The 72,089-nt window shown below is 50.3% G+C and overlaps 1 protein-coding gene across 3 annotated transcripts; it reads left to right on the top strand.

The window, feature by feature from the left end:
* The first annotated feature begins 36,649 nt into the window (after positions 1-36,649).
* SLC29A1 (solute carrier family 29 member 1 (Augustine blood group)) lies at positions 36,650-60,957 on the top strand. 3 transcript variants are annotated; one of them, XM_040430835.1, is made up of 12 exons: positions 36,650-36,717; positions 49,773-49,816; positions 49,944-50,025; positions 52,115-52,350; positions 52,460-52,599; positions 52,667-52,801; positions 54,470-54,567; positions 56,911-57,057; positions 57,133-57,241; positions 57,364-57,449; positions 59,512-59,711; positions 60,314-60,957. In XM_040430835.1, the coding sequence occupies exons 2-12, from the start codon at positions 49,794-49,796 to the stop codon at positions 60,423-60,425; spliced, it is 1,368 nt and encodes a 455-aa protein (XP_040286769.1). In that variant the 5' UTR covers positions 36,650-36,717; positions 49,773-49,793; the 3' UTR covers positions 60,426-60,957. The 3 variants fall into 3 exon arrangements, with proteins under 3 accessions (XP_040286769.1, XP_040286771.1, XP_040286770.1); XM_040430837.1 differs by lacking the exon at positions 36,650-36,717 and adding an exon at positions 39,507-39,519 and having other exon boundaries at positions 60,314-60,555; XM_040430836.1 differs by lacking the exon at positions 36,650-36,717 and adding an exon at positions 46,991-47,083 and having other exon boundaries at positions 60,314-60,555.
* The last annotated feature ends 11,132 nt before the right edge of the window (positions 60,958-72,089 follow it).

The following is a 72,089-nucleotide window of genomic DNA, read 5'->3' as shown; positions in this document are numbered from 1 at the left end:
TTGACATCTTGACCTGGTTGAGCAGGTACGGGGACGTCCAGGGTCTTCCTAGCAAGAACCTGGATGAGTTTGGCATCTGGTCGGGTGCCTGGACGTTTCAGATTAAGTTGAAACATTCAGGGGGGTCGGTTTCCCACATACCATCATCTGCTTTCCTTGGTCGGGATAGGATCATGGTGTTCTACAGGGGGCAGCCTAAGCTGTGTTACAAGTGCGGCAGCCCTTCGCACTTCAGCGCCAGCTGCCAAGTGCAGAGGTGCGCGTTGTGCGGGGGTGAAGGCCATCTAGCTGCATCTTGTGGGCAGATTAGATGCAACCTGTGTGGTGAGCTAGGGCACCCGTTCAGTCGTTGCCCTCGCTCTGTCGCCAACGTGGCTCGTGCACGCGCGGAGGCGAGCCGGGAGGCCCCCACCGCCGAGGCGAGTGCTGGCGAAGGCGACAGGGCAGTGGGGTCAATGAAGAGAAAAGACGGCCCGTCCCAGCAGAGACGGAGGGAGAGGCGTCAAATGGAGAGGGGGCAGGTGGAACCCCGTCCTGGGGTGATGCCTGAGCCCTTCCAGGAGAATGCCTCTCCTAGAGCTGAGACCCTGGGGGATATCGAGGGGAATGAGGAACTCAGGAGACTAGACCGTTCCGAGGTGACTCTGTCCTCTTGCTACGAGAGTGCAACAGAGGGGAGTGAGACAGAGTCTAAAAGAATAAGAAGGAAACGTCTGACCAAAAAAAGATCTAGCCCGACTAGAGTGCCTGTGGAAGGCAAAGCCAGCTCCCCCCTGGACCTCTCTAATCCTGACTCTCTTCCCCTGGATCTTTCCAACCGGTACCTCACCTTGGATGAGATCTCCGCCTCCTCTTCTTCCGGGGAGGAGGTTCAAGGTGGGGGGCCGGAGGGGCAAGAGAAGGAGCCTCTGGAAGGGCCCGCGCCTCCCTCCGGTGAGGATGCAAGGTCCTCGGGAGGTGGGGCGGGTCCAGACAATGGGAATGGGAATGACAAGGGTGGTGCGAAGGGGGAGGCGGTGGTGACTAATGAGATGGACACCACTGTCTCTCTCAAAAGAGATCGTGCCACCTTAGGGGGTAGCCCCAAGAGGGGTAAGAAGAAGAACAAGAAGGGGAAGGGAAGGAAGAAGGCCGTCTAACTTAATCACTCTGTATGGCGGCACTCACTCCGTTGACGCTGGCGACCATTAATGTCGCCAGTATTAAATCGGATGCGGCTAGGTTTGCAGCCTTTGATTTTCTCAGCCGGGTTGAAGCTGACATTTTATTTTTGCAAGAGACCAGGCTGCCAGATTTGGCGGCTGTGTATAAAGCAAAAAAGGAGTGGAGGTGCGGTCCATCATATTGGTCTCTTGCGGCTGAGCCGTATAGCGGAGTGGCGGTTCTTTTTACCGCACCAGTAGAAAGCCGACGAGTGATTGAGTTAGAAATGGGGAGGTGTTTGATTTTAGATGTCCTCATGAAGGGTCAAGAGCTTCGCCTGATAAACATCTATGGTCCCCAAACCAGGTGGGATCGGAAGCGTCTCTTTATGGGGATCAAACCTTTCCTTTTTACGAGTCGGCAGGTGGTCTTTGGCGGGGACTTTAATACAGTCACAAGGTCCCAAGACCGGGGAGGCGCCAGAAACCGGCTGGCTTATGATAGTGTATCCCTGAATAGCATAGCTAGCGAGGCTCGCCTGGTGGATGTCCACATTAGGCACACCCCAGGCCACGGTGGTTTCACTTATTATAGAGGTAGTCAGATTAGGTCTAGAATAGACAGGTTTTATTTAAAGGAGGAGACTACCTTTTCACCTTTAGAGGTGGTAGAGGTGGAATTCTCCGATCACTGTATGATTATGTTCTCTTTGAATGTTGCAGAATCCCCCCAAATGGGAAGAGGCTATTGGAAGCTAAATTCGGCCCTCCTGGAGGAAGCAGAGGTGAGACAATCCTTTAAGGACTTCCTTCAGAGTCAGGTAGAGTTGCTGGATCTTTGTGACACTAAGTCTGAGTGGTGGGAGATATTCAAAGATCGGGTGGCAAAATTCTTCCGCCAGCTCTCGAGCCTCAGGTCCCTGGACAGGTACCGCTTGTATCAGGGTCTGAGGAGGAAACTCGAACAACTGGTCTCGACTGGAGGTAGCCGAGAGGATATCTCCAGGGTGAAATCTTTGCTTAAGAGGTACCAGTACGATAAGCACACGTCTTTGGTTTTTGAGAGGGATTTCGGGAAGTACCGCTCGCCCGACCCTTACAGAAACTGTAAGATGTCAGTGAAAAGTAAGTTGGTGACGGGACTGGTCGATGGTACGGGATCTCTGGATAGGTCCAGATCAGGGATCTTGGAAATCGTCAAGTCCTTCTACTCGTGCCTCTTGAGGAAGAAGGATCTGAATCGGGACAGGATTTCGGCTTTCCTGGCTGAAACCATCCCCGAGTCAAGAGTGGACCTCTCTCTTGGCGTTTTGATAGAAGAAATCAGAGAAGAGGAAGTCAGCCTGGCGATCGAAGGGCTTGCCCTAAAGAAGTCGCCAGGCCCGGATGGCTTAACATCCGAGTTTTATAAGACCTTTAAGGACTCTTTGGTTCCCCTCTTGACTAAGGTATTCAATGAGTGCCTTTCCTCGGGTGCTCTGCCGAAGTCAATGAGGAGGTCAGCTCTGATCCTTATATCAAAGGGTAAAGATCCGAGCCGTATTGAGAATTGGCGTCCCATAGCGCTTCTCAATACGGACAGAAAGATCCTGGCCAAGATACTGTTTAAACGGTTGGTGCAGTTTGCGCCCCGGCTCCTTTCGGAGACCCAACATTGCTCAGTTCCAGGCCGAAGCACGTTTAGTGCTGTGCTCGGTGTCCGAGAGGCAGTGGAGCAGAGTAGGGCGGGTAACTGGAAGGGGTACATGCTGGCTTTAGATCAGGCAAAGGCTTTTGATCGGGTTAACCACGAGTACCTCTGGGCAGTCCTTCTGAAATATGGCCTGCCGGGAGGATTTGTCGATTGGCTAAAGATCTTGTATGCAGGGGCAGAGAGTTTCCCGCTGGTGAACGGTTGGTCTGGCAGCCCTTTTGAGGTCGGGTCTGGAGTCCGCCAGGGTTGTCCATTGAGCCCGCTCTTATACGTGTTTGCGATTGATCCTTTTATTAGGAGGATTGATCGGGGACCGTTAGCGGGAGTCAGGATGAGTCTGGAGGAGCCAGAAGCCACTCTGAGGGTGGTGGCGTATGCCGATGACGTCACTGTTTTCGTGTCCTCGGGAGGGGAGGCAGAATACGTGATGTCGGAGGTAGAACGCTACTCGGAAGTCTCCGGGTCCATGATTAACCGGGATAAGTGTGAGAGTCTCTGGCTGGGAGGGGGTGATCCATCTTTCGGTCTCCCGGACACCCTCCCAGAGCCCCAGTCGTCAGCCAAAGTCCTAGGCGTTCAATTCGGCCATGGGGATTATCCCACCCAAAATTGGGACAGCAGGCTCACGATCGCCGCTCAGAAGGTTGACCAGTGGAAGGGTTGGTCTTTGACCCTCAGGGAAAGGGTGAACCTGATCAAGACTTACCTTCTCCCTTTGCTTATCTATTTGGCCAGTGTATGTGTCTTGCCAGAACCTCTCTGGACTCGGGTTTACAGTCTGTTCTTTCAACTGTTATGGGGGAATAGGCTGAACCTAGTCAAGAGAGAGGTGACATACCGTACGAGGAGATTAGGGGGGTTGGGTATGGTCAACCCAGTGGTGTTCCTTGTGAACACCTTTGTTAAGATCAACCTGGCAAACCTCTGGAAAGAGAGGGCTCCTCCGTGGGTAGTCTCTTGCAGGGGTTGGTTTCGGCCTTTCTTCCAGGAGTGGGAGACAGGAGGGCAAGTGAAGGATTTGCGTACACCTCACGGATATCTTCCGGCTTATGTCACCCCGATTCTGAAGGTAATCCGCCAGTGGGGTTTGGGAGTGAGGGAAATCAAGACCCAGTCAAGGAGATCCCTTGACGAGAGGGTCTTGTTGACCCGCTTCTGGAAGCCCCTGGCCCTTAAGGATTGCCCAAGCCGGGATCTAGACAAGGGGTTACAGTTGTTAAATTCGGCAAGGATCCCCTTGAAGTTTTGGGACTTGGCTTGGCGCTGCTTTCACGGGAAGCTGTATGTAAGGGACAACTTGAAGTACAGGAACTCTGATGAAAGGGGTTGTCCCCGGGAGGAGTGTGGCGACATACTGGAAAGTATGGAGCACTTCCTGCTTCAGTGTCCCTTTAATACAGAGGTATACAAACGGGTGGGTGCATCCATTGGCTGGCCTAGGCTAGCCAACCTCTCCTATGCGGAATGGGCTTATGGAGCATTCAAAGGTTTGGGAAGAAGGGACCCATGCACAGCTTTCATAGTTAGCATAGTGATCAGGTACTTCACATGGAACGCACGGTGTTTAGTTTCAACCCAGCAGAAAGTCCTCCCTGTGGAAGAGGTGTGTAGGAACATTCTAGGTGACCTGGCGAAGGTTCGCTCTCTTGAGTGCGAGAAGGTGGGTACGGATGGGGTCTCTTACCTCTGGAGAGGCTTCACCTTTGATGTGCCTTAGCCTCAGTAGCACTTTTCCTGGTGTTGGGCTGAGGCTTTCACATTAGGTTTTTGTTTTGTATTTAAGATGAGTTTTTGAAGAAAGGTTTGCAAATGACTGAACTTGGGCCTTCGGGTGGATTTTAATATTGGTTTGTATAGATTGATATGGTTGTTATAAGATGTATATATTGTATGATAGGGTAAGTGGGGTGTAGTTAGGTTGGGTGGGATGGGGTGGGGGGGTTCATATTTTTGTGTGGGGAGACCTGCATCCAGCCCTGGACTATGCGGACATAGGAGGACATGAGGCGAGGGGCTGGGTGTGGGTGGTGGTGGAAGGGCTGGCCTCATGGAGGGACAAGAGGCGGAGGTTGGCCCTGGGTGAACGTGATGGGATAGATAGATTGGTAGGGTTAGTATAGGTTTGTTTTCTCATATATGTGTGTAAAAAAAAAAAAAAAAAAAAAAAATTAATTAAAATTAAAAAAAAAAAAATAATAATAATAAAAAATAAAAATAAAAAAAAAATTATTAGAGTTATTTGATATTTCTGTTATGATTATTTTATGTTTATTATTTTTTATTGTAAGAAGTTGTAATTTAGTTTCTGTTCTGATTAATTTGTATAAATTTGTATATAGTCGGGGCTCAGCCGGATCGGATGTTTACGTTAGGCTAGGTTTCATTTTCTCCATTTTTTTTAGTAGGTATGAATGAGATAGTATGCATGTAGCTGGGCCAGTAGGGTAAGTGTATATACTTTATACCTTGTTTTGAAAATTTTATGGCAACGTTTTTGTATTTTTGTATAAAATTAAAAAAGAGTTCCTCAGTATCTGCTCTTATTCTGTATATATATACACTGCACAGTACCACTTCTCTTGTCCTGTATACTGGGTGTAATCCTCAGTATCTGCTCTTATTCTGTATATATATATACTGCACAGTACCACTTCTCCTGTCCTCTATACTGGGTGTAATCCTCAGTATCTGCTCTTATTCTGTATATATATATATATACTGCACAGTACCACTTCTCCTGTCCTGTATACTGGGTGTAATCCTCAGTATCTGCTCTTATTCTGTATATATATATACACTGCACAGTACCACTTCTCCTGTCCTGTATACCGGGTGTAATCCTCAGTATCTGCTCTTATTCTGTATGTATATATACTGCACAGTACCACTTCTCCTGTCCTGTATACTGGGTGTAATCCTCAGTATCTGCTCTTATTCTGTATATATATATACACTGCACAGTACCACTTCTCCTGTCCTGTATACCGGGTGTAATCCTCAGTATCTGCTCTTATTCTGTATATATATACACTGCACAGTACCACTTCTCCTGTCCTGTATGCTGGGTGTAATCCTCAGTATCTGCTCTTATCCTGTATATATACACTGCACAGTACCACTTCTCCTGTCCTGTATACTGGGTGTAATCCTCAGTATCTGCTCTTATTCTGTATGTATACTCTGCACAGTACCACTTCTCCTGTCCTGTATACTGGGTGTAATCCTCAGTATCTGCTCTTATTCTGTATGTATACACTGCACAGTACCACTTCTCCTGTCCTGTATACTGGGTGTAATCCTCAGTATCTGCTCTTATTCTGTGTATATATATATATATATATACACTGCACAGTACCACTTCTCCTGTCCTGTATACTGGGTGTAATCCTCAGTATCTGCTCTTATTCTGTATATATATACACTGCACAGTACCACTTCTCCTGTCCTGTATACTGGGTGTAATCCTCAGTATCTGCTCTTATTCTGTATATATATACACTGCACAGTACCACTTCTCCTGTCCTGTATACTGGGTGTAATCCTCAGTATCTGCTCTTATTCTGTATATATATATACTGCACAGTACCACTTCTCCTGTCCTGTATGCTGGGTGTAATCCTCAGTATCTGCTCTTATTCTGTATGTATATATACTGCACAGTACCACTTCTCCTGTCCTGTATACCGGGTGTAATCCTCAGTATCTGCTCTTATTCTGTATGTATACTCTGCACAGTACCACTTCTCCTGTCCTGTGTACTAGGTGTAATCCTCAGTATCTGCTCTTATTCTGTATATATATACACTGCACAGTACCACTTCTCCTGTCCTGTATACTGGGTGTAATCCTCAGTATCTGCTCTTATTCTGTATATATATATACTGCACAGTACCACTTCTCCTGTCCTGTATACTGGGTGTAATCCTCAGTATCTGCTCTTATTCTGTATGTATATATACTGCACAGTACCACTTCTCCTGTCCTGTATACCGGGTGTAATCCTCAGTATCTGCTCTTATTCTGTATATATACTGCACAGTACCACTTCTCCTGTCCTGTATACTGGGTGTAATCCTCTGTATCTGCTCTTATTCTGTATATATATATATACACACTGCACAGTACCACTTCTCCTGTCCTGTATACCGGGTGTAATCCTCAGTATCTGCTCTTATTCTGTATATATATATATATATATATATATATATACACACACACACTGCACAGTACTACTTCTCCTGTCCTGTATACTGGGTGTAATCCTCAGTATCTGCTCTTATTCTGTATATATATACACTGCACAGTACCACTTCTCCTGTCCTGTATACTGGGTGTAATCCTCAGTATCTGCTCTTATTCTGTATATATACACTGCACAGTACCACTTCTCCTGTCCTGTATACCGGGTGTAATCCTCAGTATCTGCTCTTATTCTGTATATATATACACTGCACAGTACCACTTCTCCTGTCCTGTATACCGGGTGTAATCCTCAGTATCTGCTCTTATTCTGTATATATATACACTGCACAGTACCACTTCTCCTGTCCTGTATACCGGGTGTAATCCTCAGTATCTGCTCTTATTCTGTATATATACTCTGCACAGTACCACTTCTCCTGTCCTGTACACTGTAGCGTTAACCCTTGGAGTAGTCAGAGTTCTTTCCGGTGTCCGCTCTCTTCTGCGCCCTCAGTGAGATCTCTTTGTTCAGGGAATTTGTCTGTGAGCTGCAGGGTTTTTGGTTGGGGTATTGAGGTGCACGGTACTTCCTGCCTCGTACTCTTCCTCATCTTCATAGACATCTCAGCCACTTCCTACTTCTCAGAAGGTTCAGGACTGTATGTTTTAAGTAGAGTTAAGGAAGGATTCTTCGCTGCGGGAGGTAAAGTCCCTAGAACAAAGAGCAGGATGCGGAGGCCGAAACCTGTTAGATGTGTCCGGACGGTGCGGGGACTCCCGGAGGAGTATGCTGCCAACGGAAGGCTCAAATAATAATCAAGTAACACTGTTACCCAGTATGGGAGAAGACATTTCTGTGCAGGCTACGCTCTCCTTATGCCCTTCCATCTATCCTGTCTCTCATAGCGTGTTGGCTACAGTCTCTTTACACCCTGCTATCTATCCTCTCCTCATACCATGGAGGCTATGTTCTTCTTACACCCTGCCATCTATCCTCTCTCATACTGTGCAGGCTACACCCTGCCGTCTATCCTCTCTCATACCGTGCAAGCTACGCTCTCCTTATGCCCCTCCATCTATCCTCTCTTACCGTGCAAGCTACGCTCTCCTTATGCCCTTCCATCTATCCTCTCTCCCATACTGTGCCGGCTATGCTCTCTTTACACCCTGCCATCTATCCTCTCTCATACCGTGCAAGCTATGTTCTCCTTATCCCTTGCCGTCTATCCTGTCTCATACCATGCAGGCTTCGCTCTCCTTACAGCCTGTCATTTATCCCCTCTCATAGCGTGCAGGCTACGCTCTCCTTACACCCTGCCATCTATTCTCTCTTATACCATGCAAGCTATGCTCTCCTTACACCCTGCTATCTATTCTCTCTCATACTGTGCCGGCTCTGCTTTCCTTATACTCTGCCATCTATCCGTTCTCATACGCTACAGGCTACGCTTTCCTTATGCCCTTCCATCTATCTTCTCTCATACCGTGTCGGCTACGCTCTCCTTATGCCCTACCGTCTATCCTCTCATGCCATGCAGGCTACGCTCTCCTTATACCCTGCTATCTATCCTCTTCTCATACTGTGGAGACTATGTTCTCCTTACACCCTGCCATCTAACCTCTCATACCATGCTGGCTACTCTCTCCTCATACCATATCATTTATCCTCTCTCATACCGCGCAGGCTACACTCTCTTTACACCCTGCTGTCTGTCCTCTCTCATACCGCGCAGGCTACACTCTCTTTACACCCTGCTGTCTGTCCTCTCTCATACCGCGCAGGCTACACTCTCTTTACACCCTGCTGTCTGTCCTCTCTCATACCGCGCAGGCTACACTCTCTTTACACCCTGCTGTCTGTCCTCTCTCATACCGCGCAGGCTACACTCTCTTTACACCCTGCTGTCTGTCCTCTCTCATACCGCGCAGGCTACACTCTCTTTACACCCTGCTGTCTGTCCTCTCTCATACCGCGCAGGCTACACTCTCTTTACACCCTGCTATCTGTCCTCTCTCATACCGCGCAGGCTACACTCTCTTTACACCCTGCTGTCTGTCCTCTCTCATACCGCGCAGGCTACACTCTCTTTACACCCTGCTGTCTGTCCTCTCTCATACCGCGCAGGCTACACTCTCTTTACACCCTGCTGTCTGTCCTCTCTCATACCGCGCAGGCTACACTCTCTTTACACCCTGCTGTCTGTCCTCTCTCATACCGCGCAGGCTACACTCTCTTTACACCCTGCTGTCTGTCCTCTCTCATACCGCGCAGGCTACACTCTCTTTACACCCTGCTGTCTGTCCTCTCTCATACAGTGCAGGCTACACTCTCTTTACACCCTGCTGTCTGTCCTCTCTCATACCGCGCAGGCTACACTCTCTTTACACCCTGCTGTCTGTCCTCTCTCATACAGTGCAGGCTAAAAATTCTGAAGTCAATTTGGAAATTAGATTGTTATCCCACTGGAGGCAGAGAACATATATGAATGGTTATCTCAGTATAGCGCTATATAAATAAAATAATAATGGCAATAACTCATCATACTGTGCCGGCTATCCTCTCCTTATACAGCATCAGTTATCCTCCTATTATGCCGGCTATCCTCTCCTCATACAGGGTCAGTTATCCTCCTATTATGCCGGCTATCCTCTCCTCATACAGCGTCCGTTATCCTCCTATTATGCCGGCTATCCTCTCCTCATACAGGGTCAGTTATCCTCCTATTATGCCGGCTATCCTCTCCTCATACATCGTCAGTTATCCTCCTATTATGCCGGTTATCCTCTCCTCATACAGCGTCAGCTATCCTCCTATTATGCCGGCTATCCTCTCCTCATACAGCGTCAGTTATCCTCCTATTATGCCGGCTATCCTCTCCTCATACATCGTCAGTTATCCTCCTATTATGCCGGCTATCCTCTCCTCATACAGCGTCCGTTATCCTCCTATTATGCCGGCTATCCTCTCCTCATACAGCGTCCGTTATCCTCCTATTATGCCGGCTATCCTCTCCTCATACAGGGTCAGTTATCCTCCTATTATGCCGGCTATCCTCTCCTCATACATCGTCAGTTATCCTCCTATTATGCCGGTTATCCTCTCCTCATACAGGGTCAGTTATCCTCCTATTATGCCGGCTATCCTCTCCTCATACAGCGTCCGTTATCCTCCTATTATGCCGGCTATCCTCTCCTCATACAGGGTCAGTTATCCTCCTATTATGCCGGCTATCCTCTCCTCATACATCGTCAGTTATCCTCCTATTATGCCGGTTATCCTCTCCTCATACAGCGTCAGTTATCCTCCTATTATGCCGGTTATCCTCTCCTCATACAGCGTCAGCTATCCTCCCTATTATGCCAGCTATCTTCTGCTCATACAGTGTCAGTTATCGTCCTATACCCCGCACAGACATCACCTATAGCTACATACATATACCCAGCATAGACGTCACCTATAGAGATATACCCCGAACAGTTATCACCTATAGATATATACCCAGCATCGACATCACCCATAGAGATATATGTATACCCAACATAGATGTCGCCTATAGATATATACATATACCCCGCATGGACGTCACCTATAGAGATATATGTATACCCGACATAGATGTCGCCTATAGATATATACATATACCCTGCATAGACGTCACCTATATAGATATATGTATACCCAACATAGATGTCACCTATAGATATATACATATACCCCGCATAGACGTCACCTATATAGATATATGTATACCCAGCATAGACGTGACCTATAGAGATTTACATACAGGAGTCTGCAAAACTTTAGGCACCCCTGGTCTAATTTCCTGTTACTGTGATAGTTTGATGGTCTCCACAAGGTATAAAGTTACAGGTGAAACACACTTTACTACATTTTAAGCAATATCAGTGGATTATTTTGGTTTTGTACAATTTTACGTTGAAAAAAGGAAAGGAGCGCCTTGCAAAAGTATGTGAACCCCAGGAGATGTGAGGACTCAGACAAAGTCTCAGACCTTAAATAGCCTGTTAGGGTTAAAGGGATTATCCAAGAGTATATAAAGCTCCCCCATACGCCGGCCCCTCACATTGAATATACTTACCGCGCGCCCGGCGCTGCTCCTGGTCCCCGCACCGCCGCTGCTGCTTCTTCCGGTGCACAGATGAAAACATCCGGTGTTGTGGGGAGCAGCCAATGGCAGACGGGGACAAGCCTCCCTAGCAACGTGGGTGACACCAGGAAGGCTTGTCCCATCCCCGCCTGCCATTGGCTGCACCCCCCCCCCCCCCGACACCGGATGTTTTCATCCGTACACTGGGAGAAGCTGCAGCAGCGGTGCGGTGACCAGGAGCGGCGCGGAGAGCCAGGTAAGTATATTTAATGTGAGGGGCCCGGCATATGGGGGAGATTTTTATACTCTTGGATAACCCCTTTAAGGTTTGTTCACACTCATCATTAGGAAAGGCCTAGTGAGGCAAATTTCACAGCTTTATAAATACCCAGAATCCTCTAACCTTGTCCCAAAAACCAGCAGCCATGGGTTCTTCTAAGCAGCTGTCTAACAGTCTGAAAGTGAAAATGGTTGAGGCCCACAAAGCAGGAGAAGATAGCAAAGCACCTTCAGGTTGCCATTTCCTTGGTTCAAAATGTAATTAAGAAATGGCAATTACCAGGAACAGTGTAGGTCAAGAGAAAATCTGGAAGACCAAGAAAAGTGTCAGAGACAGCTGCTCTGCTCATAGGATTGCTAGAAAGGCAAATCTGAACCTCTGCTTGACTGCAAAAGACCTTCAGGAAGATTTAGCAGACTCTGGAGTTCTGGTATATCATTCTACTGTTCAGAGATAGCTGCACAAATATGGCCTTCATGGAAGAGTCATCAGAAGAAAACCTATCCTGCGTCCTCACCACAAAATTCAGCAAAAGAAAATCTAAACAAGCCTGATACATTTGGGAAACATGTCCTGTGGACCGATCAGGGTATAATAGAACTCTTTGGCCACAATGAGAAAAGGTATGCTTGGAGAAAAAGGGGCCCAGAATTTCCTCTCCAACCATTAAGCATGGAAGGATCAATCATGCTTTGGGGTTGTGTTGCAGCCAAAAGAGCGGGGAACATTTCAAGGGTAGAGAGATGAATGGATTCAATGAAATTTCAGCAAATCTGGAAGCAAGCATAAACCAACTGTAAAAAAAGCTGAAGCTGGAAAGAGGATGGCTTCTACAAATGGATAATGACCCTTGTAACGGATCTCCTCGCACCCCGACTGGGTACCTCCGTTGATGGATGCTCCTAGTGCTTCCCGAGGGCTCCAAGCACTCCGCTCAACACTGTAACCACCACAGGAACCAGGAACACCTCCTTCAAGAGCTAGGTTTTTTAGCCAGGGGAGTATACAGCATATATAAATCCCCACACACATGAGACGAGGCTCTATGGTGAATGTAAAACAGGAACTCTTTAATGGGTTATTTTTCAGCCTTTTATGCAGGTCTCCTAGCAAGGGAAACTCCCCCTGGGGCCCTTGTAGAAGACTGTGACAGTTTATATTTTAGCCAATCACATGCATTTACAGTATTGAAACCTTCTCAGCAATTGTACACAAAAACCCCTTCCCTCTGTCTGTAACGCAATCAACAAAATACAATTACCAAAACACAATAGGCTCTGCCGGTGATACAATTACCAAACATAATGGGCTAACTTAATCACTCACAGGCAGAAAACACACAAAACACCTCAAAATCCCACATATCCCCATAATTTATACATCCATGGATAGCGCTGAAATGGGTGAACAACATATCCAAAAATCACCCAGATCTAAACAGGGGTTCCCGAATTCCATGGAAGTCACATTTGGCCGACCGCAAGCATGGCTTTCCTGCCCAAAACAGTTCCACAGTGTAACGTGGTACCGAAGGTGCACTCGCTCTCCCATCAGCCGCAGACCTGCTGCTTAGCTTCGGGAGCGAGGATCTGTGTTTGACCTTGTTCCCAGGGCAGCTTTGCTAGCTGGGAGGCTCCCTGCTCCTAGGTCTGCCTTGAGCGCGGAGCTGATCACTCGGTGCTCGACTGGTCGGTCTGTCGGTCATGTGACGCTGGCCACGTCACATGTACCTCACTCCCCACTATAAATACAGGCAGCCTGCTGGCCACAGGTTGCCTGTTAATTTAGTTTCCTGGCGTTTGTTGGATACCTGTGTACTTACCTGATCCTGTTCCCTGACGATCCTTTGCCTGCTCCTCCTGTACTGCGCATCCGTCCTGGTATTGTGACCTCGGCTTCCACCTGACTATTCTTTGTGGACTCCTTTGGTACTTCTCGACTCTCCTGGTATTTATGACCCCGGCTTCTCCTGACCATTCTTTGCTTATCCCTCTGTACTGCGTTGTCCTCTTGGTTTTGACCCGGTCCGTTCACTATCTTATTTGTCTTGTCTGTCCTTCCCACACGTATCCTAAGTTAGGGACTGCCGTCTAGTTGTCCCCTGTCATCAGGACTCGTGAGGCAAGTAGGCAGGGCCAGGGGTGAGGGTGGAGCGCAGTGGTCACTATCCTCCCCCCTGTGTGTGTGTGTGTGTACGTGACCGTTACACACAGATTTAAGCTGTGCGGCCGGTCTGTCTTCTCCTTCAAAATTAGTATATGGGCCATAATCCTGAGGCAAGAGGTTGGCAAACAGGCCCCTCCCAAACCCAGTGGCTAGGTTATTTTCGCCACAACCCTAAACACACATCAAAATCCACAATAGATGACCTCGAAAGGCACAAACTGGAGGTTTTGGTCCTCACAGTCCACTGATCTGCTGAAGGCTTTACCATGGCCCTCACAGTCCCAGGATCTGCTGAAGGTTCTACCATGGTCCTCACAGTCCACTGATCTGCTGAAGGTCTTAACATGGCCCTCACAGACCCCTGATCTGCTGAAGGTTTTACCATCGTCCTCACAGTACCCTGATCTGCTGAAGGTTTTACCATCGTCCTCACAGTACCCTGATCTGCTGAAGGTTTTACCATAGTCCTCACAGTCCCCTGATCTGCTGAAGGCTTTATCGTGGCCCTCACAGTCTGCTGATCTGCTGAAGGTTTTACCATGGCCCTCACAGTCCCCTGATCTGCTGAAGGTTTAACCATGGCCCTCACAGTCCCCTGATTGGCTGAAGGTATTACCATGGTCCTTACAGTCCCCTGATCTGAACATCATTAAAAATCTGTGGAGAGAACTCAAAAGAGCAGAGCATGGAAGACAGCCTAGGAATCCCACAGAACTGGAAGACGTCTGCAAGGAAGAATCCCTCAAACAAGAAGTGAAAGACTCTTGGCTGCTACAAAAAGTGTTTACAAGCTGCAATACTTGCCAAAGGGGGAGCAACTAGGTACTAACCATGCAGGGGGCCCAAAGTTTTGCATCAGACCCTTCTCCTTTTTTGTTATTTAGAACATGCAAAAGATTTTAAAAAAATTGTTTTTTCTTAAAATACAAAGGGAGTGTGTCATCTTTAACTTTATACCTTTTGGAGATTATTTCATCTTCAACCTGCTTAATTCTTCACAGTAACAGGCATTGTGACCAGGGGTGCCCAAACTTTTGAATGGCACTGTATACATCACCCATGCAGACATAAATATATCCAGTACATGTATATATCACCCACATAGATGTGCATAAAACAAAAATGTATTTACCTGAAATTTTAATTTCCTGTAGTCCTACAGCAGCACAGTCAGGAATGGGTTAAAGCCCCCTAGGTAAAACTAGACAGAGACAGGTTAATGAGCAGTAATGATCAATCAATTAACCAATCACCCTGGCCCCTATAACACTGAGCAGGAGGAAGGAACCGGTGGATTTTTCTAAAGCAATATTATACATTTATTAAAGGGGCGGGAGCTGTTCTGCCTACGGACTACACAAAACCCTTATTGGATCCTTGATGCCAAACAGGGCCTCAGATTTTCTGAAGGTATCTGACCTTTTTAGTATATATTAGGAAAGTCCTTCTGACATAAAGGCAGTGCCATTCCTCCCTCTCCTGACCTTATAGATCCTAGACCCCTGAGATAAGGTCCCTTGTATGTACGGATCCTGTAGATCACGCATACACCTTGTAGAGATAATGACAACCCTCAAGAAGATCTTGAAAACTATGAATCTGAGAGAAGAATCCTCTGATATTCAGTCATTGCACCTAGTGCTATAGACAACCATAAAGAGGTGAAGGCAATGAATGCTGGACTGAGATTCTTCAAGGCTCTGGAAGAACAACCTGACAAGATGGTGGACAGAAGCCTTGCTTTGTAACTGTGTCTTGATGGTGAATTGCCCCATGAGTGATATTTTTACACTACATTTTACAAAAATATTCTGAGTCTTCAGGCAGCTAGAATAGTGTTACCAACCTCAGTGAAGTGCTATGTATAACAGGTTGTCCTTGCAGCTTCAACACCATAAGATGTAACTTGTATGGATGAAGGAGAAGACGCCCCTTCTGGAAGAGAAGGTCCGAAGTGTCTGGCGACTCCAGTAACTTTCCTTTGAGAGTGAGCACAGAAACGGGAACCAGGCCAAGCGAGGCCATCATGGGAGAAAGCCCATGACCTCTGCTTGTGCTGCCACCCTGTGGTCATTCTGGTTATAGGTTTCTGAATGTATTATGTAACTCCCATTGCCTTTGCTCTCTGTCTACTCCTCCTTTTCGGTGACATCACATCCTGTTGTTCTCTTCCTGTGTCTTTCTTTTCTGCAGCAGACTCAGAGCTGGTGAGAGCATTTCGTTTTGACCTCTAATGTCCTCTATGTGTCTTTGCTCAAGGTAAACTCAATAAATTACCAAAGAATCTCCATTGTATCCTCCTCACTGGATCTTCACACACAACTGGTACCACGACCTAGGGGTATTAGTAAGTTCAGCTGTCTACCATTGCTTGCACAGAGATTACCACTTACAACCAGTCAGAGACTTATCCAACGTACATCGGTGGCAGAATAGTCAAAACGAAGCCTAAATCTACAGTCTTTGCATGTCCACACGCAGTCTGCAAGCAAGCCATCTTACATGCATGTGGCTTCATAAGCACAGTGAGTAAGCCGAAATACTTTCTTAAAGAGACAGTACCACTTTAACAGGAATAACATGTCCACAAAAGGCTCCGTGAATTTCTCGGTCACTGAACATATGGAAACTCACCCTGCTCCCAAAAACTCAGATATTCAGGAAGCAGAGTCCATGTTCACTGAAGAACAAACTGTACGACCTAAACGTTTTATCAAACCAACACAAAAGATCAGAGAGAACTTAGAGGCAACCAAAGAAGAGTTCAGTGACAATTTAAATGATTTATGGCAAAGAACTGAACACTATATAGCAGCTCTTTCACGCTATAGCAATGATGCACCAAAGTTAATTACAGCGTTGAATTGTTTAACTAACGCCTATGTCCGCTATCAGCGACTGTCTGCAAAGTACATCAACTTTCTGAAAGGTTCCGATTTTGATGATGCCTCAGAAGAGTTGAGAGAGAGAAAGAATCTCCTCCAAGAGAAGGACGCCTTAGTACAAGACACTAAGAGTAAGGCAGAACTCCGCATCGCACACTTGCAGGAGGTGAGATCCCATCGATTAACTTCAACCAAATATACGCTTTCATCTTCCAAAACCTCTCGTTCCGGAAGGTCGGCGCTACATGACAAACTTATAGAGATCCGGGCAGAAGCAGAGGAAGCTAGTGTTAGAAGTTCCTTTGCTAAGAAGGAGGCTGAGATCGCAAAGAAGAGAGCAGAAAAGGAGGTTGAGATCGCAAAGAAAGGAGCAGAAATGGAGGCAGAGAAGAAAGCAGAGACAGAGGCAGAAATGGATGCTGAGATCACAACGAAAGGAGCAGAAAAGGAGGCTGAGATCGCAAAGAAAGGAGCAGAAATGGAGGCTGAGATCGCAAAGAAAGGAGCAGAAATGGAGGCAGAGAAGAAAGCAGAGACAGAGGCAGAAATGGAGGCTGAGATTGCAAAGAAGAGAGCAGAAATGGAGGTTGAGAACACAAAGAAGGAGGCAGAAATGGCAAATAAGAAAGCAGAAATGGCGCAGATGGAGGCAGAAGCCCAACTGAAAATTCTCCAAACAGTAAGGAAAGAAGCAGCCACCTTAGCTAAACTGAAGGTCTTCGAGCAAGCATTAGGCCAAGGTATCGACCTAGACTGTTTCATCCCAGGAGAAGTGGAAGACCCAGCAGACTTCAATGTCAGATATGTGCTAAGGCAATCATCGCCTGCTCCTCCTGCTAAATCGCATGTGCCAATGCCACGTCTAAACCACCAACAGGGTGAACCCACAGAGCACCAGATGTCGTCACCCACCGATAACAAGGTAATTTCTAGCCTCGGGCAAGCTGATCCTCCAGAAACTAAACCACAGCTTAATCCTTATACCACATCATCCTGTCCTGATCAATCTCAGCCTTACACGCCGGAGCCCCTACACGCCCCAGAGACACCACAATGCAATCCAGCAACAAGGAATGGGAGAGCAGACATGTCGGACTTTGCCAGATACTTGATGCACAGGGAGCTGATTAACATTAGTCTCTCGAAGACTGTAAACTACAGGGCCTGGAAGTCGACCTTTGAAGCTGTAATCAGCGATCTTAACCTCACGGCCAGTGAAGAGCTTGACTTGCTTGTCAACTGGTTAGGCCCAGAATCTGCAGAACGCGTAAAGACATTCAGAGCAGTTCATGCAGGCCACCACTCAGAGGAAGGTCTCGCCGCAGCGTGGGAGAGACCTGAACAGACCTAGGGCAGTTCTGAAGCTATAGAAAGCCCCTTATTCAAGAGACTCCAAGCCTTCCCAAAGATAACTGGCAAGGACAATCGCAGGCTCCAGGATCTGAGCGACCTACTAAAGGAATTAGAATTGGCTGAAATGGACCCACGTCTGCCAGGACTGAGTTACCTTGATACTGCCCATGGTGTCAATCCAGTTGTGTGGAAACTACCACACGGCATGCAAGAGAAATGGGCAGACCAGAGCTCCAGATACAAGAGAGAACACAACGTGTCTTTTCCCTCTCTCTTGTTTTTCCAGATTCATTAGTGACCAAGCTCGGAAGAAGAATGATCCCAGCTTGGACTTCACAGAATCCACCCTTCATCCTCATGCTCAAGGTATGACAACACAACAAGTAAATGCAACGTGCCGCTCCGCAGGGGAGAACACGCGAGGTTGACGGTGGGCCGAAGGGTACAACAGTTCATCGGGGACTCACAGTTAGCGGTCGCCTCCCTGGGCCGGCAGTGCAGTGAAGGGGAGAACAGCGCTGGATTCTCCGGGGAACACTCTGATATGAGGGACACCGGCCAGATGGTGGCTGAGGTGCCCTTGGTGGTAACTTGGCTTTATGTGCTCAAGGCTAGGTCCCTCTAGTCGTGACGCCAGTACCGTTGTGGTAAAACAATGGTGAGAGTAGTAGTTGAATTAAGGAATAAGACAGCAGTTGAATCCAACTCACAACTTTTACTGTTTTGCAGGTTCTCAGTAGCAATGACATTGACAGATAACGCAGCCTCTTGTGTGCAGAGGTAATAGATTGCAATCCCAGGTAACAGGCTTCTTGTAGATAAGAACTTCATATTAAAGTTCAGTTACGTTAGTGGAAATCCAACTGGCCGGTATCTAGCTCCTTGCCTTATTCTAATCCCAGTAACACTGGTTTCTGATCCTTCCTTCCACATAAGTGACATAACTGGCCTTTCTGTCTTCTATATACCGGTGAGGCTGCCTGTAGCTAGATTGTCCTACACCCAATTCAAAGGAGCCCATAAGCCTGATAAGATGGCGGTTATCTTCCTTTGTCTTTTCTGTAGTCAAAACACAATCTTCCACTTGTCCTCCCGGAGGGATAGACTGCAGAAGGAGGTCTCACCTAAGACTTGCTTCTTGGCCTAAAACTTGGGAAAAGATCACTTGGCTCCTCTGGACCGTGGGGCCTCAGAGAGGGAGCTGAGAGGAGGGGGCCCTCAGAGAGGGAGCTGAGAGGAGGGGGCCCTCTGTCCTTCCCCTGCCCCTCACTCCAGCTACTCCATCTCCTCAACACACACACCCTCTCACTAACTAGGCCTGAACTGAGGTATATACAGCCATAAATATTGGGACATGGACACAATTCTAACATTTTTGGCTCCATACACCTCCACAATGGATTTGAAATGAAACGGACAAGATGTGCTTTACCTGCAGACTGTCAGCTGTAATTTGAGGGGATTTACATCCAAATCAGGTGAACGGTGCAGGAATTACAGCAGTTTCCATATGTGCCTCCCACTTGTTAAGGGACCAGAAGTAATGGGACAGAATAATAATCATAAATCAAACTTTCACTTTTTAATACTTGGTTGCAAATCCTTTGCAGTCAATTACAGCCTGAAGTCTGGAACGCATAGACATCACCAGACGCTGGTTTCATCCCTGGTGATGCTCTGCCAGGCCTCTACTGCAACTGTCTTCAGGTCCTGCTTGTTCTTGGGGCATTTTCCCTTCAGTTTTGTCTTCAGCAGGTGAAATGCTCAATCAGATTCAGGTCCGGTGATTGACTCGGCCATTGCAGAACATTCCACTTCTTTCCCTTATAAACTCTTTGGTTGCTTTTGCAGTAGCTTTGGGTCATTGTCCATCTGCACTGTGAAGCGCCGTCCAATGAGTTCTGAAGCATTTGGCTGAATATGAGCAGATAATATTGCCCGAAACACTTCAGAATTCATCCTGCTGCTTTTGTCAGCAGTCACATCATGAATAAATACAAGAGAAGCAGTTCCATTGGCAGCCATGCATGCCCACGCCATGACACTACCACCACCATGCTTCACTGATGAGGTGGTATGCTTAGGATCATGAGCAGCTCCTTTCCTTCTCCATACTCTTCTCTTCCCATCACTCTGGTACAAGTTGATCTTGGTCTCATCTGTCCATGAGATGTTGTTCCAGAACTGTGAAGGCTTTTTTAGATTTCGTTTGGAAAACTCTAATCTGGCCTTCCTGTTTTTGAGGCTCACCAATGGTTTCCATCTTGTGGTGAACCCTCTGTATTCACTCTGGTGAAGTCTTCTCCTGTTTGTTGACTTTGACACACATACACCTACCTCCTGGAGATGGTTCTTGATCTGGCCAACTGTTGTGAAGGGCGTTTTCTTCACCAGGGTAAGAATTCTTCGCTCATCCACCACAGTTGTTTTCCGTGGTCTTCCGGGTCTTTTGGTGTTGCTGAGCTCACCGGTGCGTTGCTTCTTTTTAAGAATGTTCCAAACAGTTGTTTTGGCCACGCCTAATGTTTTTGCTATCTCTCTGATGGGTTTGTTGTGTTTTTCAGCCTAATGATGGCTTCACTGATAGTGACAGCTCTTTGGATCTCATCTTGGGAGTTGACAGCAACAGATTCCAAATGCAAATATCAGACTGGAAATGACCTCTGGACCTTTTATCTGCTCATTGTAATTGGGATAATGAGGGAATAACACACACCTGGCCATGGAACAGCTGAGAAGACAATTGTCCCATTACTTTTGGTTCCTTAACAAGTGGGAGGCACATATGCAAACTGCTGTAATTCCTGCACCATTCACCTGATCTGGATGTAAATCCCCTCACATTACAGCTGACAGTCTGCAGGTAAAGCACATCTTGTTTGTTTCATTTCACATCCATTGTGGTGGTGAATAGAGCCAGAAATGTTAGCATTGTGTCCATGTCCCAATATTTATGGACCTGACTGTATATCCTAGTGCTATCCCCATCTAGTGGTGGATGTGATGTAGTGCACCCTACCAGCCTGTTAACAGAGATTAAGAAGCAAATATATGCAGTATACAATACAACAACTTGGCGGGGCCCACATTCACTAGTGGGACGCTGTATAAACGTAGAGACTTAAGGGGAACAGTCTCCGTTAGGAAAACAAACGTCCCACTTATTACAACCTCCACTTCTAGGAAGGACACCCCCGTCCTTAAGGAAAAGGACCCTAATCGCATGTGCCCTATCCACAAAAGACCTCATCCTTTAAAAGAATGTCGTGGGCTCAGGGCAAAGACTTTGCAAGAACGCAGAGAGACACTCAAAGAGCCTGGAGTGTGTTACAAGTGTTGTGCTTCGTCAAATCATATGGCAAAAGACTGTAGAGCTATCATCAGGTGTGCAGAATGTACATTGTATTACATTGTATTGTACAGTAACAATAAAGGCATCTTATCTTATGTAGCAGTGACAAGCATGTTACAGCAATGCATCCTATTTTGTCTCCAGACAACGCACCATCTCAAGCCGCAACCAACGCCGTCGCACTTCATGGCGGGGAGCCACCAGCTCAAGAGCTAGCTACAACGACTGTCTCCTCTTCCTGTATGGAAATATGTGGCAAGGAGACTGGTTCCAAGTGCTGTTTGGTCAACGTCTACCCAGAAGGGCAATCTGAAAAGGCCACCAGAATGTACGCCATTATAGATGAACAAAGCAATCGGTCTCTGGCAAAACCTAAATTCTTTGAGATCTTTGGCATAACGGGAGAAGCAACACCGTACACCCTAAACGCTTGTTCTGGTCGTGTAGAGACTTATGGCAGAAGAGCCACTGGATACCTTATCTCCTCCATTAATGGCAACGTTCATATACCCTTGCCGACATTAATCGAATGCGATCAGATACCGGATGAAAGAGATGAAATTCCTACTCCAGAAGCTGCATATCATCATTCCCACTTGAAACATCTAGATAGTGAGATCCCTCCTATGGACATGAATGCTGACGTCCTACTCTTGCTCGGGAGAGACATTCTGAGAGTCCACAAGGTGCGGCAAACAATGCCACAGTCCTGACAACTACCCATATGCACGGAGTCTCGACTTAGGCTGGGTGATTGTGGGCGATGTATGGATAAATAAGAGACACAAACCATCTCAAGTGAACTCCTTCAAAAATGGTCGCACAACTCACTTTAAGCCATGTGTTCGTCAGTACGAGGTAAAGGAAACGCTTTCTAACCTCCTTAAGGCACCGGACATCATTCCTACCCTTTATGACAACTTAGGAAGATCAGTGCTTTGTACAACACCAGAGGACAACAGAGTAGCCTTGTCCATAGATGACAAAGAGTTTATTAAAATAATGGACAATGGCTTCTTCAAAGACGCATCTAACCACTGGCTTGCACCTTTACCTTTCCGTGCTGTAAGAGCCAGACTCCCTGACAACCGGGAACAGGCGCTATCCAGATTCATCTCCTTGCAACGTACGTTCAAAAAACAAACCCCGAAACGAAAAATCATTTTGTGGCTTTCATGGAAAAGATATTTGACAATGACCATGCAGAGCCGGCTCCACCTTTGCAAGAGCATGAAGAGTTCTGGTACCTTCCCTCCTTTGGAGTATATCACCCACGTAAACCAAACCAGATAAGAATGGTATTCGACTCAAGTGCCAAACATACAGTGCTGCCTATAATTCTTCATACCCCGGCAAATTTTGACTTAAAGTTACTTTTATTCAACCAGCAAGTAATTTTTTGACGGGAAATGAGATAGGTGTCTCCCAAAGATAATAAGACGATGTACACGAGGCATTAATGTGGGGGAAAAAAAAACTATTTCTCAGCTTTTTATTTACATTTGAGCAAAAAGTGTCCAGTCCAAAACTATTCATACCCGTCTCAATAATAAATAGAAAATCCTTTATTGGCTGTTACAGCGATCAGACGCTTCCTATAATTGCAGACCAGCTTTTTGCAGGTCTCCACAGGTATTTTTGCCCATTCATCTTTAGCAATGAGCTCCAGATCTTTCAGGTTGGAGGGTCTTCTTGCCACCACCCGGCGGAGACTTCTAGTTTGATTGATGGCACAGGCCAACCTGTGCCTGCGCGTCCCTACAGCTGCTAGTCGTTAGTGTGCAAGCGCGTCCCTACAGCTGCACATGCCCTGAAGCAGTTCTACGCAGAATACCAGTGCTGATGTGAGGTGGCCGGGACGGGAGCTGGTGTGTCTGCGCGCCTACGCGCGCTCCCAGCCACTATAGAGGACGGAGACATGTCTGGCGGTGCGCAAGCGCGGCCACCGCAGCCAGATTGCAGCGGTGGCCGTAAGCCCTGACAACGATCAATGAATAAAGGGGTTGAATATTTAAGAAATTAGCAAAAAGGAGGAAGTTTGGCTAAAGGACCTATATTAGGAAGTGGCTTCTATTGACAAGTTGGACATTCTGGGGGCCATTTTATAAGGTGAGAAAACCCCTTCAATGGCAGTATTTGTGTTATCATATCATTACCATGCTATGTAATGCTGCCACCCTGTGGTCATTCTTGTTATAGGTTTCTGAATGTATTATGTAACTCCCATTGCCTTTGCTCTCTGTCTACTCCTCCCTTTCGGTGACATCACATCCTGTTGTGCTCTTCCTGTGTCTTTCTTTTCTGCAGCAGACTCAGAGCTGGTGAGAGCATTTAGTTTTGACCTCTAATGTCCTAAGTGTCTTTGCTCAAGGTAAATTCAATAAATTACCAAAGCATCTCCATTGTATCCTCCTCACTGGATTTTCACACACAACTGGTACCACGACCTAGGGGTATTAGTGAGTTCAGCTGTCTACCATTGCTTACACAGAGATTACCACTTACAACCAGTCAGAGACTTCTCTAACCTACATCTGTGGCAGAATACTGCTCCAGACTCTTGCTGCAATAATGGAGGCTACTGGAATATACATACACCCACTTTTCCTAGCTGATCAATAAATCGACTGGTCCTAGAACATGGTGAGAGCAATACAGAGAGCAAATCTGGATATCTTCCCTTTTTCTCTATGTGGCTTTATCATCCAGAAATTATTATTTTTTATCTCACTTCTTCACTATCCGAGAGAAGATTGTAGAGTTGAGGCTCCTCTCGTCTCGATTGTACAGTTGAGGCTCCTCTCGTCTCGATTGTACAGTTGAGGCTCCTCTCGTCTCGATTGTACAGTTGAGGCTCCTCTCGATTGTACAGTTGAGGCTCCTCTCGATTGTACAGTTGAGGCTCCTCTCGATTGTACAGTTGAGGCTCCTCTCGATTGTACAGTTGAGGCTCCTCTCGATTGTACAGTTGAGGCTCCTCTCGATTGTACAGTTGAGGCTCCTCTCGATTGTACAGTTGAGGCTCCTCTCGATTGTACAGTTGAGGCTCCTCTCGATTGTACAGTTGAGGCTCCTCTCGATTGTACAGTTGAGGCTCCTCTCGATTGTACAGTTGAGGCTCCTCTCCACTGGATTGTACAGTTGAGGCTCCTTTTCTTTGTATGAAGCTCCTTGTAGACTGTTTACTGACATAAACCATTTGATCAATTATCTTGACTGAAGAAGGTTTTGGTGGTTGTGAGGATAAGGTTAGAAGTGAGCGAAGGCCAGTCTGATATCTGACATTCTGAGATCTTTCCAGTTGGATGACATTCTGTGGACCCACAATCTCTCTACATGGGTCTCTGAGTCACAGGTGGAGGAATCCATAGTGAGGACTTTTCTGAGGCTGGGGAATCAGTCCTTGATGAATTGAAGAATACATCGAAAAGTTTCTTATCCATGGTCTTGAGACCTCTGTTCCAAGGAGTGTATAATGTCTTAGGGGAAGTGGACATGAGATCTGACCTCTAGTATTACATCTATGATGAAGATAGGCGATCCAACACTGTCATGACAGGTGACTGGCCCTTCTCTCTTGCGTCTCTCCTCTCTGAAGACATCTTTTATCATTAGCTGATGAGAGTTTATGATGGAACCTGGTATTTCAGCTCCTGAGTTGGGGCGCGCTGTGACTCCTTGTAATTGGCTATGAGCAGATCCATCAATGTAACGGATCACCTGGTACACCGACCGGGTACCTCCGTTGAATGAATGCTCCTAGTGCTTTCCGAGGACTCCAAGCACTCCACTTGACGCCGTACGCACTGCAGACCCCACGAACCGCCGAAGCTTGGTTGAGGTCTCACCGTCTCCTACCCACCCTGGACCTACGACAAGGCTCCAGGCTCCAGTGGGTGGACCTCTCCTAAAACCAGAGATCAGGAACAGCCCTTAAAAGAGCTAGTAGTTATAGCCAGGGGAGTATACACGTATAGCAATCCCCACACACATGAGACGAGGCTCTATGTTGAAGGTGAAACAGGAACTGACTGTACTTCACGTACAGCCTCTTTTATTCACAAACCAAAAACATAGTACTGCCCACAGGGGTTTGAAATACAACCAATCAGTAATTAACAACACATACAATGCAACTACAGCAACCAATCGTTCATGCCCCCAGAGGACCAGAATGAAGACTGGGACATAGGACAACATATCCCCACAATGCATCATGGTCTCCTCCCCTCTGTCTGGAGACAACCTGAGGAGCAATCCAATTATCTCTCAGAACAAAGGGAGATCGCCAATACACATGTAGATACAACAGGACAGACATCACCATTTAAACACACAATGGGACAATGGCACAATAGAAACACACCCAGCATTTTCCTCCCAAGCTGACAAGTTACAATTATTATAGATTGTTACAACTTTGTGAGTTTACATTGGCCATACATATAACTTACATTAATTCAAACAGTATAACGTGGGGACAAACCTATCCAAAATTCACTTGAATCGGTTCAGGGGTTTAAAAGTTAGTATATGGCCCATAATCCTGGGGCAAGAGGCCAGCAGCCAGTCCTCTCCAAAACCCAGTGGCGAGGTTGGTTTCGCCACACATCTCCCCCTCCCAGGGAAGACTAACCAGATACCTGACCTCACGGTCAGTACCGGAGTTAGTCTGGCAGTCCAACCACAACCCAATACTGGACCTGTTGAATCTTGGGGCCTGGCTCTGTTCTGTATGTCCCCAGCTGTTGAGTGGGCATCTGCTACTCCTCGCTTCCTTGTGGTTCTCCAGCTTGGAGCTGTAGGTACTTGGTGGGCAGAGGCCGACTGCGCTCTGCCCAGATGCCAGCTCTTCTGCTGGGGTAGCCTGTGGGAAGTCCGGCTCTGGAGAAGAGGATAGGGGAGGGCAGAGGCCGACTGCGCTCTGCCCAGATGCCAGCTCTTCCGCTGGGATGTGGTCAGGGAATCCTATCCCCAGGACCTTGTTGCAGATCGGCTGTGGAGAGGAGGAATCGCTTACCTCCTCCTCCTGGCATTCCTGCAGGGTTGGTGGGGGATCTGAACCGGCCGTCCAGTATCTCGGTAGGTCTGGTGCAGAGACCGTGGTCCCATCTGCACCATCGGAGTTAGGGGTGCTGTCCCCCTGTGGTTGGGGAGAGAGATCAGTGGATATCGCAGGCTCATCCCCTGCCCCCAGAACTCGGTTGGGAAGTACCTGGGAAGGGGAGGGCTCGCTTACCTCCTCCTCCTGGTATCCCTGCGGAGATGGCTGGAGATCTGGACCAACCATCCAGCATCCCTGTAGGACTGGTAGAGAGACCTCGGTCCCATCTCCACCTGCCATCTGTGGGTCCTCCCAGGACCAGTCTGTGAGGTCCCTCAACAGTTGCGAGTAAGAACCACCTGCGTCCACACCTGGCAACTCCGGCTGCTGTTGAGCGTCTGGGCCAGCTGCCCAGCATCCCGGTGGAGAGACCTCGGTCCCGTCTCCACCTGCCTGTTGTGGTTCCTCACAGGACCAGTCTATGAGGACCCCTACTTCGGGTTCCTCTGGCCGCCTCAGGGGGAGACTGCTAACCTCCTCGGATGCAGCCTCTGCTCGGCTGCTGTAACACTCCTTCCGCTGGGCAATTTCGCTCTCTTTCGCCAGTCGGAATTCTCGTTCCATCCTTGCATGTCGCTTGGCTGTGACCTGGTTCCAGATGGCCTGGTATATATCCATGGACACATTACCTCCATACTGGGCCACTCGCTGCCTCACCTCGGCCAGCCAGTCATCTTCAGAGCCTTCCATACTTGTCTGCTCCAAGTCGCTGGATACCTCTGCTCCCAGGGGCGCTGTACGGATACTAGCGTTGCCCTCAATTTGTAACTCCACGAACGGTGTCTCCGAGCTGCTTCTCCTCACACTAGGACGCCATCCCACTGCTTGCCACCAATGTAACGGATCACCTGGTACACCGACCGGGTACCTCCGTTGAATGAATGCTCCTAGTGCTTTCCGAGGACTCCAAGCACTCCACTTGACGCCGTACGCACTGCAGACCCCACGAACCGCCGAAGCTTGGTTGAGGTCTCACCGTCTCCTACCCACCCTGGACCTACGACAAGGCTCCAGGCTCCAGTGGGTGGACCTCTCCTAAAACCAGAGATCAGGAACAGCCCTTAAAAGAGCTAGTAGTTATAGCCAGGGGAGTATACACGTATAGCAATCCCCACACACATGAGACGAGGCTCTATGTTGAAGGTGAAACAGGAACTGACTGTACTTCACGTACAGCCTCTTTTATTCACAAACCAAAAACATAGTACTGCCCACAGGGGTTTGAAATACAACCAATCAGTAATTAACAACACATACAATGCAACTACAGCAACCAATCGTTCATGCCCCCAGAGGACCAGAATGAAGACTGGGACATAGGACAACATATCCCCACAATGCATCATGGTCTCCTCCCCTCTGTCTGGAGACAACCTGAGGAGCAATCCAATTATCTCTCAGAACAAAGGGAGATCGCCAATACACATATAGATACAACAGGACAGACATCACCATTTAAACACACAATGGGACAATGGCACAATAGAAACACACCCAGCATTTTCCTCCCAAGCTGACAAGTTACAATTATTATAGATTGTTACAACTTTGTGAGTTTACATTGGCCATACATATAACTTACATTAATTCAAACAGTATAACGTGGGGACAAACCTATCCAAAATTCACTTGAATCGGTTCAGGGGTTTAAAAGTTAGTATATGGCCCATAATCCTGGGGCAAGAGGCCAGCAGCCAGTCCTCTCCAAAACCCAGTGGCGAGGTTGGTTTCGCCACACCATCAGATGATGATGCTCGGAGGACCCCTCTAAGTATGGGATGTCAGTCACACCTCGCTTTCTTCAGGGGCCGGTCAGACACTGATCTCTGAGCAACACCCTGGGAGCAGATCACCCATATAGACACACATATATCCTGTACATACATCACCCATATAGACACACACACATATATCCTGTACATACATCACCCATATAGACACACACACATATATCCTGTACATACATCACCCATATAGACACACACATATATATCCTGTACATACATCACCCATATAGACACACATATATCCTGTACATACATCACCCATATAGACACATATATATCCTGTATATACATCACCCATATAGACACATATATATATATCCTGTACATACATCACCCATATAGACACACACACATATATCCTGTACATACATCACCCATATAGACACACACATATATATCCTGTACATACATCACCCATATAGACACACATATATCCTGTACATACATCACCCATATAGACACATATATATCCTGTATATACATCACCCATATAGACACATATATATCCTGTACATACATCACCCATATAGACACATATATATCCTGTACATACATCACCCATATAGACACACATATATCCTGTACATACATCACCCATATAGACACATATATATCCTGTATATACATCACCCATATAGACACACATATATATCCTGTACATACATCACCCATATAGACACATATATATCCTGCACATACATCACCCATATAGACACATATATATCCTGTACATACATCACCCATATAGGCACTATATATCCTGTACATACATCACCCATATAGACACATATATATCCTGTACATACATCACCCATATAGGCACTATATATCCTGTACATACATCACCCATATAGACACATATATCCTGTATATACATCACCCATATAGACACATATATATATCCTGTACATACATCACCCATATAGACACATATATATCCTGTACATACATCACCCATATAGGCACTATATATCCTGTACATACATCACCCATATAGACACACACATATATATCCTGTACATACATCACCCATATAGACACATATATATATATCCTGTACATACATCACCCATATAGACACATATATATCCTGCACATACATCACCCATATAGACACATATATATCCTGTACATACATCACCCATATAGACACATATATATCCTGTACATACATCACCCATATAGACACACATATATCCTGTACATACATCACCCATATAGACACACATATATCCTGTACATACATCACCCATATAGACACATATATATCCTGTATATACATCACCCATATAGACACACACATATCCTGTACATACATCACCCATATAGACACATATATATCCTGTACATACATCACCCATATAGACACATATATATATCCTGCACATACATCACCCATATAGACACACATATATCCTGTACATACATCACCCATATAGACACACACATATCCTGTACATACATCACCCATATAGACACACATATATCCTGTACATACATCACCCATATAGACACATATATATCCTGTATATACATCACCCATATAGACACATATATATATATCCTGTATATACATCACCCATATAGACACATATATATCCTGTACATACATCACCCATATAGACACATATATATCCTGTACATACATCACCCATATAGACACACATATATCCTGTACATACATCACCCATATAGACACACATATATCCTGTACATACATCACCCATATAGACACATATATATCCTGTACATACATCACCCATATAGACACATATATATATCCTGCACATACATCACCCATATAGACACACATATATCCTGTACATACATCACCCATATAGACACATATATATCCTGTACATACATCACCCATATAGACACATATATATATCCTGCACATACATCACCCATATAGACACACACATATCCTGTACATACATCACCCATATAGACACACATATATCCTGTATATACATCACCCATATAGACACATATATATCCTGTATATACATCACCCATATAGACACATATATATATATCCTGTATATACATCACCCATATAGACACATATATATATATATATCCTGTACATACATCACCCATATAGACACACATATATCCTGTATATACATCACCCATATAGACACACATATATCCTGTATATACATCACCCATATAGACACATATATATCCTGTATATACATCACCCATATAGACACACACATATCCTGTATATACATCACCCATATAGACACATATATATCCTGTACATACATCACCCATATAGACACACATATATCCTGTACATACATCACCCATATAGACACATATATATCCTGTATATACATCACCCATATAGACATATATATATCCTGTACATACATCACCCATATAGACACATATATATCCTGTATATACATCACCCATATAGACACATATATATATATATATCCTGTACATACATCACCCATATAGACACATATATATCCTGTATATACATCACCCATATAGACACACATATATATCCTGCACATACATCACCCATATAGACACATATATATATATCCTGTACATACATCACCCATATAGACACATATATATCCTGTATATACATCACCCATATAGACACATATATATCCTGTACATACATCACCCATATAGACACATATATATATATATATCCTGTACATACATCACCCATATAGACACATATATATCCTGTATATACATCACCCATATAGACACACATATATATCCTGTACATACATCACCCATATAGACACATATATATATCCTGTATATACATCACCCATATAGACACATATATATCCTGTATATACATCACCCATATAGACACATATATATCCTGTACATACATCACCCATATAGACACATATATATCCTGTATATACATCACCCATATAGGCACACATATATATCCTGTACATACATCACCCATATAGACACATATATATCCTGTACATACATCACCCATATAGACACATATATATATATCCTGTACATACATCACCCATATAGGCACACATATATATCCTGTATATACATCACCCATATAGACACATATATATCCTGTATATACATCACCCATATAGGCACACATATATATCCTGTACATACATCACCCATATAGACACATATATATCCTGTACATACATCACCCATATAGACACATATATATATATCCTGTACATACATCACCCATATAGACACACATATATATCCTGTATATACATCACCCATATAGACACATATATATCCTGTATATACATCACCCATATAGACACATATATATCCTGTATATACATCACCCATATAGGCACACATATATATCCTGTACATACATCACCCATATAGACACATATATATCCTGTATATACATCACCCATATAGACACACATATATCCTGTATATACATCACCCATATAGACACATATATATATCCTGTATATACATCACCCATATAGGCACACATATATATATGTACACCCTGCACAGATAACACATATATATCCTGTAGATGGCGGTACAGTCGGACATTGTTGATTTCTCATGTCGGTCGGATTTTGGGTTTTGCCGGTGGAAACCTATAATTACGGGATGCGGTTCTGGAGCCACTTCCCCTCCCCCGCACACATTATCATCTATTCCTGCTCCGATATTTGGCAGCAGCTGAACTTCTTTATTTTGATTCCGAGACTGAAGCTCTGGAGCCGCTCGTCCCACCGGACCCCCCCATATGTTCCAGAGCGTGGGGGGGGGGTCACAGATACATCATGTACACGGGGGGGGGCACAGATACATCATGTACACGGGGGGGGGGGGGGCACAGATACATCGTGTACACGGGGGGGGGCACAGATACATCATGTACACGGGGGGGGGGGGCACAGATACATCATGTACACGGGGGGGGGGGGCACAGATACATCATGTACACGGGGGGGGGGGGGGGCACAGATACATCATGTACACGGGGGGGGGGGGGGGCACAGATACATCATGTACACGGGGGGGGGGGGGCACAGATACATCATGTACACGGGGGGGGGCACAGATACATCATGTACACGGGGGGGGGGCACAGATACATCATGTACACGGGGGGGGGCACAGATACATCATGTACACGGGGGGGGGGGGCACAGATACATCATGTACACGGGGGGGGCACAGATACATCATGTACACGGGGGGGGGCACAGATACATCATGTACACGGGGGGGGGCACAGATACATCATGTACACGGGGGGGGGGGCACAGATACATCATGTACACGGGGGGGGGCACAGATACATCATGTACACGGGGGGGGGGCACAGATACATCATGTACACGGGGGGGGGGGGGCACAGATACATCATGTACACGGGGGGGGGGCACAGATACATCATGTACACGGGGGGGGGGGCACAGATACATCATGTACACGGGGGGGGGGGGCACAGATACATCATGTACACGGGGGGGGGGGCACAGATACATCATGTACACGGGGGGGGCACAGATACATCATGTACACGGGGGGGGGGCACAGATACATCATGTACACGGGGGGGGGGCACAGATACATCATGTACACGGGGGGGGGGGCACAGATACATCATGTACACGGGGGGGGGGGCACAGATACATCATGTACACGGGGGGGGGGCACAGATACATCATGTACACGGGGGGGGGGCACAGATACATCATGTACACGGGGGGGGGGGGCACAGATACATCATGTACACGGGGGGGGGGGCACAGATACATCATGTACACGGGGGGGGCACAGATACATCATGTACACGGGGGGGGCACAGATACATCATGTACACGGGGGGGGGCACAGATACATCATGTACACGGGGGGGGGCACAGATACATCATGTACACGGGGGGGGGGGCACAGATACATCATGTACACGGGGGGGGGGCACAGATACATCATGTACACGGGGGGGGGGGCACAGATACATCATGTACACGGGGGGGGCACAGATACATCATGTACACGGGGGGGGCACAGATACATCATGTACACGGGGGGGGCACAGATACATCATGTACACGGGGGGGGGGGCACAGATACATCATGTACACGGGGGGGGGGGGCACAGATACATCATGTACACGGGGGGGGGCACAGATACATCATGTACACGGGGGGGGGGGCACAGATACATCATGTACACGGGGGGGGGGCACAGATACATCATGTACACGGGGGGGGGCACAGATACATCATGTACACGGGGGGGGGGGCACAGATACATCATGTACACGGGGGGGGGGGGGGCACAGATACATCATGTACACGGGGGGGGGGGCACAGATACATCATGTACACGGGGGGGGCACAGATACATCATGTACACGGGGGGGGGCACAGATACATCATGTACACGGGGGGGGGCACAGATACATCATGTACACGGGGGGGGGGCACAGATACATCATGTACACGGGGGGGGGCACAGATACATCATGTACACGGGGGGGGGGGCACAGATACATCATGTACACGGGGGGAGGGCACAGATACATCATGTACACGGGGGGGGGCACAGATACATCATGTACACGGGGGGGGGCACAGATACATCATGTACACGGGGGGGGGCACAGATACATCATGTACAAGGGGGGGGGCACAGATACATCATGTACACGGGGGGGGGCACAGATACATCATGTACACGGGGGGGGGCACAGATACATCATGTACACGGGGGGGGGGCACAGATACATCATGTACACGGGGGGGGGGGGGGGGCACAGATACATCATGTACACGGGGGGGGGGCACAGATACATCATGTACACGGGGGGGGGGGGCACAGATACATCATGTACACGGGGGGGGGGGGGACAGATACATCATGTACACGGGGGGGGGGCACAGATACATCATGTACACGGGGGGGGGGGGGACAGATACATCATGTACACGGGGGGGGCACAGATACATCATGTACACGGGGGGGGGGGGCACAGATACATCATGTACACGGGGGGGGGGGGCACAGATACATCATGTACACGGGGGGGGGGGCACAGATGCATCATGTACACGGGGGGGGGGCACAGATACATCATGTACACGGGGGGGGGGCACAGATACATCATGTACACGGGGGGGGGGCACAGATACATCATGTACACGGGGGGGGGGGGGCACAGATACATCATGTACACGGGGGGGGGGCACAGATACATCATGTACACGGGGGGGGGGGCACAGATGCATCATGTACACGGGGGGGGGCACAGATACATCATGTACACGGGGGGGGGGCACAGATGCATCATGTACACGGGGGGGGGGCACAGATGCATCATGTACACGGGGATAATCTCCCTCATTGTGATTCTTTTCCCTGGGACTGTGGCCCCTGGCTCCGGCCGTGTATACGAGGTTCGGAGCCCCTCCCCCCGGAGGTCACACATAATAATCTGCAGTCAGTTCCTCGTTAGTGAAAGATAATCTCCAATTTCCACATTACTGCAAATTACATCCATGTAACCAGGGACAGCACACATAATACCGCCATACAGCACACATAATACCGCCATACAGCACACATGATACCCCCATACAGCACACATGATACCCCCATACAGCACACATGATACCGCCATACAGCACACATGATACCGCCATACAGCACACATGATACCGCCATACAGCACACATAATACCGCCATACAGCACACATAATACCCCCATGCAGCACACATAATACCGCCGTACAGCACACATAATACCCCCATGCAGCACACATAATACCGCCATACAGCACACATAATACCCCCATGCAGCACACATAATACCCCCATGCAGCACACATAATACCCCCATGCAGCACACATAATACCCCCATGCAGCACACATAATACCCCCATGCAGCACACATAATACCCCCATGCAGCACACATAATACCGCCATACAGCACACATAATACCGCCATACAGCACACATAATACCGCCATACAGCACACATAATACCGCCATACAGCACACATAATACCGCCATACAGCACACATAATACCCCCATGCAGCACACATAATACCGCCATACAGCACACATAATACCGCCATACAGCACACATAATACCGCCATACAGCACACGTAATACCGCCATACAGCACACGTAATACCGCCATACAGCACACATAATACCCCCATACAGCACACATAATACCGCCATACAGCACACATAATACCGCCATACAGCACACATAATACCGCCATACAGCACACATAATACCCCCATGAAGCACACATAATACCGCCATGCAGCACACATAATACCCCCATGCAGCACACATAATACCCCCATGCAGCACACATAATACCCCCATGCAGCACACATAATACCCCCATGCAGCACACATAATACCCCCATACAGCACACATAATACCGCCATACAGCACACATAATACCCCCATACAGCACACATAATACCGCCATACAGCACACATAATACCGCCATACAGCACACATAATACCGCCATACAGCACACATAATACCCCCATGAAGCACACATAATACCGCCATGCAGCACACATAATACCCCCATGCAGCACACATAATACCCCCATGCAGCACACATAATACCCCCATACAGCACACATAATACCGCCATACAGCACACATAATACCCCCATACAGCACACATAATACCGCCGTGCAGTGACGTCTCCTGCTTCCGGCGGAGGCATCTTGTAAATTGTCGCCGCTCCAGTCACGGTTTAGCGGTGAAAAGCGATTACTCGTTGTAGCTCCATGAAACCCGTCATGTGAGCAGAGCGTCCCAGAAGGCAGAAAGGACGCAATTATCCCGGCACAGGAAGCGTGCACATCGTAACGCGAGGCACATGTGAGCGAGGGGCAAGAAACAGCTACTCCAGTCACATCCAAAGCTGCATCCCCGGACAAGAAACTGCAGCTCAACCACTGAGATCCACAGATTTACCTATTACTCCAGTCACATCCAAAGCTGCATCCCTGACCAAGACACAAGAAACTGCAGCTCAACCACCGAGATCCACAGATTTACCTATTACTCCAGTCACATCCAAAGCTGCATCCCTGACCAAGACACAAGAAACTGCAGCTCAACCACCGAGATTCACAGATTTAATTACATTACTCCAGTCACATCCAAAGCTGCATTCCCCCAGATAAGACGACTCCAACAGCAGTGGTCGGATAGAGGATTGTGGGAGTTGTAGTTTCGGCGCCCTGGCCCCGCCCCCCTCTCGATACACACGTGACACAGATCTGGCGGGAGCCTCATCAGAGCCCCCTGCCGGTGGGAGGTGGGTCTCATTAACATATCCGACCACGCCCAGTTTCCGAAACTGGGAAGAGCGAAGTCACAAAGCAGAACGTCTACAGCATTTGTAGTAGCAGTGCATTGCCCCTCTGTATATGACGCCGGGTGGAGTTGTACTCCGTGATGGGGGTTATAGTCCACGCGGGGAGCCCGGGGTCTGAGTCGCATGAATGGAGTTTTCCTGTCAGATGGCAGGGGGCGGGGCATAGGACGGAGAGGGGGCGGACAGGGGGCGGGGCGGAGAGCTGGTGACAAACTCAATGAAACTTGTGAGAACCGCCAGTCCAGAGACACGAGCGGCAGTGGCGGGAGGTGAGCGGGGGAGGGGGTCATCATATACCGTATGGGGGGGGTCATATACTGTGTGTGGGGAGGTCATATACTGTGTGGGGGGGGGTCATATACCATGTGGGGGTGCCCGGGGCTGTCATATACCGTGTGGGGGTCCCCGGGGGGGGGGTCATATACCGTGTGGGGGGTGCCCGGGGCTGTCATATACCGGGGGGGGGTCATATACCGTGTAGGGGGAGGTCATATACTGTGTAGGGGGAGGTCATATACCATGTGGGGGTGCCCGGGGCTGTCATATACCGTGTGGGGGTCCCCGGGGGGGGGGTCATATACCGTGTGGGGGGTGCCCGGGGCTGTCATATACCGGGGGGGGGTCATATACCGTGTGGGGGGAGGTCATATACTGTGTGGGGGGGTCATATACCATGTGGGGGTGCCCGGGGCTGTCATATACCGTGTGGGGGTGCCCAGGGCTGTCATATACCGTGTGGGGGTGCCCGGGGCTGTCATATACCGTGTGGGGGTGCCCGGGGGGGTCATATACCGTGTGGGGGTGCCCGGGGCTGTCATATACCGTGTGGGGGGCGCCCAGGGCTGTCATATACCGTGTGGGGGTGCCCAGGGCTGTCATATACCGTGTGGGGGGCGCCCAGGGCTGTCATATACCGTGTGGGGGGCGCCCAGGGCTGTCATATACCGTGTGGGGGGCGCCCAGGGCTGTCATATACCGTGTGGGGGTGCCCGGGGGGTCATATACCATGTGGGGGGCGCCCGGGGGGGTCATATACCATGTGGGGGGCGCCCAGGGCTGTCATATACCGTGTGGGGGGCGCCCAGGGCTGTCATATACCGTGTGGGGGGCGCCCAGGGCTGTCATATACCGTGTGGGGGGCGCCCAGGGCTGTCATATACCGTGTGGGGGGCGCCCAGGGCTGGCATATACCGTGTGGGGGGCGCCCAAGGCTGGCATATACCGTGTGGGGGGCACCCAGGGCTGTCATATACCGTGTGGGGGTGCCCAGGGCTGTCATATACCGTGTGGGGGTGCCCAGGGCTGTCATATACCGTGTGGGGGTGCCCAGGGCTGTCATATACCGTGTGGGGGTGCCCGGGGGGTCATATACCATGTGGGGGTGCCCGGGGGGTCATATACCATGTGGGGGCGCCCAGGGCTGGCATATACCATGTGGGGGTGCCCGGGGGGGTCATATACCATGTGGGGGTGCCCGGGGCTGTCATATACCGTGTGGGGGGGGGTCATATACCGTGTGGGGGGGGGTCATATACCGTGTGGGGGTGCCCAGGGCTGTCATATACCGTGTGGGGGGCGTCCAGGGCTGGCATATACCGTATGGGGGGCGCCCAGGGCTGTCATATACCGTGTGGGGGGCGTCCAGGGCTGGCATATACCGTGTGGGGGGCGTCCAGGGCTGTCATATACCGTGTGGGGGGCGTCCAGGGCTGGCATATACCGTATGGGGGGCGCCCAGGGCTGTCATATACCGTGTGGGGGGCGTCCAGGGCTGTCATATACCGTGTGGGGGGCGCCCAGGGCTGTCATATACCGTGTGGGGGGCGCCCAGGGCTGTCATATACCGTGTGGGGGGCGCCCAGGGCTGGCATATACCGTGTGGGGGGTGCCCAGGGCTGTCATATACCGTGTGGGGGGCGCCCAGGGCTGTCATATACCGTGTGGGGGGGCGCCCAGGGCTGGCATATACCGTGTGGGGGGTGCCCAGGGCTGGCATATACCGTGTGGGGGGTGCCCAGGGCTGGCATATACCGTGTGGGGGGTGCCCAGGGCTGTCATATACCGTGTGGGGGCGCCGTGCGGGTAATTCGCAGTCGTCTGCACTCAGCGCGGGAAGGAAGAAAATCCTCGATCTGCTGAACAGGTTCCCAGCGAGCGTTCGTGCTCCGTTTTTGCGTCCGTTCGCTGTATGTTCCGATGGACGCATGAAATAAAGAGCATTTGGCTGGAGCGTACGGACGATCGCTGGGACTCTGCGTGCCGAGGGCGTCATGCCGGGGGGCTCGAGGCCGTGAGCGGTGGGCGCTGACCCCCAGCTCCCATGTCAGGGCCGCCAACCAGGACTTGTTTTCTACCTGGAAACTTATCCCGTAATCGCGCACAGCCGACATTTTTTCCGGACAAATAGGAGAGCGGTAACTACTTGTAAGTGATCGGCTTCCGGATCAGACGGCGTTACTGGCGATTACTGGGAGAATCGGCTCCAGGACCGCCAGCCGCAAAAACATCCCGACACAGAAAGAAGTCCCCTGTTGTTAGGGCTCTTGATGGGCGTCCGGGGGGGGGGGCAGTGTTGGATGAGCGCAGCTCTGTAGCGAGTAGCAGAAGGGGTTAAACTGGACTCCTCTGCCAGAGGGCACAGCTGCTGCTCCGTCACAGTGTCTTGTATCAGGAGACTTTGTATCCTCGTCTGTATCAGCACAAAGATTACAGGAGACGCGGCCGAGCCCTGCCAGGAGGACTAACTGAGGGGCACCCGAGAGGGGCTGCCGAGTGCATCACTCCTATCATCCCTGGAGCTCACAATCTAATCTCTATCTCACACACAGTGTATTACACCCATCATCCCGCTCTCTGCCTGGTCAGTATCACCCCCATCATCCCGCTCTCTGCCCGGTCAGTATCACCCCCATCATCCCACTCTCTGCTCGGTCAGTATCACCCCCATCATCCCGCTCTCTGCCCGGTCAGTATCACCCCCATCATCCCGCTCTCTGCTCGGTCAGTATCACCCCATCATCCCGCTCTCTGCTCGGTCAGTATCACCCCCATCATCCCGCTCTCTTCCCTCGGTCAGTATCACCCCCATCATCCCGCTCTCTGCCCGGTCAGTATCACCCCCATCATCCCGCTCTCTGCTCGGTCAGTATCACCCCCATCATCCCGCTCTCTGCTCGGTCAGTATCACCCCCATCATCCCGCTCTCTGCCCGGTCAGTATCACCCCCATCATCCCGCTCTCTGCCCGGTCAGTATCACCCCCATCATCCCGCTCTCTGCTCGGTCAGTATCACCCCCATCATCCCGCTCTCTGCCCGGTCAGTATCACCCCCATCATCCCGCTCTCTGCTCGGTCAGTATCACCCCCATCATCCCGCTCTCTGCCCGGTCAGTATCACCCCCATCATCCCGCTCTCTGCCCGGTCAGTATCACCCCCATCATCCCGCTCTCTGCTCGGTCAGTATCACCCCCATCATCCCGCTCTCTTCCCTCGGTCAGTATCACCCCCATCATCCCGCTCTCTGCCCGGTCAGTATCACCCCCATCATCCCGCTCTCTGCTCGGTCAGTATCACCCCCATCATCCCGCTCTCTGCTCGGTCAGTATCACCCCCATCATCCCGCTCTCTGCTCGGTCAGTATCACCCCCATCATCCCGCTCTCTTCCCTCGGTCAGTATCACCCCCATCATCCCGCTCTCTTCCCTCGGTCAGTATCACCCCCATCATCCCGCTCTCTGCCCGGTCAGTATCACCCCCATCATCCCGCTCTCTTCCCTCGGTCAGTATCACCCCCATCATCCCGCTCTCTGCTCGGTCAGTATCACCCCCATCATCCCGCTCTCTTCCCTCGGTCAGTATCACCCCCATCATCCCGCTCTCTGCTCGGTCAGTATCACCCCCATCATCCCGCTCTCTTCCCTCGGTCAGTATCACCCCCATCATCCCGCTCTCTTCCCTCGGTCAGTATCACCCCCATCATCCCGCTCTCTGCCCGGTCAGTATCACCCCCATCATCCCGCTCTCTGCTCGGTCAGTATCACCCCCATCATCCCGCTCTCTGCTCGGTCAGTATCACCCCCATCATCCCGCTCCACTCGCTCACGTGTTCATTGCTCAAGTCAAGTAGAAAGTCTTTTGTTGTTGGAGTCCTGGGTCTCCCCCTCCTCCCAAATCTGAGCCCCTGCCAACCCGCCCTCCCCCCAAATGTGCCACCCGCCCCCTGGCGCCTGCACAGTAATCCCTCATGGCTCTTCCTGGTAAAGTTTGTGCCCCTTCCCCTGCAGGTGACGTCCCCCACATATAACAGCCAGAGCGGACCCCCGATAGATCTGTCCTTCCTGTCCCCAGTGGTGCCCCCTCTCATTTCCTCCCATCCCCCGGTCACCTGCTGGGCTCCGACCAGGAATGTAAGGACGGGTCATTGTCCACTGCCGAGGGGGAGGGGAGGCTGCTGAATGTGGGGGTACGGGGGTGCCAGCCCTCCATTATACACTCAGTGTACAGGGGGCACTGCTGTATCTGATCCTGTACCCTGGGATACTGCCTGACAGCTGTGTATCTAAGCCTCTGCTGTGTGATGCCACTTGCTCCCCTCGTGACTGCAGTGAGTAGAATTTAGGAAGAGCCGGTCAGAAGTGATGATGCAGCAGATGGAGGCGTCTGGGGGGTGAGATAAGCCGCCACCGCCCGAGGGACCCGCCTCGTGCTGAAGGACGGCAGCCGGAGCTCCTCGGGTTCTGGGCCAAGATAATGGGCGTTCTTTACACTGGTATTTACACTCAGACGGGTCGCACACCTGCTGGACATTGCCTCCCCCCCCCGTGTGGTGCGCCCCCTGTGGTGGTTGCCTTCCCATCCCCCCCCCCGTGGGGCGCACCCCCGGTGGTGGTTGCGCCCCCCCCCCCCTTCCCCCCCGTGGGGCACACCCCCTGTGGCGGTTCCTCCCCCTGTGGGGCGCGCCCCCTGTGGCGGTTGCCTCCCCCCCCCGTGGGGCGCACCCCCTGTGGCGGTTCCTCCTCCCCCCCGTGGGGCGCGCCCCCTGTGGCGGTTGCCTCCCCCCCCCATGGGGCACGCCCCCTGTGGCGGTTGCCTCCCCCCCCCCCCCCCCGTGGGGCACGCCCCCTGTGGCGGTTGCCTCCCCCCCCCCCCGTGGGGCGCACCCCCTGTGGCGGTTGCCTCCCCCCGTGGGGTGCGCCCCCTGTGGTGGTTGCCTCCCCCCCCCCCCGTGGGGCGCACCCCCTGTGGCGGTTGCCTCCCCCCGTGGGGTGCGCCCCCTGTGGTGGTTGCCTCCCCCCCCCCTGTGGGGTGCGCCCCCTGTGGTGGTTGCCTCCCCCCGTGGGGTGCGCTCCCTGTGGTGGTTGCCTCCCCCCCCCCCCCCGTGGGGTGCGCTCCCTGTGGTGGTTGCCTCCCCCCCCCCCGTGGGGTGCGCTCCCTGTGGTGGTTGCCTCCCCCCCCGTGGGGTGCGCTCCCTGTGGTGGTTGCCTCCCCCCCCCCCGTGGGGTGCGCTCCCTGTGGTGGTTGCCTCCCCCCCCGTGGGGTGCGCTCCCTGTGGTGGTTGCCTCCCCCCCCGTGGGGTGCGCTCCCTGTGGTGGTTGCCTCCCCCCGTGGGGTGCGCCCCCTGTGGTGGTTGCCTCCCCCCCCCCCCCCCCGTGGGGCGCACCCCCTGTGGCGGTTGCCTCCCCCCATGGGGTGCGCCCCCTGTGGTGGTTGCCTCCCCCCCCCCCCTGTGGGGTGCGCCCCCTGTGGTGGTTGCCTCCCCCCGTGGGGTGCGCTCCCTGTGGTGGTTGCCTCCCCCCCCCCCCGTGGGGTGCGCTCCCTGTGGTGGTTGCCTCCCCCCCCCCGTGGGGTGCGCTCCCTGTGGTGGTTGCCTCCCCCCCCGTGGGGTGCGCTCCCTGTGGTGGTTGCCTCCCCCCCCCCCGTGGGGTGCGCTCCCTGTGGTGGTTGCCTCCCCCCCCCGTGGGGTGCGCTCCCTGTGGTGGTTGCCTCCCCCCCCGTGGGGTGCGCTCCCTGTGGTGGTTGCCTCCCCCCCCCGTGGGGTGCGCTCCCTGTGGTGGGTTGCCTCCCCCCCCGTGGGGTGCGCTCCCTGTGGTGGTTGCCTCCCCCCCCCCCCCCGTGGGGTGCGCTCCCTGTGGTGGTTGCCTCCCCCCCCCCGTGGGGTGCGCTCCCTGTGGTGGTTGCCTCCCCCCCCCCGTGGGGTGCGCTCCCTGTGGTGGTTGCTTCCCCCCCCGTGGGGTGCGCTCCCTGTGGTGGTTGCCTCCCCCCCCGTGGGGTGCGCTCCCTGTGGTGGTTGCCTCCCCCCCCGTGGGGTGCGCTCCCTGTGGTGGTTGCCTCCCTGAAGCCCACTCCTTATGAGATTTTGGTTGACTGGGGCTGCCATGATGTCACTGCTACCATTGGGGCTCCTGTGTGCCGCTGTGGTCCCTGCTCCGTTTTCTGCGGTTGAATCTGCGGCCTGACTGAAGTGCCAGCTCTTGGGCCACCTCCCAGGTCAGGGCCGTTTACAGCCTGTAAAGTTGGGACTTTGCTCCTCAGTTGGAGAGTCGCCCGCGCCGCTCTGTACGTGTTCGGGGTCATGTCCTGGTGACTCGTCACACTGTCAGCCGCCTTGTACAGCAGGAGACCCCCAGTGATACAATGTAACGGGGGGCACTTCCTGTCACTTGTCCCATTGACCTACATGGCTGATAACAGGGGACACTGGTGGATGGTGCCCCCCCCCCCCCCCCGGTGTCATAGACTTCTAATCCTCTGGAATTGTATTCATCCTCTGCTAATTGCTCGTTAGCGCGGTGTTGATTAGGGCTGAGCGGCTCAGTCAGGTCCTGCCCGGCGGCTGCGGCGCTCCGGAGGGATCCGGTGCAGGTTTATGTGGCAGTAAACGGGCCATGTGATGTAGCAGGTGCGCGGGCTGTAGGTGGGTGCTGGGTGCAAGGGGGGGCACATCCTGCATCACATGGGCGTTCCGATACCAGCATCGCCCCCTCACATCTGTGGTACACCACCCAAGGAGGTGACATTAACTCTTTCCTAGGTCACTTCCAGGTGTGACTCGTTAACCCTTCTGCTCCCGTTGTCACACAGTGTTACTGCTCCTGCGCTCACGTCTGGTCGGACGGGTTTTTTGTTCCCTCGTCTGAAATCATTTTTGTTTTGGGCGTTCGTTTAGTTTTTTCTCTCTTTAGTGACAGATCCTGAAAAAACGTCATTGTTACAGCGCGCTGCGATTCAAAAAAGAGCCCGCCGTGGCCACAGAAACCGCCCCACGGTTGGTAAGGTTCGGCGGCTGTGCCCCGCTCCTCGTGTTTCCCTTTGTCTCCATCTTGTCATCCTCGTCACAAGCTGCACCCACTGGCTGTCATCCAGCTTTCCCGGGCCCCTGAGTGGCTCGGCTGTATTATACCCGGGGATGAGCAGCAATGGCCGCCATATCGGTGATCACTCAGCTTTCCCGGGCCCCTGAGCGGCTCCTCTGCTACATGTGCACGGCGGATACGTCAGGACATCTGCTGCGGCTCCTGTGTACTTGGCCTCAGGCAAGGAAGAGAAGCGGAAATGAGCCGCAGCGAGGACGCCGTATCGGGGGCGACATTATACATTCAGGCATCTGCCCCCCGCCCTCTACTGCGTCCATTCACCAGGAGCCGGATTCTGTACCGGGCCCCTGAACCACCCTGCTCTGTGCATGACAGGGGCCCCTGAACCACCCTGCTCTGTGCATGACAGGGGCCCCTGAACCACGCTGCTGGGGCTGACCCTCTATTGAGCAGGAAGATCTTACTGGACCCGAGAGCAGCGGCGCAAAGAGCGCGCCCCACCGCCCCTCGCTCCAGTCCTGTTTTTCTCATCTTTGAATCATAAACGGCCCCAAGAGCTTAAAAATATGTGAATCTGGGAGCGTCGTATAATTTCCTCCTAAACTCAGGAAAACCTGGATATCAGCAGGGCGTGGGGGCCCGAGACAACACGGGGCCACCATACAACAGAAGGGGAGGCGTGTGGGAGACTTCCCAGTACAGAAATTCAGGGGATCCCCAGGGATAGAACCCAGGGCCCCTGTCACCAGTCAGGAGGCAAAAGAGGAGTGCACAGTACAACTTCTCCTGTCCTGTATACTGGGTGTAATCCTCAGTATCTGCTCTTACTCTGTATATATATACACTGCACAGTACCACTTCTCCTGTCCTGTATACTGGGTGTAATCCTCAGTATCTGCTCTTATTCTGTATATATATACACTGCACAGTACCACTTCTCCTGTCCTGTATACTGGGTGTAATCCTCAGTATCTGCTCTTATTCTGTATATATACACTGCACAGTACCACTTCTCCTGTCCTGTACACTGGGTGTAATCCTCAGTATCTGCTCTTATTCTGTATATATACACTGCACAGTACCACTTCTCCTGTCCTGTATACTGGGTGTAATCCTCAGTATCTGCTCTTATTCTGTATATATACACTGCACAGTACCACTTCTCCTGTCCTGTACACTGGGTGTAATCCTCAGTATCTGCTCTTATTCTGTATATATACACTGCACAGTACCACTTCTCCTGTCCTGTGTACTGGGTGTAATCCTCAGTATCTGCTCTTATTCTGTATGTATATATATATATATACACTGCACAGTACCACTTCTCCTGTATACTGGGTGTAATCCTCAGTATCTGCTCTTATTCTGTATATATACACACTGCACAGTACCACTTCTTTTGTCCTGTATACTGGGTGTAATCCTCAGTATCTGCTCTTATTCTGTATATATATACACTGCACAGTACCACTTCTCCTGTCCTGTATACTGGGTGTAATCCTCAGTATCTGCTCTTATTCTGTATATATACACTGCACAGTACCACTTCTCCTGTCCTGTATACTGGGTGTAATCCTCAGTATCTGCTCTTATTCTGTGTATATATACACTGCACAGTACCACTTCTCCTGTCCTGTATACTGGGTGTAATCCTCAGTATCTACTCTTATTCTGTATATATACACTGCACAGTACAACTTCTCCTGTCCGGTATACTGGGTGTAATCCTCAGTATCTGCTCTTATTCTGTATATATACACTGCACAGTACCACTTCTCCTGTCCTGTATACCGGGTGTAATCCTCAGTATCTGCTCTTATTCTGTACATATATACACTGCACAGTACCACTTCTCCTGTCCTGTATACTGGGTGTAATCCTCAGTATCTGCTCTTATTCTGTATATATATACACTGCACAGTACCACTTCTCCTGTCCTGTATACTGGGTGTAATCCTCAGTATCTGCTCTTATTCTGTATATATATACACTGCACAGTACCACTTCTCCTGTCCTCTATACTGGGTGTAATCCTCAGTATCTGCTCTTATTCTGTATATATATACACTGCACAGTACCACTTCTCCTGTCCTGTATACTGGGTGTAATCCTCAGTATCTGCTCTTATTCTGTATATATACACTGCACAGTACCACTTCTCCTGTCCTGTATACCGGGTGTAATCCTCAGTATCTGCTCTTATTCTGTATATATATACACTGCACAGTACCACTTCTCCTGTCCTGTATACTGGGTGTAATCCTCAGTATCTGCTCTTATTCTGTATATATATACACTGCACAGTACCACTTCTCCTGTCCTGTATACTGGGTGTAATCCTCAGTATCTGCTCTTATTCTGTATATATACACTGCACAGTACCACTTCTCCTGTCCTGTATACTGGGTGTAATCCTCAGTATCTGCTCTATGCCCTGCACAGTGCCACCCCTCTCTCCTCCTGTCTGTGCCCTGCACAGTGCCACCCCTCTCTCCTCCTGTCTGTGCCCTGCACGGTGCCACCCCTCTCTCCTCCTGTCTGTGCCCTGCACGGTGCCACCCCTCTCTCCTCCTGTCTGTGCCCTGCACGGTGCCACCCCTCTCTCCTCCTGTCTGTGCCCTGCACTGTGCCACCCCTCTCTCCTCCTGTCTGTGCCCTGCACGGTGCCACCCCTCTCTCCTCCTGTCTGTGCCCTGCACGGTGCCACCCCTCTCTCCTCTCCTGTCTGTGCCCTGCACGGTGCCACCCCTCTCTCCTCCTGTCTGTGCCCTGCACGGTGCCACCCCTCTCTCCTCCTGTCTGTGCCCTGCACGGTGCCACCCCTCTCTCCTCCTGTCTGTGCCCTGCACTGTGCCACCCCTCTCTCCTCTCCTGTCTGTGCCCTGCACGGTGCCACCCCTCTCTCCTCTCCTGTCTGTGCCCTGCACGGTGCCACCCCTCTCTCCTCTCCTGTCTGTGCCCTGCACTGTGCCACCCCTCTCTCCTCTCCTGTCTGTGCCCTGCACGGTGCCACCCCTCTCTCCTCTCCTGTCTGTGCCCTGCACGGTGCCACCCCTCTCTCCTCTCCTGTCTGTGCCCTGCACGGTGCCACCCCTCTCTCCTCTCCTGTCTGTGCCCTGCACGGTGCCACCCCTCTCTCCTCTCCTGTCTGTGCCCTGCACGGTGCCACCCCTCTCTCCTCTCCTGTCTGTGCCCTGCACGGTGCCACCCCTCTCTCCTCTCCTGTCTGTGCCCTGCACGGTGCCACCCCTCTCTCCTCTCCTGTCTGTGCCCTGCACGGTGCCACCTCTGTCTGTTGCGCAGTGCCCTCTTCCCGTCCTGGTATATTTATAGCGCCTCCTGTGCTGTAATCGATGCCGCTGGGTCACATGACTGCTGATCTTTTTAGGCCGCCGTGTTCTCTAGATATGCTTTCTATAAAGCAGGATTAACCCCACGTCTGCTGGTTTGTCCTTTATTTGTTTAGTGAGGACTCCGCCCCCTTGTGCGCAGTCATCTCCCCCCCCCCTTTCTAATATATGCGTGCATAGACTGCGCCAAAGACGCCGACGCGCCCTCAGTGATTGGTGCGCGGAGTGCCTATATTGAACTGCCCCCCGCGCCCCTGGCTTCCTATCTGCCCACCCCACCCCGTGCCCCTGGGTTCCTATCTGACCCCCCTCCCCGCGCCCCTGGCTTCCTATCTGACCCCCCACCCCGTGCCCCTGGCTTCCTATCTGACCCCCCACCCCGCGCCCCTGGCTTCCTATCTGCCCACCCCACCCCGCGTCCCTGGCTTCCTATCTGCCCACCCCACCCCGCGTCCCTGGCTTCCTATCTGCCCCCCCACCCCGCGCCCCTGGCTTCCTATCTGACCCCCCACCCCGTGCCCCTGGCTTCCTATCTGCCACTCCCCCACCCCGCGTCCCTGGCTTCCTATCTGACCCCCCACCCCGCGCCCCTGGCTTCCTATCTGCCACCCCCCCACCCCGCGCCCCTGGCTTCCTATCTGCCACCCCCCCACCCCGCGCCCCTGGCTTCCTATCTGACCCCCCACCCCGCGTCCCTGGCTTCCTATCTGCCCCCCCACCCCGCGCCCCTGGCTTCCTATCTGACCCCCCACCCCGTGCCCCTGGCTTTCTATCTGCCACTCCCCCACCCCGCGTCCCTGGCTTCCTATCTGACCCCCCACCCCGCGCCCCTGGCTTCCTATCTGCCACCCCCCCCACCCCGCGCCCCTGGCTTCCTATCTGCCACCCCCCCACCCCGCGCCCCTGGCTTCCTATCTGACCCCCCACCCTGCGTCCCTGGCTTCCTATCTGACCCCCCACCCCGCGCCCCTGGCTTCCTATCTGCCACCCCCCCCACCCCGCGCCCCTGGCTTCCTATCTGACCCCCCACCACGCGCCCCTGGCTTCCTATCTGCCACCCCCCCACCCCGCGTCCCTGGCTTCCTATCTGCCGCCACCCCCCCACCCCCGCGTCCCTGGCTTCCTATCTGCCGCCACCCCCCCCACCCCGCGTCCCTGGCTTCCTATCTGCCGCCACCCCCCCACCCCGCGTCCCTGGCTTCCTATCTGCCGCCACCCCCCCACCCCGCGTCCCTGGCTTCCTATCTGCCGCCACCCCCCCCACCCCGCGTCCCTGGCTTCCTATCTGCCGCCACCCCCCCACCCCGCGTCCCTGGCTTCCTATCTGCCGCCACCCCCCCCACCCCCCGCCCCTGGCTTCCTATCTGCCGCCACCCCCCCACCCCGCGTCCCTGGCTTCCTATCTGCCGCCACCCCCCCACCCCGCGTCCCTGGCTTCCTATCTGCCCCCCCCCCCCCCCCCCGCCCCTGGCTTCTTATCTGCCACCCCCCCACCCCGCGTCCCTGGCTTCCTATCTGCCACCCCCCCACCCCGCGTCCCTGGCTTCCTATCTGCCACCCCCCCACCCCGCGTCCCTGGCTTCTTATCTGCCACCCCCCCCACCCCGCGTCCCTGGCTTCCTATCTGCCACCCCCCCACCCCGCGCCCCTGGCTTCCTATCTGACCCCCCACCCCGCGCCCCTGGCTTCCTATCTGCCACCCCCCCACCCCGCGTCCCTGGCTTCCTATCTGCCACCACCCCGCGCCCCTGGCTTCCTATCTGCCACCCCCCCACCCCGCGCCCCTGGCTTCTTATCTGCCACCCCCCCCCCCCCGCGTCCCTGGCTTCCTATCTGCCACCCCCCCACCCCGCGCCCCTGGCTTCCTATCTGCCACCCCCCACCCCGCGCCCCTGGCTTCCTATCTGCCACCCCCCCACCCCGCGTCCCTGGCTTCCTATCTGCCACCACCCCGCGCCCCTGGCTTCCTATCTGCCACCCCCCCACCCCGCGCCCCTGGCTTCTTATCTGCCACCCCCCCCACCCCGCGTCCCTGGCTTCCTATCTGCCACCCCCCCACCCCGCGTCCCTGGCTTCCTATCTGCCACCCCCCCCACCCCGCGCCCCTGGCTTCTTATCTGCCACCCCCCCCACCCCGCGTCCCTGGCTTCCTATCTGCCACCCCCCCACCCCGCGTCCCTGGCTTCCTATCTGCCACCCCCCCACCCCGCGCCCCTGGCTTCTTATCTGCCACCCCCCCCACCCCGCGTCCCTGGCTTCCTATCTGCCACCCCCCCACCCCGCGCCCCTGGCTTCCTATCTGACCCCCCACCCCGCGCCCCTGGCTTCCTATCTGCCACCACCCCGCGCCCCTGGCTTCCTATCTGCTGGGGGCGGAGCTGCCTGGTAATCATGTGACTACCGATTGCCCAGATCCTCATCGTTCTGTCTCCCACTTGTACAGACGGCGCGGCCTGTAGTCACTGACTAATACTGCCCTCTGCCGTGGCGGTACTCCGCGCACTGACCACCAGTTGGCGCTAGGTGACACCACATGGGGCAGCCTGTCTGGATTAGAAATCGGTTTGGTGGAGCTTCCCTTTAAATGCATATACTACTCACAGGTTAGGGGCGGGGCTGTGACTACCTGTAGCCTTCATATTTTCCATATTTTTCCGCAGGCCTCGGTAACTTGACGGATCATGACTGCGCCCCCTAAGGACAGGTGAGTCATAGCACGTCCCACAGCGGTCATCTCATGGTTTGGACTGGGAAGATCTTCTCGGGGCCCCTCCGGGGGTTTGGAGGCTCTTGCTGGGACTTGTTTGTTAACCCCATGTCCCCCTTCTCAGGTACAATGGCGTCTGGCTGATATTCTTCATGCTCGGACTCGGCACCTTATTACCATGGAACTTCTTCATGACAGCGACCTTGGTGAGTGAGAGGCTGGGGCCCCAGACAGTGACCGCTTTAGGGCCACACCTGTGTTGGTGAGCCTGCAGTAACAGAATAGAGCACCAATTGACTCCACCCACATCACTGTGTATAGGGCGGAGCTAAGAGAGCACCACCCGTAACCCCAGGTTACAGTGTATACAGATTGTAATGTATGTACACAGCAGAATAGTGAGTGCAGCTCTGGGGTATAATACAGGGTGTAACTCAGGATCAGTACAGGATAAGTAATGTATGTACACAGTGACTGCACCAGCAGAATAGTGAGTGCAGCTCTGGAGTATAATACAGGATGTAACTCAGGATCAGTACAGGATAAGTAATGTATGTACACAGTGACTGCACCAGCAGAATAGTGAGTGCAGCTCTGGAGTATAATACAGGATGTAACTCAGGATCAGTACAGGATAAATAATGTATGTACACAGTGACTGCACCAGCAGAATAGTGAGTGCAGCTCTGGAGTATAATACAGGATGTAACTCAGGATCAGTACAGGATAAGTAATGTATGTACACAGTGACTGCACCAGCAGAATAGTGAGTGCAGCTCTGGGGTATAATACAGGGTGTAACTCAGGATCAGTACAGGATAAGTAATGTATGTACACAGTGACTGCACCAGCAGAATAGTGAGTGCAGCTCTGGAGTATAATACAGGATGTAACTCAGGATCAGTACAGGATAAGTAATGTATGTACACAGTGACTGCACCAGCAGAATAGTGAGTGCAGCTCTGGAGTATAATACAGGATGTAACTGAGGATCAGTACAGGATAAGTAATGTATGTACACAGTGACTGCACCAGCAGAATAGTGAGTGCAGCTCTGGAGTATAATACAGGATGTAACTCAGGATCAGTACAGGATAAGTAATGTATGTACACAGTGACTGCACCAGCAGAATAGTGAGTGCAGCTCTGGAGTATAATACAGGATGTAACTCAGGATCAGTACAGGATAAGTAATGTATGTACACAGTGACTGCACCAGCAGAATAGTGAGTGCAGCTCTGGAGTATAATACAGGATGTAACTCAGGATCAGTACAGGATAAGTAATGTATGTACACAGTGATTGCACCAGCAGAATAGTGAGTGCAGCTCTGGAGTATAATACAGGATGTAACTGAGGGTCAGTACAGGATAAGTAATGTATGTACACAGTGAGTGCACCAGCAGAATAGTGAGTGCAGCTCTGGAGTATAATACAGGATGTAACTCAGGATCAGTACAGGATAAGTAATATATGTACACAGTGACTGCACCAGCAGAATAGTGAGTGCAGCTCTGGAGTATAATACAGGATGTAACTCAGGATCAGTACAGGATAAGTAATGTATGTACACAGTGACTGCACCAGCAGAATAGTGAGTGCAGCTCTGGGGTATAATACAGGATGTAACTCAGGATCAGTACAGGATAAGTAATGTATGTACACAGTGACTGCACCAGCAGAATAGTGAGTGCAGCTCTGGAGTATAATACAGGATGTAACTCAGGATCAGTACAGGATAAGTAATGTATGTACACAGTGACTGCACCAGCAGAATAGTGAGTGCAGCTCTGGAGTATAATACAGGATGTAACTCAGGATCAGTACAGGATAAGTAATGTATGTACACAGTGACTGCACCAGCAGAATAGTGAGTGCAGCTCTGGAGTATAATGCAGGATGTAACTCAGGGTCAGTACAGGATAAGTAATGTATGTACACAGTGACTGCACCAGCAGAATAGTGAGTGCAGCTCTGGAGTATAATACAGGATGTAACTCAGGATCAGTACAGGATAAGTAATGTATGTACACAGTGACTGCACCAGCAGAATAGTGAGTGCAGCTCTGGAGTATAATACAGGATGTAACTCAGGATCAGTACAGGATAAGTGATGTATGTATACAGTGACTGCAGAATAGTGAGTGCAGCTCTGGAGTATAATGCAGATGTTTATTGGGGTGCTGTGTCATGGAGATGTTGGGGGTCTTACTTTAGGCTGTGGTGGGTTGATGGGAGTGCTCCCCCTGCTGGTTGCATGTGGTTATTGCAGCTGAGTGTTGTTGCCCCCCTCAGTATTTCACCACTCGTCTGCGTGAGGACCCCAGTGATGGGACGGCCCGCGGTGCTGGAAATTACTCCGCCCCTTTCAATGCTTCGTCGATGTTGGCCGCTGGCGGTAATCACACGAAAACGAGCGATTTGGAGCTTCCACCGACCGCGCTGCAGAGCAAGTTCAACAACGTGATGACCCTGTGCGCCATGCTGCCGCTCCTGATCTTCACCTGCCTGAACTCCATCCTGCACCGCCGGTGAGTGGCGTATAATGGTCTGGGGGTTATTATAGCAGTAATGGCGCCACATACGCCGGATCCACATGTGACGCCTCCTTCCTTACGCTTTGCTTTCTTTTCTATCCAGAATTTCTCAGAACATTCGGATCGCCGGCAGCCTGGTCGCCATCTTCCTGATTTTCTTGCTGACCGCCATATTTGTGAAGCTCCCTTTCTCGCCGGTCGCGTTCTTCACCGTAACTATGGTCAAAATTGTCTTCATTAATTGTAAGTGAAGGGTAAACATGGGGGGGGTGTCCTCTGCGGCTTTCTGACCCCCCTGTCTTCTCCGCAGCGTTCGGCGCTCTCCTCCAGGGCAGTCTCTTCGGATTGGCCGCCCTCTTCCCAGCAAGTTACACGGCTCCCATAATGAGCGGCCAGGGGCTGGCGGGGACATTCGCAGCGCTCGCCATGATCTGCGCATTGGCGAGTGAGTACCATGTGACGCCCCCCGATGGCCATGTGACCCCTTGGAGGGAGGGCAGGTGACTCTCAAGAACAGCGGCCCCCCTCCCCCTGTACGGAAGATTGCCCCTTATAATAACCCCCTGTGGAGGGATGTTATAATAGTCCAGCCCCTGTAATAACCCCCTGTGGAGGGATGTTATAATAGTCCAGCCCCTGTAATAACCCCCTGTGGAGGGATGTTATAATAGTCCAGCCCCTGTAATAACCCTCTGTGGAGGGATGTTATAATAGTCCAGCCCCTGTAATAACCCCTTGTGGAGGAATGTTATAATAGTCCAGCCCCTGTAATAACCCCTTGTGGAGGAATGTTATAATAGTCCAGCCCCTGTAATAACCCCCTGTGGAGGGATGTTATAATAGTCCAGCCCATGTAATAACCCCCTGTGGAGGGATGTTATAATAGTCCAGCCCTTGTAATAACCCCCTGTGGAGGGATGTTATAATAGTCCAGCCCCTGTAATAACCCCCTGTGGAGGGATGTTATAATAGTCCAGCCCCTGTAATAACCCCCTGTGGAGGGATGTTATAATAGTCCAGCCCCTGTAATAACCCCCTGTGGAGGGATGTTATAATAGTCCAGCCCCTGTAATAACCCCCTGTGGAGGGATGTTATAATAGTCCAGCCCCTGTAATAACCCCTTGTGGAGGAATGTTATAATAGTCCAGCCCCTGTAATAACCCCCTGTGGAGGGATGTTATAATAGTCCAGCCCCTGTAATAACCACCTGTGGAGGGATGTTATAATAGTCCAGCCCCTGTAATAAACCCCTGTGGAGGGATGTTATAATAGTCCAGCCCTTATAATAACCCCCTGTGGAGGGATGTTATAATAGTCCAGCCCCTGTAATAACCCCTTGTGGAGGAATGTTATAATAGTCCAGCCCCTGTAATAACCCCCTGTGGAGGGATGTTATAATAGTCCAGCCTCTGTAATAAACCCCTGTGGAGGGATGTTATAATAGTCCAGCCCCTGTAATAACCCCCTGTGGAGGGATGTTATAATAGTCCAGCCCTTGTAATAACCCCCTGTGGAGGGATGTTATAATAGTCCAGCCCCTGTAATAACCCTCTGTGGAGGGATGTTATAATAGTCCAGCCCCTGTAATAACCCCCTGTGGAGGGATGTTATAATAGTCCAGCCCCTGTAATAACCCCCTGTGGAGGGATGTTATAATAGTCCAGCCCCTGTAATAACCCCCTGTGGAGGGATGTTATAATAGTCCAGCCCCTGTAATAACCCCCTGTGGAGGGATGTTATAATAGTCCAGCCCCTGTAATAACCACCTGTGGAGGGATGTTATAATAGTCCAGCCCCTGTAATAAACCCCTGTGGAGGGATGTTATAATAGTCCAGCCCTTATAATAACCCCCTGTGGAGGGATGTTATAATAGTCCAGCCCCTGTAATAACCCCCTGTGGAGGGATGTTATAATAGTCCAGCCCCTGTAATAACCCCCTGTGGAGGGATGTTATAATAGTCCAGCCCCTGTAATAACCCCCTGTGGAGGGATGTTATAATAGTCCAGCCCTTATAATAACCCCCTGTGGAGGGATGTTATAATAGTCCAGCCCTTATAATAACCCCCTGTGGAGGGATGTTATAATAGTCCAGCCCTTATAATCTCCGCAGGCGGCTCGGAGCCGAAGGACAGCTCCTTTGGTTACTTCATCACGGCGTGTGTGGTCATCCTCCTCGCCCTCCTCTCCTACATGGCGCTCCATAAACTGGTGAGTGTGGGGATCGGTAGAACATCAGGGGGTTTATAGGATGAAGCTGGACGCACATCTGATGACTCGTTACAGTGTGTCAGTCCACAGCAGGGATCGGCAACTTCAGCGCCCCAGCTGCGGTGACACTACAACTCCCAGCATGCACACTTTCTCAGCTGTTCTTGTAACTCCCATAGAAGTGAAAGGAGGATTTTGGGAGTTGTAGTTTCAGAAGAGCTGGAGTGGTGGAGGTGTCTGTGTAATGGGGGGGGTCGGAATCTGTGTAATGGGGGGGGGGGAAGAATAGTATAATGTGTGTCACGGGGGTGCCGGGTTGCGGTATAACATGTGTCACAGGGGTGCCGGGGTCGCGGTATAACAAGTGTCATGGGGCTGCCTCGGGGGTCGCAGTATAACGTGTGTCACAGGGGTGCCGGGGTCGCGGTATAACATGTGTCATGGGGCTGCCGGGGTCGCGGTATAACAAGTGTCATGGGGCTGCCTCGGGGGTCGCAGTATAACGTGTGTCACAGGGGTGCCGGGGTCGCGGTATAACATGTGTCATGGGGCTGCCTCGGGGGTCGCGGTATAACGTGTGTCACGGGGGGGTCGCGGTATAACGTGTGTCACGGGGGGGTCGCGGTATAACGTGTGTCACGGGGGGGTCGCGGTATAACGTGTGTCACGGGGGGGTCGCGGTATAACGTGTGTCACGGGGGGGTCGCGGTATAACGTGTGTCACGGGGGGGGTCGCGGTATAACGTGTGTCACGGGGGGGTCGGGGGTCGCGGTATAACGTGTGTCACGGGGGTGCAGGGGGGGTCGCGGTATAACACGTGTAACGGGGGTGCCGGGGTCGCAGTATAACGTGTGTAACGGGGGTGCCGGGGTCGCAGTATAACGTGTGTAACAGGGGTGCCGGGGTCGCAGTATAACATGTGTCATGGGGGTGCCGGGGTCGCAGTGTAACGCGTGTAACGGGGGTGCCGGGGTCGCAGTGTAACAGGGGTGCCGGGGTTGCAGTATAACGTGTGTAACGGGGGTGCCGGGGTCGCAGTATAACGTGTGTAACGGGGGTGCCGGGGTCGCAGTATAACGTGTGTAACGGGGGTGCCGGGGTCGCAGTATAACGTGTGTAACGGGGGTGCCGGGGTCGCAGTATAACGTGTGTAACGGGGGTGCCGGGGTCGCAGTATAACGTGTGTAACGGGGGTGCCGGGGTCGCAGTATAACGTGTGTAACGGGGGTGCCGAGGTCGCAGTATAACGTGTGTAACGGGGGTGCCGGGGTCGCAGTATAACGTGTGTAACGGGGGTGCCGGGGTCGCAGTATAACGTGTGTAACGGGGGTGCCGGGGTCGCAGTATAACGTGTGTAACGGGGGTGCCGGGGTCGCAGTATAACGTGTGTAACGGGGGTGCCGGGGTCGCAGTATAACGCGTGTAACGGGGGTGCCGGGGTCGCAGTATAACGTGTGTAACGGGGGTGCCGGGGTCGCAGTATAACGTGTGTAACGGGGGTGCCGGGGTCGCAGTATAACGTGTGTAACGGGGGTGCCGGGGTCGCAGTATAACGTGTGTAACGGGGGTGCCGGGGTCGCAGTATAACGTGTGTAACGTGGGTGCCGGGGTCGCAGTATAACGTGTGTAACGGGGGTGCCGGGGTCGCAGTATAACGTGTGTAACGGGGGTGCCGGGGTCGCAGTGTAACGGGGGTGCCGGGGTCGCAGTATAACGTGTGTAACGGGGGTGCCGGGGTCGCAGTATAACGTGTGTAACGGGGGTGCCGGGGTCGCAGTATAACGTGTGTAACGGGGGTGCCGGGGTCGCAGTATAACGTGTGTAACGGGGGTGCCGGGGTCGCAGTATAACGTGTGTAACGGGGGTGCCGGCGTCGCAGTATAACGCGTGTAACGGGGGTGCCGGCGTCGCAGTATAACGCGTGTAACGGGGGTGCCGGGGTCGCAGTGTAACGGGGGTGCCGGGGTCGCAGTATAACGTGTGTAACGGGGGTGCCGGGGTCGCAGTATAACGTGTGTAACGGGGGTGCCGGGGTCGCAGTATAACGTGTGTAACGGGGGTGCCGGGGTCGCAGTATAACGTGTGTAACGGGGGGTGCCGGCGTCGCAGTATAACGTGTGTAACGGGGGTGCCGGCGTCGCAGTATAACACGTGTAACGGGGGTGCCGGCGTCGCAGTATAACACGTGTAACGGGGGTGCCGGCGTCGCAGTGTAACGGGGGTGCCGGGGTCGCAGTGTAACGGGGGTGCCGGGGTCGCAGTGTAACACGTGTAACGGGGGTGCCGGGGTCGCAGTGTAACGGGGGTGCCGGGGTCGCCGCTCACCTCAGTGATCGTTCCAGGAATTCTACAAGTTCTACACGGTGACGAGCGGCGCCATCAACAGCGCGGCTGACAACGTGGAGCTGAAGAAGGATCTACTGCAGCAGGGTGAGCTGGGAACAGCCAGGACGTCCGAAAAACAATCCTTCGTCAGCATCCTGAAGAAGGTGAGTGTCGGCCCCGCCCCTCCTACAAGCCCCACCCCTGTCCCCGCCCCCAGGTAACTTCCCGTCTGTCCGTAGATCTGGGTGCTGGCGCTGTCCGTCTGCCTCGTCTTCACCGTAACCATTGGGATATTCCCGTCTGTCACCGCGGACGTCAAGTCCACCATCGCCGGCGACTCTAAGTGGAGTGAGTACAAGGGCCCCACCCCCCCGTAATGTCCTGATCTTCTGTAACCTGCATAGAGACACCACAGGGAGGGCCACGGGGCCCCCGATACGTCCACCATGTCACGTCCTTCTCATCCACAGACGACTACTTCATCCCCGTCTCCTGCTTCCTGCTCTTCAACCTCTTTGACTGGGCCGGACGCAGCCTGACCTCCCTGGTGATGTGGGTGAGTGCCGAGCAGGGTGTGATGGTCTGCAGAGTATATCAGGAGGTAGCGAGGACAGAGCGATGTTCTGCAGATCTGTAGAGAGGTCAGGGGTGTAATAATCTGCAGGATATATCACTATGTATCTGTCAGGAGGTAGAGGACAGAGCGATGTTCTGCGGATCTCTAGAGGTGTAATAATCTGCAGAATATATCACTATGTATCTGTCAGGAGGTAGTGAGGACAGCGATGTTCTGCAGATCTCTAGAGAGGTCAGGGATGTAATAATCTGCAGGATGTATCACTATGTATCTGTCAGGAGGTAGAGAGGACAGAGCGATGTTCTGCAGGTCTGTAGAGAGGTCAGAGGTGTAATAATCTGCAGGATGTATCACTATGTATCTGTCAGGAGGTAGAGAGGACAAAGCGATGTTCTGCAGATCTCCAGAGAGGTCAGGGATGTAATAATCTGCAGGATGTATCACTATGTATCTGTCAGGAGGTAGAGAGGACAGAGCGATGTTCTGCAGATCTGTAGAGAGGTCAGAGGTGTAATAATCTGCAGGATGTATCACTATGTATCTGTCAGGGGGTAGAGGGACAAAGCGATGTTCTGCAGATCTCTAGAGAGGTCAGAGGTGTAATAATCTGCAGGATATATCACTATGTATCTGTCAGGAGGTAGAGAGGACAGAGCGATGTTCTGCAGATCTCCAGAGAGGTCAGGGATGTAATAATCTGCAGGATGTATCACTATGTATCTGTCAGGAGGTAGAGAGGACAGAGCGATGTTCTGTAGAGAGGTCAGAGGTGTAATAATCTGCAGGATATATCACTATATCTGTCAGAAGGTAGAGAGGACAGAGCAATGTTCTGCAGATCTCTAGAGAGGTCAGGGGTGTAATACTCTGCAGGATATATCACTATGGATCTGTCAGGAGGTAGAGAGGACAGAGCGATGTTCTGCAGATCTCTAGAGAGGTCAGAGGTGTAATAATCTGCAGGATATATCACTATATCTGTCAGAAGGTAGTGAGGACAGAGCGATGTTCTGCAGATCTCTAGAGAGGTCAGGGGTGTAATAATCTGCAGGATATATCCCTATGTATCTGTCAGGAGGTAGAGAGGACAGAGCGATGTTCTGTAGAGAGGTCAGAGGTGTAATAATCTGCAGGATATATCACTATATCTGTCAGAAGGTAGAGAGGACAGAGCAATGTTCTGCAGATCTCTAGAGAGGTCAGGGGTGTAATAATCTGCAGGATATATCCCTATGTATCTGTCAGGAGGTAGAGAGGACAGAGCGATGTTCTGTAGAGAGGTCAGAGGTGTAATAATCTGCAGGATATATCACTATATCTGTCAGAAGGTAGAGAGGACAGAGCAATGTTCTGCAGATCTCTAGAGAGGTCAGGGGTGTAATACTCTGCAGGATATATCACTATGGATCTGTCAGGAGGTAGTGAGGACAGAGCGATGTTCTGCAGATCTCTAGAGAGGTCAGAGGTGTAATAATCTGCAGGATGTATCACTATGTATCTGTCAGGAGGTAGAGAGGACAGAGCGATGTTCTGCAGATCTCTAGAGGTCAGAGGTGTAATAATCTGCAGGATGTATCACTATGTATCTGTCAGGAGGTAGCGAGGACAAAGCGATGTTCTGCAGATCTCTAGAGGTCAGAGGTGTAATAATCTGCAGGATGTATCACTATGTATCTGTCAGGAGGTAGCGAGGACAAAGCGATGTTCTGCAGATCTCTAGAGAGGTCAGAGGTGTAATAATCTGCAGGATATATTACTATATCTGTCAGAAGGTAGTGAGGACAGAGCGATGTTCTGTAGAGAGGTCAGAGGTGTAATAATCTGCAGGATATATATTACTATAATCTGTCAGGAGGTAGTGAGGACAGCGATGTTCTGCAGATCTCGAGGTGTAATGATCTGCAGGATATATCACTGGTTGATGTTCTGCAGATGTTGTGGGTGTTGCTGCCCTCTGCTGGTCAGTGTCAGTACATGAGAAGTAGTGCGGGCAGGATGGGTGTAGTAGTGGCCGGCCTCACCGCTGTCTTGTCCTCTGCAGCCGGGGAAGGACAGTAAGCTCCTGCCCCTCCTGGTGGCGGCCCGTCTGGTCTTCCTGCCCCTCTTCATGCTGTGTAACGTGATGCCCCGCAACTACCTGCCCGTCTACCTGGCTCATGACGCCTGGTACATCTGCATCATGATGCTCTTCGCCATCTCCAACGGATACCTGGCCAGCCTCTGCATGTGCTTCGGCCCTAAGTGAGTACCCCGCCCTTACGGGACTATCACCTTCATCAGGCGGTAGGCAGTTGTCATGCACACAGGGGCACCCTGGGAAGGGGGGGGGGGGTTGGTATAGGTGTCATACACACAGGGGCACCCTGGGAAGGGGGGGGGGTTGGTATAGGTGTCATACACACAGGGGCACCCTGGGAAGGGGGGGGTTGGTATAGGTGTCATATACACAGGGGCACCCTGGGAAGGGGGGGGTTGGTATAGGTGTCATATACACAGGGGCATCCTAAAGGGGGGGGTGTCAGGCGGGTGTCATACACACAGGGGCATCCTAAAGGGGGGGGTGTCAGGCGGGTGTCATACACACAGGGGCATCCTAAAGGGGGGGGTGTCAGGCGGGTGTCATACACACAGGGGCATCCTAAAGGGGGGGGTGTCAGGCGGGTGTCATACACACAGGGGCATCCTAAAGGGGGGGGTGTCAGGCGGGTGTCATACACACAGGGGCACCCTGGGCAGGTGTCATACACACAGGGGCACCGAGAAGTTGGATCGTGCAGGTCATACATGGCGTTGGGGTCTGCCCCATGTTGTCCCCTTCTCACGCCCCTCCTTTCTTTCTGCAGGAAGGTGAATGTTCACGAGGCGGAGACCGCCGGCGCCATAATGGCGTTCTTCCTGTCGCTGGGTCTGGCTCTTGGTGCGGGCTTCTCCTTCCTGCTGAGGAGCGTGGTCTGATTTTAAAGAGCCCTCCACCCCTCTGAAGCCTCGTGGAGTCCAGTGCTACCTCGCGTGTACCTCGTGCACATCATGGCGAATCTCTTCTGCGTCGTGGATTCGTTGCCCCCTATTTAACGTGCTGCCCTCAGAAAGCGCGTTTTGTGCTCCGGGCCCCAAGACAGAGGGGCCCTGGACGGCACCGTGAGGTGCTGGACCTAATGCTAATCTCACAAAGTGCCGGAGCTGCAGTCACTCCACAAGTGTATAACCCCCATCGGAAGCGGGCGTCAGCCATTTTTTTAAGATGTTTGGTCATGTATTCCGCACTAGTATTATTATTATTATTATTATGTATCTGTTGTGTAGATATTTGGGGGCCCCGCCCCTGCGGAGCCGTTTACAGGGTGGAGCCTTACTGACTTCCTCTATTATGATAATTCGCTGCTTTGTTTTCATCTTTTACATTTTGTTCATCTGCAAAAAAAATGAAGAAAACATATTTTTTATGGAATTAACAGAATCCGAGTTTGTAAAATAAGGTTTTACCTTCCTGTTTTGTCTCTTTATTTTATTGTCAATCTGCTCTTATGCAGAGCAGTGTAAAGCATGGGGGTAGGCAGCGTAGAAAGTGGGTTCAGACTCCAGTAGATAATGCAGATAAACTGGAGTCCTAATAGAGCAGAGCTGCAGTGTACAGCATGGTAAAGGGACAGCACAGCCACCAGTCATTGTTAGAACTGCACATCCGGCCTGAGGGAGGGAGGGAAGGCTCTGGGGTCCACGGTTGGGCTCCTGGTTCTGGTGTCCAGACCCTGTGGCTCCCCCGACTTGCAGAGTCCAGTATTACATATAAATACACTGCTCAAAAAAATAAAGGGAACACAAAAATAACACATCCTAGATCTGAATTAATTAAATATTCTTCTGAAATACTTTGTTCTTTACATAGTTGAATGTGCTGACAACAAAATCACACAAAAATAAAAAAATGGAAATCAAATTTTTCAACCCATGGAGGTCTGGATTTGGAGTCACACTCAAAATTAAAGTGGAAAAACACACTACAGGCTGATCCAACTTTGATGTAATGTCCTTAAAACAAGTCAAAATGAGGCTCAGTAGTGTGTGTGTGGCCTCCACGTGCCTGTATGACCTCCCTACAACGCCTGTGCATGCTCCTGATGAGGTGGCGGACGGTCTCCTGAAGGATCTCCCCCCAGACCTGGACTAAAGCATCTGCCAACTCCTGGACAGTCTGTGGTGCAACGTGACGTTGGTGGATAGAGCGAGACATGATGTCCCAGATGTGCTCAATTGGATTCAGGTCTGGGGAACGGGCGGGCCAGTCCATAGCATCAATGCCTTCGTCTTGCAGGACACACTCCAGCCACATGAGGTCTAGCATTGTCTTGCATTAGGAGGAACCCAGGGCCAACTGCACCAGCATATGGTCTCACAGGGGGTCTGAGGATCTCATCTCGGTACCTAATGGCAGTCAGGCTACCTCTGGCGAGCACATGGAGGGCTGTGCGGCCCTCCAAAGAAATGCCACTCCACACCATTACTGACCCAATGCCAAACCGATCATGCTGGAGGATGTTGCAGGCAGCAGAACGTTCTCCACGGCGTCTCCAGACTCTGTCACGTCTGTCACATGTGCTCAGTGTGAACCTGCTTTCATCTGTGAAGAGCACAGGGCGCCAGTGGCGAATTTGCCAATCTTGGTGTTCTCTGGCAAATGCCAAACGTCCTGCACGGTGTTGGGCTGTAAGCACAACCCCCACCTGTGGACGTCGGGCCCTCATATCACCCTCATGGAGTCTGTTTCTGACCGTTTGAGCAGACACATGCACATTTGTGGCCTGCTGGAGGTCATTTTGCAAGGCTCTGGCAGTGCTCCTCCTGTTCCTCCTTGCACAAAGGCGGAGGTAGCGGTCCTGTTGCTGGGTTGTTGCCCTCCTACGGCCTCCTCCACGTCTCCTGATGTACTGGCCTGTCTCCTGGTAGCGCCTCCATGCTCTGGACACTACGCTGACAGACACAGCAAACCTTCTTGCCACAGCTCGCATTGATGTGCCATCCTGGATAAGCTGCACTACCTGAGCCACTTGTGTGGGTTGTAGACTCCGTCTCATGTTACCACTAGAGTGAAAGCACCGCCAGCATTCAAAAGTGACCAAAACATCAGCCAGGAAGCATAGGAACTGAGAAGTGGTCTGTGGTCACCACCTGCAGAACCACTCCTTTATTGGGGGTGTCTTGCTAATTGCCTATAATTTCCACCTGTTGTCTATCCCATTTGCACAGCAGCATGTGAAATTGATTGTCACTCAGTGTTGCTTCCTAAGTGGACAGTTTGATTTCACAGAAGTGCGATTGACTTGGAGTTACATCGTGTTGTTTAAGTGTTCCCTTTATTTTTTTGAGCAGTGTAATTCAGCCTGAGATCTCCTGGACAGGACAATAACCTCCATCATCCCTCAGCCTAGAAGCTCACAATCTACTCTGTATACAGCATACTCTATGTATCACTTCCATCATCCCTATAGTGCCCCCAGTAGTAATGCCCCTTATAGTGCCCTCTAGTAGTAATAGTGCCCTTCTAGTAACAATGCCCCTTATAGTGCCCTATAGTACTAGTAATGTCCCTTAGTGTCTTCTAGTAGTAATCATGCCCCTTATATTCTCTGTAACAGTAATAATGCCCTCTAGTAGTAGTAATGCCCCTTATATTCCCTCTAATAGTAATAGTGCCCTTCTAGTAACAATGCCCCTTATAGTGCCCTCTAGTAGTAATAATGCACCTTATAGTGCCCTCCAGTAGTAATTACCCTTATAGTGCTCTCTAGTAGTAATAATGCCCCTTATAGTGCCTTCTAGTAGTAATGCCCCTTGTAGTGCTCTTTACTAGTAATAATTCCCCTTGTAGTGCTCTCTAGTAGTAATAATTCCCCTTGTAGTGCCCTCTAGTAGTAATAATGCCCCTTATATTCTCTGTAACAGTAATAATGCCCTCTAGTAGTAGTAATGGCCCTTATATTCCCTCTAGTAGTAATAGTGCCCTTCTAGTAACAATGCCCCTTATAGTGCCCTCTAGTAGTAATAATGCCCATTATAGTGCCTTCTAGTAGTAGTAATGCCCCTTGTAGTGCACTTTACTAGTAATAATTCCCCTTGTAGTGCCCTCTAGTAGTAATAATTCCCATTGTAGTGCCCTCTAGTAGTAATAATGCCCCTTAGTGCTCTTTACTAGTAATAATGCTCCTTGTAGTGCCCTCTAGTAGTAATGCCCCATGTATTCCCTTTAGTAGTAGTAATGCCCCTTGTAGTGCCCTCTAGTAGCAATGCTCCTTATAGTGCCCTCTAGTAGTAATGCCCCGTGTATTCCCTTTAGTAGTAGTAGTAGTGCCTTCTAGTAGTAATAATGCCATTTATAGTGCCCTCTAGTAGTAGTAATGTCCCCCATAGGGCCCTCTAGTAGTAGTAATGTCCCTCATAGTGCCCTCTAGTAGTAGTAATGCCCTTTATAGTGCCCTCGACTGGTAATAATGCCCCTTATATTCCCTCTAGTAGTAATATTGCCCCTTACAGTGCCCCACTTGTAGTAATATTGCCCCCATTAATATTAATGCCCCCCTATAGTTGTAATAAGTCCTCACAGATGTTACTGTAAATGGCTGCGGTTCGGTGATGTTTCATCTGTATAAACCGCGCTGTCAATAACCGCGGCAGTCCACGTTTCAGCGCGATTATCACAGCCTGCGTACCGCTGACAGAAGAGCCTAAATAATACAAATCAACGAATATAATCCTACAGCCGGTGCAGGGGCCTCCGCTGACACAGGAGCCTCATGGCTGCATTCACATGTGCAGGTTTTCTCTGGATGCAGTTGGAGGACCCCCATTCTAGAGGTAGGTGCAGGTCCCGGCGTGGCATATCCTGTGGATGTCTGAGATGAGAAGACTCCTTTAACCCCTTCCTAGGATCCTGTACAAACAGAAGCTGTGACTTGTAGAAAGGTTCATGAAGACCGCGCTCCAGACCTTCAGGACGAGCCTTTCCTCATCAGGTTGAGGATGGAAGTAAAAGTCCTGGTTGATGTTCTTGACCCTCGAGGTATCTCCGACAGCAGCTCAAAGCATTTCCTGACAACTGATGAAGGACAATGGATTTTTATTGAAATAGTTTTTCCATACAAAAAGAAAAAGGTGCCATAATCCTGCACGAGGTGCAAAGCAAGAGAGATCAGCGGCAGAGGACACAGCAATGCTAAGAGAGGTCTACAATAATCACCTCCTCGCTCCGTGTCTCATTACAATAACCATAGTCATCCGAGATTGTATCGGAAAGGAAGCCAGGAGAACATTGGTGGGAAATCGCCTACAGTAGACACGAAAAGGCAAAGAAAGGATAAAGAAAACAAACCACAGAGAGAACAGACAAACACTAGGGAGGACACAAAGGTCAGGGTCACACCATGGTGTGGAAGAGGTCCACTTTATCCCTCAATAATGCCGTCAAACAATCCATAGTCCTGACCTCGGAAGCCCTGGCATACAGAGATCCGGGGGTGGTCAGGGCGCTTCCAATGCTTGCCAATAAGGCAGAGTGCCGCCATCAACACCAGCAGGAACAGCTTAAGCGAGTGTTTCCACATGGGCGTAGGAGAGCGGATCCAGAGGAACACCACATCCCAAGAGATCACAGAGGAACGATTGAACATCACTCCAAAATGGAAGGATGAGCTCGAAATCCCAAAATATGAAGAAGATGTTCCCCTAGATGTCCCAAACCTCTATCACAACCCTGGAACTGCTGGATTCATCCTATGGAGGAGATCGGGAGTATTATACCAACATAGAAACATAGAATGTGTCGGCAGATAAGAACCATTTGGCCCATCTAGTCTGCCCAATATACTGAATACTATGGATAGCCCCCGGCCCTATCTTATATGAAGGATGGCCTTATGCCTATCCCATGCATGCTTAAACCCCTTCACTGTATTTGCAGCTACCACTTCTGCAGGAAGGCTATTCCATGCATCCACTACTCTCTCAGTAAAGTAATACTTCCTTATATTACTTTTAAACCTTTGCCCCTCTAATTTAAAACTGTGTCCTCTTGAGGTAGTTTTTCTTCTTGTAAATCTTCTCTCTTCCTTTACCGAGTTGATTCCCTTTATGTATTTAGCAGTTTCTCTCATCTCCCCTCTGTCTCTTCTTTCTTCCAAGCTATACATATTAAGGTCCTTTTAACCTTTCCTGGTAAGTTTTATCCTGCAATCCATGTACTAGTTTAGTAGCTCTTCTCTGAACTCTCTCTAGAGTATCTATATCCTTCTGGAGATATGGCCTCCAGTACTGCGCACAATACTCCAAGTGAGGTCTCACCAGTGTTCTGTACAGCGGCATAAGCACTTCACTCTTTCTACTGCTTATACCTCTCCCTATACATCCAAGCATTCTGCTGGCATTTCGTGCTGCCCTATTACATTGTCTTCCCACCTTTAAGTCTTCTGAAATAATTACTCCTAAATCCCTTTCCTCAGATACGGAGGTCAGGACTGTGTCAAATATTCTATATTCTGCCCTTGGGTTTTTACGCCCCAGGTGCATTATCTTGCACTTATCCACATTAAATTTCAGTTTCCAGAGTTCTGACCATTCTTCTAGTTTTCCTAAATCCTTTTCCATTTGGCGTTTCCCTCCAGGAACATCAACCCTGTTACATATCTTTGTGTCATCAGCAAAAAGACAAACCTTACCAGCGAGGCCTTTTGCAATATCACTTATGAAGATATTAAACAAAATCGGTCCCAGTACAGATCCCTGTGGAACCCCACTGGTAACATTACCTTGTTTTGAATGTTCTCCATTGACTACAACCCTCTGTTGTCTGTCACTCAGCCACTGCCTAATCCACTCAACAATATGGGAGTCCATGCTCAATGACTGCAGTTTATTGATAAGTCTTCTATGTGGGACAGTGTCAAAAGCCTTACTAAAATCTAGATATGCAATGTCTACTGCACCTCCACCGTCTATTATTTTATTCACCCAGTCAAAAAAATCTATAAGATTTGTTTGACATGATCTCCCTGTTGTTTTTCATCTTGCAATCCATGGGATTTTAGATGTTCCACAATCCTATCCTTTAATAGGGTTTCCATTAATTTGCCTACTATTGATGTCAGACTCACTGGTCTATAGTTGCTTGATTCCTCCCTACTACCTTTCTTGTGAATGGGCACGACATTAGCCAATTTCCAATCTTCCGGGACGACTCCTGTTACTAATGATTGGTTAAATAAATCTGTTAACGGTTTTGCCAGCTCACCACTAAGCTCTTTAAATAATTTTGGGTGTATCTCATCAGGCCCCTGTGACTTATTTGTCTTCACCTTAGACAGCAAACTTAGAACATCTTCCTCTGTAAAGATACATGCATCAAACGATTTATTAGTCATTCTTTCTAGTGGAGGTCCTTTTCCTTTTTCTTTTGTAAAAACTGAACAGAAGTATTCATTAAGGCAGTCGGCTAGCCCTTTATTCTCTTCTACATACCTTCCGTCCTTTGTTTTTAATTTAGTTATTCCTTGTTTTAATTTCCTTTTTTCATTTATATATCTGAAGAACGTCTTATCCCCTTTTTTCATAGACTGAGCTAGTTTTTCTTCTGCCTGCGCTTTAGAAGTTCTTATAACTTGCTTGGCCTCTCTCTGCCTAATCTTGTAGATTTCCTTATCTTCATTGCTCTGGGTTTTTTTATAATTACAAAATGCTATCTTTTTATTTTTAATGATTTGGGCCACTTCTGCTGAGTACCACAGTGGTCTCCTCCTTTTTTTGCTTTTACTGACAAGTCTAATGCAATTTTCTGTTGCCTTCAATAATGCACCTTTTAAGTAGTCCCATTTCTCCTGGACTCCATGTAATCCGTTCCAGTCTGATAAGGACTCATTTATGACTAATTTCATTTTTGAAAAGTCTGTTTTTCTAAAATCTAAAACTTTTGTTTTTGTGTGGTGGGACTCTTTCACAGTTCTTATATTAAACCACACTGACTGGTGATCACTAGATCCCAAGGTTTCGCCTACAATGACATCATATACCGAATCCCCGTTTGTGAATACCAAATCCAAAATGGCCTCCCTCCGGGTTGGCTCCTCAACCACTTGTTGTAGAGATAACCCCAGTAGGGAATTTAGAATATCTGTACTCCTGGTAGAACTTGCTATTTTGGTTTTCCAGTTTATATCTGGAAGATTGAAATCTCCCATAATGATAACTTCTCCTTTCATTGTCATTTTAGCTATTTCTTCAACTAGTAGGTCATCTAGTTCTTTAACTTGACCAGGTGGTCTATATATCACACCTACACGAGTTACTGCATGGTTAGCAAACTGCAACGTAACCCAAACTGACTCTATGTTGGCCTCACCAACTTGTATTAGGTTAGATTTAATGCTATCTTTCACATACAGGGCCACTCCTCCTCCTTTCTTGCCTTCTCTGTCTCTTCTGTATAAAGAGTACCCTGGTATGGTTATGTCCCAGTCATTTCTTTCATTAAACCATGTCTCCGTAACAGCCACTAAATCTACATTCTCAGATGCCATTATTGACCCAAGTTCATTGATTTTTTTACCTAAACTGCGAGCATTTGTAGACAGGACTCTGAGCTTATCATTTCTTAACCTCTGTGCTTCTGACCTGTTCTGGCATACCAACACCTTCTATAGGTTTTCTTTAAAATGGAGAAGGATGACTTTGCCGCTCTCCTCCATAAAAGGCACCTGGTGCTGTCGGGCAGAGTTCTTCCCAGGTACTCCTCCCAGCGAACCATATAAGAGTGGCGGGGTATCTGGTCCTGAATAGGCACTAAGAGTACAGCATATATTTCCAATATCAGCCCTTTCAGGGATGGTCCTCCTCTACAAAGGTGTTAAAATGTCATCAGAAGAGAAACCACCAGTCCTGAAAAGAACATATGGGCAAAATGTCTAACCTGGGATTAGAAATAATGAGCTGACGGAGGGAGATCAAATTTAGCTTGAAGTCCCAAAAAAGACAATAACTTCTGTGTGAACGGGTCAACCACATCTGCAAAATGAAAAACCCTCATTGAAACCATGATCCGGTAACAGGCCCAGAAAGACTATGCGGGAGGAGTGAGGCCAAGGCTAGTGGGAACTTTCTGCTACAGGATCTGGTGAGCGCCATAGGACCAAGGAGTACCCCGGCAGTGGAAGGGCTCGACCATCAGAGAGAACTGGGGTGGACAGGAGCCAAGCACAGTCTCTCAATCTGCGTCCATATAGAGTAAGCCGGTAAAGAAGCCCAGGCTGTGACATAGAGCCGCCCAGACCTCCCCGGGACGCCTTCCAATGACACCGACCTGGGGATCCTGTGCCACTTATCCGCCCCTATAAAGCGTAAGATCTGTGATACAGCATTTTAGGATCACGTAAGGGGACTAGTCTCAAATAGGTGCAGGATCTTCGGAAGGATCAACCAATATTTGACCCATTAAGGGTAGTATCGTCCACTTGGCCAGAAGTTCCCTAATTTCCCTGTAGATGGGGGGGTATTACATTTATACAGATCCGTATAAAAAGCGGCCAGATTAACGCCGAGATATCGAAGAGGATCCTGCTTCCAGTTATTGGGGTAGTTTTGAAGTGTATATAGGGAGGGCTGTGAAATATTGAAAGGTCACGCCTCTGTCCTTCGGGTATTGACTTTGTATCCCGACATCATCCCAAAGGTTGGAGACTGGGCAGGGAGATGTGGAGCAGGACATCATCCGCAAATAATGACCGTTTAAATTCTTTACCTCTGACCAGTCCTCCCCATGTATCCGGCTCCAACCTGATAGTCGCCACTAAGGGTTCGATGCAGAGTGCAAACAATAGTGGGGACAGAGGACATTCCTGTTGAGTGCCCCTTTGTAATGGGGTTTCGGACGGGACGTGGGAGTTTAACTATCGCCACGGAGGAGGAGTACAGGCTGCAAATGGCCTGAAGGAAAGGGCCAGTGAGGCCAAAGGTGGCAAACATAAGCGGCAGCTAAAACGGTCAAATGACTTCTCTGCTTCCAAGGTAAGCGTCAAGACCTCCTCCCCCGTACGACTAACCACCTCCAACGAATCAATGTCCTGACGAGTGTTGTCTCCACCTGGTCGGCAAGGGACAAAACCCACTTGGACCTTGCGTATTATGGAGGGAGAGTGGAGTTTAGCCGTGAGGCCAGAACTTTACTGAACATTTTAATGTCCAAATTTTAAAGATCAATTGCTCTATAGTTCCTGCATTCCAGGGGATCATTTTTTTTTTTTAAAACCATTTTTCTTGGTATTTTTGCAGTTAAAATAACAGTACAAAACATACAGTAGAACAAGTCCCAAAAAATCCCCCCCCCCCCCTCAGCAAACCTCCACACCTCAATCCACTTATAAGGTGTCCACTCTACTCTCACCCATTACGCCCAAAGTTCACTTAATGGTGCTCCTCATAGTATCTACCAACCATGTTCTCAATTCCTGGAAGGCTAAACCAGAATGAAGAATCCAAGTCTTCCATTGTTTCTGGAATTTAGTGAGTGTTCCCCTTTTCACATTGCCGCCCCCCCTCCCCCCCTCTAACCGTAAGATCTGACTTATAACCCCTATCGGTTCCTGCTTTTTCAGACCAATAGGCTGAATCCAGTACTTTGCAATCAGTACCAACCTTTGCCCCTCCACAACTGATAAGTCTCGAGTGTGACCTAACAAACCTACCATTGGGGTCCAAGGCACCCCAATGTTATTCCAGGTATCCAACATATTGAACACCACTGTCCAGATAGAGCTCAACCCTCCGCCGGACCGCAACATATGGATAAGGCCTAGCCTCCGGTTCTGCACATTGAGGACACCGAGCGTCTGGTCGGAACCACCATACTATATAGCATTTGGGGTATTTTCTACACCCTGTGCAGAAAAAACAGTTGCGAATGGCGTTGAGTTGAACTAAGAGATAACACAAGGGTATTTTCCAGGATTGACTGACACTGCGTAGAGGTCAAAGGCCCCACATCTCTTTTAACCCATCGGATCCCCCAGACTCTTCTCTAAAAGGAACCCATAAGCAAAGGAGATAAGTTTATAAAAGGCGGACGCTTGTACTACCTGGTCAATCAGTGCGGTCGGGGCAATGGCTGTAGTAACCTCCGTCTCCTGACATTGTGTGCCTCAGTTGCAAACAAGCATAGAAAACCGACCTGTGAGCCGTATTCCATCTGGAGCTGCTGAAATGTAGAATTATAAAAAACCTGATGGACATAACGTATCCTCTTCTGCGCCATCCTCCAACTTATACAGTTCCCACAAGTAGGCATTGTGCCAAGGCGGAGTGTATTTAGTGCAGCCCTTAATGTCCAATAAGTCCCCAGTAGTCCACCAGACCTTATGCAGAAGCTGGAACGTGGACAGACTGGGGGAATATAGCTTAAATGTGTGCGCCTCCAATGCCCCAAGTGGATCCACTATGAGAGACTTTATTATGGACCTCCTAGAGTCTCGTAATGAAGAATGTATAGCGATTGGGACATCAGTATCATCTTAACCAGCCTCACTCTACCTATCATGGATAGCGGTAACTTAACCCAGGCCTCAATTTTGTGTTTTACTTTATCCAGTAGGGGTAAGAGATTGCGTCCGATGTATTCTCTAACATCCCTTGTGATCCACACTCCCAGGTATATGTATATGGTATTTCCGCCAGGCCAGTTGGTATCACTCGAGGAGTCATAGGCAGCAGGGCCGACATAGACCAATTAATAGACAATTCCGAGAAAGCCCCAAAGGTATCAAAAAGTCTTATTATTTTAGGTCGGGATTCTGTTACATTATTCACAAACAGAAGGAGGTCATCGGTATATAAAGCCCCTCGTTCCTCCCATTGTCCATATTTGAAGACCTGTGTGAAGTTGGCACCCCATGTTCCTAAATTTCCAAAATAAATACACCATTCATTTGTGCTGCAAAAATGAACGTTTGCGCCGCTTTGGTTTCCGAGATATTGCGCGCTCCATATACTGAAATTCCACCCCATGTTTTTAAATTTCAAAAATAAATACACCATTCGTTTGTGCCGCAAAAATGAGCGTTTGTGCCGGTTCGGTTCCACCATTTGTTTGTGCTGAGTTTGTTCCGCAAATCACTGTAACTGATGCATGGATAAAAGGAGAGAAAAAATAATTGAAAACCACTGGCTAGCCATAGCAATTTTATAATAAGAAAAATGTAGAAATTGTTCCTTACTAGACCCCATACTTCATTTCTGATGCCCCCCTCCCCTACGCCGGGCACTTTCAGCACCACACACTGGACCTTGGGGAAAGGCATAAGCAAATTTATGCTTCACAAATTGCCTTCTAGCTGCGAGACTCCAGGGTAAATCAAGTGCACCTACCTATTGTAACTAATAATGTGCTAAGCTGTCTTGGTAGATGTCTGTAACACTATCACCTGTGCTTTCAGCTGTCTACAAGGATTGGTACACACAGGCAGTAGTATCTGTTTACACAGTATGGGGTGAAAGTGCTGCATAGTCTTCTGTAAGATGTTGCAAAACTACAACTCCCAGCATGCCCAAACAGCCGTTGGTGGTCTGGATGTTTTGCAACATCTGGAGGGC

This window comes from Bufo bufo, chromosome 4, assembly GCF_905171765.1.
Source record: "Bufo bufo chromosome 4, aBufBuf1.1, whole genome shotgun sequence".
Lineage (NCBI taxonomy): Eukaryota > Metazoa > Chordata > Amphibia > Anura > Bufonidae > Bufo > Bufo bufo.
Note: the sequence above shows the minus strand (reverse complement) of the source record. Positions and strands in the feature narration are given on the sequence as shown.

Bases quoted from the DNA above. Each gene is read 5' to 3' on its own strand.
- SLC29A1 (XM_040430835.1), top strand. From the start codon at position 49,794: ATGACTGCGCCCCCTAAGGACAG. The intron at 52,351-52,459 runs GTGAGTGGCGTA...TTTTCTATCCAG, and splicing joins AACTCCATCCTGCACCGCCG to AATTTCTCAGAACATTCGGA. The intron at 57,450-59,511 runs GTGAGTGCCGAG...TGTCCTCTGCAG, and splicing joins TGACCTCCCTGGTGATGTGG to CCGGGGAAGGACAGTAAGCT.